General features: G+C 36.1%; 1 protein-coding gene across 1 annotated transcript; it reads left to right on the top strand.

Annotated features, from left to right (window-relative positions):
• Positions 1 to 13940: 13940 nt before the first annotated feature.
• On the top strand, positions 13941 to 19233 carry LOC123925644. Its single transcript, XM_045979031.1, is given in 4 exon segments — positions 13941 to 14841; positions 14844 to 15244; positions 15952 to 16356; positions 16513 to 19233. Coding segments are annotated over 4 exon segments (4428 nt in total).
• The last annotated feature ends 52856 nt before the right edge of the window (positions 19234 to 72089 follow it).

Raw genomic sequence — 72089 nt, forward strand, 5'->3', positions numbered from 1 at the left:
AACATGTTTTTAAATGTTGGTCCTAGATCCAGATAACTTATCTTCTTTAATAATCTATACATTGGTTCTTTAAATTTTTTTCTATGAAGATTATAATACTGTCTGCAAGTAATGCCACTTTAGTTTCAATCATTTGAGTGTACCTACTTTCTTCCTTTTATTGCATTGACTGGGGGCTCAATTACTATGTTAAATAGTAGGCATGAATAACAGGAATGATCTTCTTCATTCCAGCTGCATCATTAGAATTCTCCGGAATGTTTAGCATGAAACCTGCATGCATCCTCCAAACTTGCTACTTTTAAAGTCTTTGATCAAATGGTACTAAAATCCAATTCCTTATCAATTTCACAGAAGAAACCAAGGTTTCCTGTACTTCAAATCAGAAGGATGAGACAATAATTTTCAAATAAGGATGATGTTTATGGGATGTTTACAACTTTAAAATACTGATGCATAAGGAAACACAGAAGAGTATTCAAAGCAGTACAGCACTACAAGTTAAAATGAGAGAAAATAACAATCATGGATGAATATATTGTCCCTGTTTTTACTGGGGAAAGAACAAGAGATGATATAGAAAGAACCATGTATTATTGCATATTCGTTGAAAAACTATTCCAGGGCACCTGGGTGGCTCAGATAGTTAAGCGGCTGCCTTCCACTCTGGTCATGATCTTGGGACCCCGGAGATCAGGCCCGCATTAGGCTCCCTGATCAGTGGAGAGTCTGCTTCTCCCTCTCCCTCTGCTGTTCCCCTGCTTGTGCTCTCATTTGTACTCACACTCTCCCTCTCAAATAAATGAATACAATCTTTAAAAAGAAATATCTAACAGTAATTGAGTAATTACTGAATTAAGTAAAAATGTATCTATTAGGTAAAAGTGATCTCCTCAGTAAAGATTAATCCCCACCCATACTACCTTGAGGATGGGTTAGACTTAGTAACTCACTTCGAAAGACTAGGGTAGGAAATGGGAAAAATAGTAACCTTAGAACAGAAACCACATAGGCACTATCTAAGTGATGAAGTGATGAAGGTTAACATCACCAGGAATGTCAGTGGATATCACGTACTCCCCATATCATTTGAAAGAGACTTGACCTACATTATATTATTTCCAAATACTCATAACTCCAGTTTTATCATGAGAAAAACAACAGATAAGCCCAGATACGGGGACATCCTACAGGACACTTGGCCATTACATCACAAGACTGTCAAAATCACAAAAACAAGCGAAGACTGAGGAACTATCAAAGACCTGATGTGCCATGGGAGACATGATAACTAAATGTAATGTAGTAATGTGTAATGTAAAATAGAAAGAGCACATTAGGAGAGGACATTGATAGAAAACTGGTAAAACCCAATAAAGTCTAGAATGTAGTCAATAATAATAAATCCCTATCATTGTTTATTCTGACACACAGTAATATTAGATGTTAATAATGGGGGAAAGTGGGTGAAGAGAATATGAGAACTCTGTACAATTTTTGCACCTTCCCTATAAGTAAAACATCCCTAAATGAAAAGTTTATTAAGAGAGATTTCTCTTTTTTTCTTTAGTTTTATGCTTTTTGGGTGTGTGTGCGTGTGTGTGTGTGTGTGTGTGTGTTTTGGATTCTTTATCTGGCTCAGCTGTTCCATGATTTTAGGAAAAAGAGATGCAGGGATTATCATTGTCTTCTAGTAATCAATGAACTTTAATGGACATCAATTTCCCAATAAGGGCTACATTAACATCTTCTAGAGTAGGTAAGAGGCTGGAGTAGGATAAAACAATAATAGGATGAATTCAGACCCCCACAGGAAATGGACTGTGCATTGGCCCTCTTGTTCCCAGAAGATTATCTGTGCCATTTATAACTTAGGGTTGTAATGTATGACACAGCCATAGACTCTGAAGTTTCCACAAAAATGTTCTACTTGTGCATTAAAAAAAAAAAAGTATGATTTAAACGGTAAATAGTAGGTTGTATTCCATATACCTACAAAGTAATGTCTGCTTTTATATACTGTTTGATAAATATCTTATTGACTTAAGTCATGCCAGCTATTCAACCACATACTCTAGCAAAGAAGCAAGCTAAAATTAAAACAAAAACCTGAAACCCTCGTTCTATGATTTCTACTTCTAATTAAAATATTTTGTGTTTTGGGAGACTCTATACCACACATTTCATTCTTGATGTGCCGTCCATCTGAAAACTGCTTGCCAGGACTCCCAAGGTATCCATGAAACAGATGCCAGTCTATGTAACTATTCTAGTTAGTTGAGGGAGTGCCACCTTCCAATATGTTCTCTAGTTTGGATCAAAAGCCTTCAATATTTACTCCTAAAACCAGTATTGCCAAGAAAATTCATGTGCACTCATTGGCAATGTGTAGAATGGAACCAGAATATTCAGAAACCATCCTTCTGCCACCATGGCAAGTTCCAAATTTTTGTTTCTTTGTTTTCCTTGTAATTTGCTCTTTGAAGAAACTGGGTCATCGCCCTGTAGAATTTCACACAGGCTGGTTTTGCAGAATGCATTCCATGGTGCTGTTTAACATGTTACTCCAAACTGCCCAGTTATCTGAATTGCCTCTGTAAAGATAACTTCTCCATATTAGCTATGCTGGTTATCCTAAGCTATAGTTTGCAGAGTAAAGGAAAACCACACAACTTCTTGATACTTTTTATTTATGAGGATTTCAAAGATCAAGAATTAGTTTCTTGGCATCTTTTAAATGTGTTAATGAGGGGTGCCTGGGTGGCTCAGTGGGTTAAAGCCTCTGCCTTTGGCTCGCCCAGGGTCCTGGGATTGAGCCCCGCATCAGGCTCTCTGCTCAGCAGGGAGCCTGCTTCCTCCTCTCTCTCTGCCTACTTGTGATCTCCGTCTGTCAATTAAATAAATAAAATCTTTAAATGTGTTAATGAGCTTTAAAATTTTTTAAAGTATCATTGTGAACTCATGAAGTAAAATATATTTGAAATGTTTTCAATACATTTCTATTATATTCATATTCAAACTGACCTAAATTTGGTCAGTCGATCCTAAATAAGTGGGTTCCTGGGTCTTTGATTCAGATTCAGAACTCTTTGATAGCATTCTCTTTCCTGATAACGACAAAATTCTCCAGGTGCATTCTGGATATTCCTACATCTGGAATCAGTGATTTCTCCAAAGAGTCTTGGTTCCTTTTAGAGACATATAATATTTACAGACCACAATCTGAGCACTATGGTTGGTCACTGTTTCTAGAATTTTCACTTAAAAAGATGAGGAAATAATTTTTGACAAAATATTTGAGTTCACACTGGCATTTCCAATTTAAACTCAGAGGGTTTAGAATTTTAACTTAACTTCTCTAATCTTCTATATGTTTCTCTCTTTTTTTAAAGATTTTATTTATTTATTTGACAGACAGAGATCACAAGTAGGCAGAGAGGCAGTCAGAGAGACGGGGGTGGGGTGGGGGGGGAGGCAGGCTCCCTGCTGAGCAGAGAGCTTGATGCGGGGCTCGATTCCAGGACCCTGGGATCATGACCTGAGCTGAAGGCAGAGGCTTAACCCACTGAGTCACCCAGGTGTCCCTATATGTTTCTTCTTTTTACCATTCTGATAATCTCAGCTCTCTTGTTTCATCACAGGCTATAAACTTTAAACAGTCTCAGAATCATAATGCCAACATTATACTAACAAAATCATTGATAAAAACATTTTAAAATTTTTGTTTTTAAACAAAAACAGGCCTGCGTGGCTCAGTCAGTTAAGCATCTGCCCAGTTCAGGTCATGATCTCAGGGTCCTGGAATGGAGCCTGCGTCCCTCACTCAGCAGGGAGACTGCCTGTTCCTTTCCCTCCGCCCTCTCTGTGCACGTGTGCTCACTCACTCTCTCACTCTCTCTCTCATAAATAAATAAATAAATAAATAAATAAATTTTAAAATGATTTTTGTTTCTTTTGTCCTCAAGTGTATACAAAGTGTATACAACCTGTGATGTGGTAGCTTAAAATAATTCCTTGAGAAGTTGAGGGGAAATTGGAAGGGGAGGTGAACCATAAGAGACTATGGACTCTGAAAACAACCTTAGGGTTTTGAAGGGGCAGGGGTGGGAGGTTGGGGGAACCAGGTGGTGGGTAATAGGGAGGGCACGTATTACATGGAGCACTGGGTGTTGTGCAAAAACAATGAATACTGTTACGCTGAAAAAATAAATTAATTAATTAAAAAATACTTCCTTGATACGAGGTATAGTCATCTGTTATTTTTATCATTTTTAAATGTATTACCAGACTTTGTTTTATATTATAATATGTAAAATACGTGGAATTTTCAAAAATAAAATACATGAAAGAAGTTACCTTCAGGAAAATCCAACTTCCATTGCTTTACCCTCTATCATACTCTCTACTTTCTTTTACAATTTAAGTTTTTTATTCATTCTTCTATTTCAATATAAAAAGGCACACATATATTCATCTACTTTTGTTAGATGGGTAGATATATGAATATATGCTAGCAATACTACATGCATTTTTCTCTACCATGCTGTTTTCACTTAATATAATCTGGAGATCCTACTATATGAGTATTTGAGGATATCCCTCATTGCTTTTCCAATTGCAGAGTACTCTATTCAGCAGGATACCAACTTTGTTCAAGTCGTACCATATTACTGAAGCTGTTTTCTAATCCTTTACTAGTATAAATAGACCCATAATAGAGGGTCCTGCACATAGATTTATTCATACCAGCATGACTGGGATACATTCTTACAAATGGAATTGCTGGATTGAAGATAATATATGCATAATTTTTAAAACAAGATTTCACCAAATCTTCTTTTAGGCATTGTATTGTAACATTTTGTATACACTTAAGCAATATATCCAAGGACTTACTTCCCTACTACTGCACCAACAGAATGTGTTATCAAACTTTTGATTATCGTCAACATGATAGCCTTCTCAGTTTAATTTAAACTTGCATTCCTCTTATTGTAAGTGAGGTTAAAGATCTTTATATATTTTAGGAACCATTTGCATTTCTTTTTCTGTCAACTCTATTTTCCTGACTTTCTATTGTGCTTTAAAGGTTTTTTTAAAATTCTTTATTTTTAAAATCTCTTTGTATATTAAACATATAGCTTTTTTCTAGAACAGGGATTGGCAAGAAAACATTCTCTGTAAAGGCCCAAATAGTAAATATTTTAGGTTTTGCAACTGTATGTCCATCTGTTAGTTCATTTAGTTGCTATTAAAAAATATCATGAACTAAGTGGATTATAAACAACAAATATTTATTTCCCGTAATTCTAGAGACTAGGAAGTCCAAGATCATAGTCTTGGCAAATTCTGTGTCTGTTGAGGGCCCACTCCCTTATTGATGAGCATCTTCTTACTTAACCTCACATGGAGGAAGAGTGAGAGATCTCTCTGGTTCTGTTTTGTAAGGGCACTAATTCCATTCATGAGAGCTCTACCCTTAGGATACAATCACCTCCCCAAAGCTTCACATCCTAAAACCATCTCCTTGGGAGTTAGATTTCAATGTATGAATGAGGGTGGGAGGAGGCATAAACATTCAGGCCATTACATCATTCACCTATTACAACATCCCTAAATAAAAATTCATCTTTCTCCTGCTGATTTGTGTTGCTACTTTTGGAGTATATGAATGACTCTTTACACTTAGGTCTATATCTAGAATTTCCATTCTGCTTCCTTAGTGTGTGTGTGTCTGTTTATGTGACAGTAACACACTTTAACTTAAAGAAATTCTATATATATTTTAACATCTAGTAGAACTAGGCTATCTCCCTCCATTGCTCTTCTTTTAGGGGATTTTCCAGCTTAATCACACTTGCTTGTTCTTACAAATATATTTACAATCAACTTGTCTGGCTCCAGAAAAAGAAAATAATCTAAATATATTTCTATTGTGAAAGAATTGAAGTTGCCACTAAATTAGAATTATTATCTATAGAAGGTCAATTCTTCCTATCCAAAAACATGGTATGTCTTTTCATTTCTTCAAGTTTACTTTTGTGTCTTTCTGGAATCTTTTGTGGTTATTTCATAAATGTTATATCCTGTTTTGTTTGTTCAATGGCTTGTTAATTTGTTTTGTTTTATTATCCTATCTGTAATCTCTACTTTCATATGAATTCTAGCTGGCCTTTGCTTTAATTTTTGAAAGTTATCAATTTTTACATGTCAACTCTATAACTTGCTAATTTTGCTAATTCTCTTCCTATTTGAAGTTTTCCATTGATTATTCTAGGTTTTGTAGAAACACAATCATATCAGTTGTAAACGAAGATGCTTTGACTTCTTCCTTTCCCATTTATACCTCTAATTGTTTTCTATTTTATAACTTAATACTTCCAATATAATATTCATTATTAACACTCCCTACATAATAGGTGCCCAAGAAATTTTGAAATCTTGATCTAAATTGATTGAAAGTAAATCTTTAAATTAAAAAAAAGAAAAATTATTTTTAAATTAATCAATAATTTTATTGCACTTTGGTTATGAATACTGCTTGTATTTGAAACTTTTGAGATTTCCTTTGGTGCCTAAGACAATTTTTATGAATTTTGTCTATTTTTATGAATTCATTTTTTTGAATATTATCTATTCATTTGCAAAGAAGTTGCAAAGAATCATTTTTGTCTACTTGACTTTCATGGATTAAAGATGTGTTAAAGTCTGCTTTTATAATTGGTGTGTTATTGCTTATAATTACATCCTTATATCTATTTTAAGAAAGATGTTGTATTGTGATAGGGTACATAATTATTAATAACTATTAAACCTTTACTGTGTTTTGTGATCAATAGCAGTGTAAAGTTCTCTTTTTTTGTATGTCTTGGTCTAAACTTCACAAAAATAGATATCAAGGCTGTGAACTCGTTTACTTTTTCTTTAAATTTATCTGGTATATTTTTTCCATCTTTTTACTCTTCATCTTTTTAATCTTCCCAAAACTTCTTGTTTTAGAATGTATCTTGCAAAAGTCGTAGTTTTGAATTTTCCTTTGTTAGTCAACTGAAAATCTAGGTGCCTCTTTTTATAGCCAAGTTAAGCTTATTTGTATAGATGGGTACAACTGCTGTCTTCCAACTCAGTTTTGTCATATTTGCATTATACACATATATATTGTCTTTTTTTAATCTCTTTTTATTTTGGAAGATCTGTTTATTTAAATAGTTATTTAAACATTTTTAAATATTTATAAAAATATGACATTTTGTCCTAAGGGTCACACTTGTTGTAATATCTTTATTATAATATCATTAGTCCTTTCTTTTTACCCATCCTGTCTTGGTTCATTGCTATGAGCAATATTGAAATTAACTCATCAACTCAATCTTTCCTTTCCCTTCTCTCTCATTCAGTACCTAATCTAATGCAATAAGTGAGCCTAATCTACTTTTCATAGTTTCTCCAATTTTCCCTCATTTAAAGAAGTTATGTTGTATATACATTATCAGAGAATATTTGATGAAGAAGTTATGTTGTATATACATTATCAGAGAATATTTGATGATGGTATATCTACAATACATAATATATAATATAAATCATACAGTATATACATTTCCAGAGTACATATCATTACATACTATCTTTTCATATTCATCATCTTATTTTATTTGTAAGGAAAATATATACTGATTGTTTACTAGAAGTCCTTACGTTAATACCTCTGCAGTCTTTGGTTGTCTCAATTTATTTACCAGAAGTAAATTCCTTTATATGGGCTTATGAGACAAACATTCCTTAATTTCTTGCATGTTCATTGCATGTCTTGCACATCTTCATATTTGAAGGTCTTTCTCTTTTTGGAGACCTCAGTATGTTACTCTACTGTCTTCTAGTGAAATTTTTGCTCTTGAAAAATCTAATGTAAATCTGTCCTTTTCCAAGTTACATTTTCAGGTGACTTCTCCATTTTGTCTTTTTTTTTTTTTTTTTGTAAGACATTTTCTTTGGTGTTGGCTGTTCTGAACATATCCATTCATTGAGAATTTTCAAAAAGCAAGTTTAAGTCTCCTTCACACAAGTTCATTTTTTGAACTATAATATTAACACTTTTGTTTGTTTCCTGATTTGAGATGAGATTTGTTGTTGTTGTTGTTCTCCGATAAGAGAAGGAGATTTAGAATATCTTTGCCACCTTCATAGCTCTGGTGATTATTCTTTTGCCATTATCATAAAGCATTCAACAATAGGGTCATTCACTTTTTGAGATTTCCTCATCTTTTTCCCTTATATCTTCTTTTTATCTGGCTTTTCTTTTTGTTATGCCCATATCTTTTTTTATTCAATCTAGATTTTATCCCCAGCAATTTCTCCTCAATTATGTGGCTTTGTCCTAAAAGTAAACTTACATTATTAGTTTCAAAAAAATCAAATGGAACTACACTACCTGGCCTCATCCAGCCTTTTCCTACTTGGTTACTTTGCACTCACCTGTGAACTGGGGCCTGCACTGCCTATACACAGAGTTAGTAATTCTCAGAAAGTCTTTCATGCTTTCTACACTGGAAAGGAAACCCTTATCTTGGGGAAGATAAATTTTCATGATTTATTGTTAGACTGTCTGTGTCTCAAGGCCATCAAAGTTCCCTTTTCTCTTCACATCTCCTTCTGCTCAATTGCTCATACAACAGTTTGGTCTAATATTGCTATTAGTGATTTAGGCTTAAACGCTATTATCTCGGGTACTTCATTTTGTCACTTAGTTTTTACTGTTTCTTCCACCTTCTTACTATGAAGTTCTTCTAATTAAATTTGAATTAAATATATTACTAGACTATGGAAACTCTTAAAATTAAAATATCTTCCATTTACAACAATTTAAAACAAATTTTACTACGCTTTATATTTTTAAATTATAATTTTGATATTTTAATTGATTCTTAGAAATAATACCAAGAAATGACAATCATGTGAAGCTGGGAAATATATGTCAAAAATAACTAATATGGAAAGATAGCCAAAGCACTTCTAAGAAATTCTCAATGAAGCAGTAGAAAAAATTTATGGATTAAAAATAAACTATTTGGGTTACCTAATTTGGGGGGCATGATATTTTGCCTCATTAATACTTATCATAAAAACTTGTGTTATTCCTTTTCACTAGTAAGGTTCTGTCTATAAAATTCAAAATAACCAATCATTTTCCAACCATCAAGCCATGTCCTGCTTCAAGAAATCATTTAGTTCAGACTAAGTTAATTTCTAAACAATGTATTGGAAATAAATACATTCAAACCTCTCAGGACACTCTTATTATTTTCTCAAGAATCTACAAAATCCCATTACCTGTTAATAGAGTTTGATGTAGATTGAAGAAAGATAAGTGTATCACAAATCACTTAGTGATGAAATCTCAAACTGAGCCACTTATTGATTCTTAACTTCTGTTTACCTACATCATGTTTAATTATACCAATTTCACTCTATTTATTTGGTGAGATATATTTGAATGCTAATACCTGAACTGATAGAATGATGAAATTCTATTTCCTTGAAAATAAGTGTTATTCTTTTGCAACATGAGTAATGCTTAAATTGAAAAACGATGTATTTTTCTACATATATGGCACATGATTTCTTAGTTCATTCTAATAAAAAAACAATCTGCAAAAGTTATTCTATATTTCTGTTTTGATGGTAAGTGAAAATTGTTGAAGTACTAAATGAATATAGGAGCTAGTGTTCTTGTAGAAATAGAAAAGAGAAATAGTGTTCAAATCTAAAAAAAAATACACAAGCATGAAACTTTAAAATACATGAAAGAGATATTAATATATATTTAATACAGTAAAATATAAGATTTTTTATGGAAAGATATTAGATAGGAAGGAAGCTACTGAATCTGACATTAGCAATGAAATGGATCATTTCTATAAAAATGAAAAACAATTTCATAAAAATTAGGAAGCTCTAATTCTAAAAATAAATAAACCTTGCTTAAAAGTATCAGATTTTTTATTTAGAGTGGCAAATAGCTAACATATCATAAAAGGATCTCTTTTAATTTGCTTAAAAATAGCCACAAAACCGGGGCGCCTGGGTGGCTCGGTGGGTTAAGCCGCTGCCTTCGGCTCAGGTCATGATCCCAGGATCCTGGGATCGAGTCCCGCATCGGGCTCTCTGCTCAGCAGGGAGCCTGCTTCCCTCTCTCTCTCTCTCTGCCTGCCTCTCTATCTACTTGTCTCTCTCTGTCAAATAAATTAAAAAAAAATAGCCACAAAACCAAAAAAATAAAAGAAAATATTAATGAGCTGCATAACTGAAAAGTAAGACTAAGAGACAACCTGTTGATAGTAGAAGCATTTTCTCCACCTTCTAAGCTTTGGGAGTGAGATCATACTTCTAAATGTAAAAGCTAAACCTAAAACTCTCAAAAGAAAATATAGGAGAAAATATACATGCTACTATCGCTCACAAATTGGTCCTCACCAAAATTAAAACTTCTGTCTTTTGTAAGACACTCTTAAGATAATGAAAAAGTAAACTACAGATTTGGAGAATATATTCTCAATGCATACATCAGACAAAGGACTTTTATCCAAAAATATAAATGCTACAATCCAATCATAAAAGACAAAAGACCCAATTAAAATTGGCAAAGGACTTGAACAGAAATTTTGCTAAAGAAGACGTTTAAAAAAGCCCATAACCATTGCATAGATGCTCAACCTCATTAATCATCAGGGAAATGCAAATTAAAACCACAAAGAGATACCACTACACACTCACTAGAATGACTAAAATTAAGAAGCTTGTCAATGCCAAAGGACAGAGACTCTTTCATTTGATTCCTTATTCGAGCTTCTCAGTTTGGATCATTGAACTAACTGCTGCTTGAACCTCAGTATTTGGCACACCATTAAAGAAGAGCTATGTGAGGAAATTCACTTGCTCATTAATAAAATTGAGCACGGATTTTCAAACATTTGTAATAGAGGGAAACGTCAACCTTAGCTTCCTGCTCCCACCCTCACCCCTGCTAACCTTGGATCTGGGATCTTTTATGGAGTAACAAAACCAATGGATTTTCTTACAACCTCCCATAACAGTGAGGTGAATGAGAGATTTTCAAGAGGAAGAAATTCTTTGGGAGATAAAATTATGAGATCCACTCACTTTTCCCAAGTGAAAACTTTCCCTCCATTGATCATCTTGAGTGTTCTTTGTTTAGCTTTCTTTTCTTTTTTTTTTTAAAGATTTTATTTATTTATTTGACAGAGAGAAATCACAAGGGAGGCAGGCAGAGAGAGAGGAAGGGAAGCAGGCTCTCCGTTGAGCAGAGAGCCCGATGCAGGACTCGATCCCAAGACCCTGAGATCATGACCTGAGCCGAAAGCAGCGGCTTAACCCACTGAGCCACCCAGGCGCCCTTTGTTTAGCTTTCTTAAAGAAGTCAGCAGATTTCCACAAAGAGTGTCCCAAAATTGCATGCATTTAAAAACTAGAAAAAATGCCCAGTCATAGTCAATGGTCATAAGATCCTCAGGAAAGGCAGTAGTCATAAAAAGAGTTCCTTACAAAGCCATGGTAATTGTTTATAAGGCAGAGACATTTTACTATATGAATAACTTTTAATCCCTCTGTATCCAGAAATCACAACTGTTTAGAAAATCACTGGAGTGAAACTCTTAAAAAACAAAACAACACAACATAAAGCTAAGTTTAAATGTTCATGAATCCATTAGATCATGTTTTGATATTTTCTTGGCAAAAATAAATACACTGAATAAATGCATTTTGAATAAAGGTGCACCTGGCAAGTTACTCAGTGACTTGTGGGAGGGCTGTTACAAGTAAAGAAATCTGAACTAAATAATGCATGAACATACGTAGTTGCCACTTTCTCCTTGATTTTATTTGAAAAAGTGCTTTGCAAAGAGTAGTTGCTTATGAAATATTTACCAAAAGAATGAAGGGCATACATTTAAATTCAAATAGATACATTTTTAAAGGACAGTTTCAAGACGATGATGTGTGGAAGGTGAGAAATGCCTTCATTTTTAGTAGTCGAGATGAGAGTTTCAATTGTTTTGTCCCCAATTCCATTGAGAAAATTAATTCATATAAAAAATTAATCCCATACACATCGTGACTGAAGGGATGGTGAAGAAAGGATGTGGTGGCAGCTGCACAGCTTCTGCTTGTTTCTGGGGAAAAAAAACCTAATCAAACTGATAAACTGACTTTTTAAATATATTTTAATCAAGGGAATAACTTCTCCTTCCAAAAAGCTCTGAAACAAACTACCTTGTAACATTCTAACTTCCTTATTTCCATTTATGAAAACTAAGATAAATTACATGTTAATTGGTTAAATGGATTTATAAGAGTGACCATTTCACCCCTAATTTATCATATGTTATTATATCTATTGTCTTTTAAATTCTTCAACCTAAATACAGAGACACAAACACATTGACCTTTTCTTTAAAGTGAAAGGGTTGCAATTAATTCACTTTCTAGGGTTCTTACAAATGGAACCAGAAATAAATTTTTCTTAATTTTTCGACTTTACTGTAAAAATAAGGAGATAAAGTTTTTTAAGAATTCAATTATATTAACATACATTTGAATTTTCTATTTTTCTACTGAAATCCAATTATCCCCTTAGTAATGGGTAACTACTAAACTGAGTAACAAGATCTGAAAGGGAGTTGAGAGAAGTGTGCACCTACACACCTTAATGTGTGATTTCTGCAATGCTATAAACTCTACAGAGGACACAATTAATTCATTACTTTGTTTACCATTGGAATTTAGTTCCAAAGCATCATAGCCATAATAAAATCATAGATTCTCCTGGCTGTCAAACAAGGTCTTACCTTTTTGTAGGATGCATGTGTTAGACTATTTCTTGGAAGTATACAGGTATCATTTACTTTTTGAAAGTTCTCATTATGCCACTTTACTTTTAGGGAAAACCTGACTTAGTATCTGTTTTTGAAAGACCCCCTTCCTCCTTGCTGAGGGCTTTTTCCAGAGTGCTGAAACAAGGCCGCCACGCCAGAACAAACAGCTATGTCTTTGTCTTGAACCCAACGCCTGACTATGCTTAATTTAAATAGACCAATCAGGTTCCTGTAACTAAGCATCTGCTTCTGTAAGTCCGCTTCCCGCTCCCCCACTCTACCCCCCCCCTTCCCGCCTTCGTCTTCGCGCGCGCGGGTCCTCCAAAGCCAATCCGCTAACGCCAAGTATGCCTTTTTCAAATGTTCAAACTGTCAGCCAATCAGCTCCGCCCCACCCAAAACTTGTTTGTACCTGTCTATAAAAACCCTGCACCACCCCAGCCTGGTGTGCTCAGCTAGCAGGAGCTGCTGACCACCCGCAGGCGCCCGCGTTGCAATAAAGATCCTCTTGCTATTTGCATCCTGTGGCAGTGTTGAATTCTTGGGTACGGGATCCGCGGGTCTTTCATTTGGAGGTCCCACCGAGATCATCGGACTCCTGCCCAAGGATCCAACCGACTCCCACCGGGAGGTAAGCTGGCCAGCATTTAAGCCTTAATAACTGTGTTCTCATTTTCTGTCTCGTGCTCGTGTTCTCGTCTCCTGTTTGTTCTGCCTATACGCCTGTATAGGACTGTACTACTACGCGTAGTAGATCTGTATTCTGGGCAGCTTGAGAAGGAGTTGACGAACTCGGACTTCTCCCCTGCCACCCTGGGGGACGCCCCAGGGATCAGAGGGGCCCGTTTTTTCGGGGCCCCACACGTATCCGAGGGATACGTCCGTCTGTGGGCCACAGAGGAAACTCATATTTCCTCACGGCCGTCTGAATCTGTACTTTCTGTTTTGCACCAAAATCGCGCAGCGTTTCTTTTTGCCGGCTCGTTAAGTGTCTTGTGTGTTTTGTGTGTCTTTCTCGTTGCCCTTTGGGTTTCCCTTGATTCCAAAATGGGACAGACACTTATGAGTCTCACTTTAGGACATTGGAGAGACGTCCAAATCCGAGCCAATAACCTGTCGGTGGAAGTCAGAAGAAGGAAATGGCAGACCCTTTGTACTTCAGAATGGCCTACCTTTAACGTTGGGTGGCCCAAAGATGGAACCTTTAACATCCATGTTATTTTGCAGGTGAAAGAACGAGTCTTCGACCAGGGACCCCAAGGCCATCCGGACCAAGTACCCTATGTTGTAGTGTGGGAAAGCCTGGTTGATGATCCTCCTTGGGTCTCTCCCTTCATTCACCCAAAGCCCAAACCCCTTCCATACACCACTTCTCCCCCAGGACCCTCCGCTCCCCCCGTCCCTCACCCCATCCCAGATCCCACCGACCCTCCCAAACCTTCTTCTTACTCTAACCTATATCCTATAGTCAGCGATCCCTCTTCTCCACGGCGTCCTAAACCACAGAAGATCCTTCCTCCGGAGGACTCCCCCTTAATTGACCTTCTATCTGAAGAACCTCCCCCTTATTCTCCTCCCCCTCCTGCGCAGGCACTAAATTCCACAAGGGAGCCAGAGCACCCACTTGAAGAACGTGACCCCTTGCCATCCCCAATGGTGGGAAGACTTAGGGGTCGCAGGGAGCCAACACAAGAAGGAACTTCCAAACTCTTTCCCCTGCGCCAAGGAGGAGGGCCAGGCAATCAACTCCAATATTGGCCCTTTTCGGCCTCCGACCTATATAATTGGAAGTCCCATAACCCTTCCTTTTCACAGGACCCCATAGCCCTAACCGCCTTAATTGAATCCATTCTAATCACACACCAACCCACCTGGGATGATTGTCAACAACTCTTGCAGGCTCTCCTCACCACTGAGGAGAGACAAAAGGTTTTCCTGGAGGCCAGAAAAACATTTTAGGAGAAGACGGAAGGCCCACACAACTCCCTAATGTGATAGATGCCGCCTTCCCTTTGACTCATCCCGTCTGGGATTTCAACACGGCTGAAGGTAGGACCCACCTAAATCTTTACTGCCAGTTACTCATAGCAGGTCTCCATAATGCGGGGTGCCGCCCCACCAATTTGGCTCAGGTAAGACAGGTCACTCAGGGGTCAGAGGAATCTCCAACCGCTTTCCTAGAAAGGCTTAAGGAGGCTTATCGCAGGTATACGCCCTTTGACCCAGATAGCAATGAGCAGAGAGGAAACGTTTCCATGGCATTTATTTGGCAGTCAGCACCAGATATAAGGAATAAACTACAGCATTTAGAGAATCTACAAGATTTCTCTTTGCAAGATTTATTAAAGGAGGCAGAAAAGATTTTTAATAAAAGAGAGACTCAGGAAGAAAAGGAGGAATGACTTAGGAAGTTGCAGGAAGAAAAGGAGGAACGACTTAGGAAGTTGCAGGAAGAGAAAGAGGAGAAACTAAAGAAGGAAGCTGAAGAAAGGGAAGAGAAACAAGAACGTAAACGAAGTAAGGAACTTAGCAAAATCTTGGCCACCATAGTGCAAGGCAGCCAAGGACCAGAGGCAGGAAAGTCAGACAGGGAGGGAGACATAAGGAGGCCCCGAGTAGACCGAAACCAATGTGCCTACTGTAAAGAAAGGGGACATTGGGCCAAAGAATGCCCAAAGAAATTCCGACACCCTAAGGAAAATGCTAAGCAAGTCACAAGACTTATGGCTTTAGACGAAGACTAGGGCCGTCAGGGTCAGGAGCCCCCCCCGAACCCCGGGTAACCCTAACCGTTGGGGGGCAACCAGTCACCTTCTTAGTAGATACAGAGGCTCAACACTCCGTTTTAACCAAGAGCCCTGGACCATTAAGTGACCGGATGGCATGGGTTCAAGGAGCAACAGGAGGAAAACAATATAAATGGACTACGGAGAGAAAAGTACATCTGGCTTCAGGTAAAGTTTCTCACTCATTCCTTCATGTGCCTGACTGCCCCTACCCACTCCTGGGGAGAGATTTATTAACCAAGCTCAAGGCTCAAATCCATTTTGAGCCACAGGGGGCCACTGTGACCGGCCCCAACGGGACTCCTTTACACATCCTTACCCTACAGTTAGAAGAAGAATATAGACTACATGAAAAGCCCCCCCAACCTCAGAGAAACATAGAATCCTGGCTCGCGTCTTACCCGAATGCCTGGGTGGAAACAGGGGGAATGGGACTAGCTATCCAGCAGCCCCCCATACACATACTATTAAAGACGACAGCCGTTCCTGTTAATGTTAAGCAATATCCTATGTCCAATGAGGCCTACCAAGGCATCAAACCGCACATAAGGCGGTTACTAGACCAGGGCATTTTGGCCCCATGCCGGTCCTCCTGGAACACTCCTCTGTTACCTGTCAAGAAACCTGGCACCAATGATTACCGGCCGGTCCAAGACCTAAGAGAGGTCAATAAGAGGGTAGAAGACATCCACCCTACGGTGCCCAACCCTTACAACTTACTTAGTTCCCTGCCTCCAACCCACTTCTGGTATACGGTCCTAGATCTCAAAGATGCTTTCTTCTGTTTGAGACTAAGTCCTCAGAGTCAGCCCCTCTTCGCCTTTGAATGGAAGGATCCGGACTTGGGAATATCAGGTCAGTTAACCTGGACACGGCTACCACAAGGGTTTAAGAATAGCCCAACGCTGTTCGACGAAACCCTTCACCAGGACCTGGCCGACTTCCGGGTAAGACATCCCTCTCTGATCCTGCTCCAATATGTCGATGACATTCTATTAGCGGCTACCAATGAAGAGGACTGCCGAACAGGTACTGGGAACCTCCTATTAACCCTAGGCCAACTGGGATATAGGGCATCCGCAAAGAAGGCCCAGATCTGCCAGACTAAAGTCACTTACCTGGGTTATGAGCTATATAATGGCCAACGATGGCTAACAGCCGCGAGAAAAGAGACTATCTCTGGCATTCCCGCACCTCAAAACCACAGGCAATTGCGGGAATTCTTAGGGACCGCAGGCTTCTGTAGACTATGCATTCCGGGGTTTGCGGAGATAGCAGCTCCTCTGTACCCCTTAACAAAACAAGATACTCCTTTTGTTTGGACTGAGCAACAACAGCAGGCATTTGACCATATCAAACAAGCACTCCTTACATCTCCAGCGTTAGGCCTGCCAGACATAACAAAACCCTTCGACCTCTTTGTTGATGAAAAACAAGGATTTGCTAAGGGGGTCCTAACTCAAAGGCTCGGGCCTTGGAGACGCCCTATTGCCTACCTGTCCAAAAAGTTAGACCCCGTGGCGGCAGGCTGGCCACCATGTCTAAAAATGATAGCAGCAATCGCGGTCCTCATCAAGGACGCAACCAAACTAACTTTGGGACAGCCCCTAACCATCCTGTCTCCACATACAGTGGAATCTTTAATCTGCCAACCACCAGACCGCTGGCTGTCTAATGCCCGCCTGACTCATTATCAGTCCCTCCTCCTGGACTCAGACAGGATCCAGTTCGGACCTATAGTGACTCTTAACCCCGCAACCTTATTGCCCACTCCTGGGGAGGCACCATTGCATGACTGTCACCAGATCCTTGCTGAAACACATGGGACACGGCCCGACCTAACTGACCAGCCCATGAAGGATGCAGACCTGACCTGGTATACTGATGGCAGTAGCTACCTGCAGGATGGAAAACGACGAGCAGGAGTGGCCATCACGACCGACTCTCAAATTGTATGGGCAAGCGCGCTACCAGAAGGCACCTCGGCGCCGCGGGCAGAATTGATCGCCTTAACCCAGGCCCTCCAACTGGCAGAAGGTAAGAATCTTAATGTCTATACAGACAGCAGATATGCTTTTGCCACTGCCCATATTCACGGAGAAATTTATCGGCGGAGGGGACTACTAACCTCTGACGGTAAGGAGATTAAAAATAAGACTGAAATATTGGGCCTATTAAGAGCCTTATTTCTCCCCAAGAAGCTGAGCATAATGCACTGCCCTGGCCATCAAAAAGGGGATACCCCCGAGGCGAGAGGAAACCGCCTAGCTGATGCGACAGCCAAACAGGCAGCTTTAGGGCCCCAACTATTAACTGTTACTATACTCACTGAGATAGGAGAGACAGATGAGACCCCCCTTTGGAATTATGAAAAGGCCGACTTGGACTTCATACAGAAGTTAGGGGCCAATTACAACTCAGCCCTAAACCGATGGGAATACCGAGGAAAGGCCATAATACCTATAAATATGGCGAAGGAATTAATAAACCACCTCCATCAGCTGACTCATCTAAGCACAAACAAGATGAAATCTCTAATGGATAAGGCCAATTTAAAAAACTACTTCTCCAAACAAAACTTCCTTCTTCGTCAAGCGGCCGCTAATTGTAAAGCCTGTGCCCAAGTCAATCATGGGAAGACTATTATTGGACCAGGTGTCCGGGTACGTGGTCATCGACCTGGCACACATTGGGAAATTGACTTTACCGAAATTAAACCTGGCATGTATGGATATAAATACCTCTTAGTTTTTCTAGACACCTTTTCAGGATGGGCAGAAGCCTTTCCTACCAAAAAGGAAACCGCCAACATAGTCGCCAAGAAGCTACTGGAAGAAATTTTTCCAAGGTATGGAATGCCCGAGGTACTAGGGTCTGACAACGGGCCCGCCTTTGTCTCCCAGGTAAGTCAGTCGGTGGCCAAGCTGCTGGGGATTAATTGGAGACTACATTGTGCTTACAGACCCCAGAGTTCAGGACAGGTAGAAAGGATGAATAGGACCATTAAGGAGACTCTAACTAAATTACTGCTTGAAACTGGCTCTAAAGATTGGGTATTGCTCCTACCTCTAGCACTCTATCGGGCCAGAAATACTCCAGGCCCCCATGGATTAACCCCCTTCGAAATTCTCTATGGTGCTCCGCCCCCCGCTGTCACGTTCTTTGCGCCAGATATCTCTGCTCATTCCCCCTCCCCCTCCATAGCGGCCCATCTGCAAGCCTTGCAGCTGGTGCAACAAGAGGTCTGGAAACCCCTGGCAGCCGCCTACGAGGAAAAACTTAACACCTCATTGCGGCCTCATCCCTACAAAATCGGAGACATCGTTTGGGTCCGCAGACATTGAGCCACAAACCTTGAACCCCGTTGGAAAGGACCCCACACGGTACTCCTGACAACGCCCACGGCGCTAAAAGTTGACGGGATTGCAGCCTGGATCCACGCCTCCCATGTGAAAGCGGAACACCCGGAAGAACAAACAGGACACCCTCAGAACTCGGAATGGACCGTCCAACGCTCCCCAAACCCACTAAAGATAAAACTCATTCACCGTTGATCTTACTCTTTTGCTTATTCTCTTTCCTTTCCCCTATAAATGGCACCAGCCCACATCTCCCCAAGCAATTAACCTGGCAGGTTCTCTCAAACGGGGGAAGTTATCTGGTCCAGTACAGCCCAACACACCCCTAATACATGGTGGCCTACCCTGTATCCAGATCTCTGTAAACTAGCTATGGGATCTTGGGACATAGGTCAACACGATGATCCCCATAAGCCACCAACATCCCCTACAAGCAAGGGAATGTCGCCCCCTAACCGGGGTTGCGGAGACGGACCACGACGTTACAAACTTTTAGTGTATTCCCCTTTTATGTCTGCCCCGCGCCAAAGAATAGTAATGCCAGAGGACGGGCCTATAAATGTGGAGGCCCTAGTGACTTCTACTGTGCGGCCTGGGGATGCGAAACTACAGGTGATGTCTATTGGAAACCCACCTCAAATTGGGATTTTATCACTGTAATAGCTAATTATTCCCATCAGCTGGGAACATTTTGGGAAAGGGAAAATGATGGAAAACATTGTAAAAATGCATGGTGTCACCCCCTTAAGATTACCTTCACAGAGTCTGGAAAGAAAGCAGTCCACTGGACAAAAGGATATAGCTGGGGCCTTAGACTCTATAAAGAACATTATGATGAGGGACTCATATTTACTATAAAACACAATAAAATCCCCCTCTGCAGCCATAGGACCTAATCCGGTCCTGCCAGATCAGAGAGCCCCTACTGATTTTATCAATTGGCCCTTACATCCTAAATAAGCTTGTTCAGTTCATCAAAGACTGCTTGTCAGTAATCCAGACAATGGTACTGACACAGCAATATCAACTCCTCAAACAAGCCGAATCCCAAACTGACATAGTATAAGAACAGGACAAATGGATATAAGATTCTATCCATGATAAAGAAAAAGGGGGGAATGAAAGACCCCCTTCCTCCTTGCTGAGGGCTTTTTCCAGAGTGCTGAAACAAGGCCGCCACGCCAGAACAAACAGCTATGTCTTTGTCTTGAACCCAACGCCTGACTATGCTTAATTTAAATAGACCAATCAGGTTCCTGTAACTAAGCATCTGCTTCTGTAAGTCCGCTTCCCGCTCCCCCGCTCTATCCCCCCTTCCCGCCTTCGTCTTCGCGCGCGTGGGTCCTCCAAAGCCAATCCGCTAACGCCAAGTATGCCTTTTTCAAATGTTCAAACTGTCAGCCAATCAGCTCTGCCCCACCCAAAACTTGTTTGTACCTGTCTATAAAAACCCTGCACCACCCAGCCTGGTGTGCTCAGCTAGCAGGAGCTGCTGACCACCCGCAGGCGCCCGCGTTGCAATAAAGATCCTCTTGCTATTTGCATCCTGTGGCAGTGTTGAATTCTTGGGTACGGGATCCGCGGGTCTTTCATTTTCAAGAACTGAAAGAAATGCAACGAGGATTTCTGTTTTCATATATGTATATATGAAAATATATATGAAAAATATATATAACCAAAAACTAAATATGTATATATAACCAAAATATATATATTTATATATTTATATTTATATATATTTATATATATAATATATATATAAATATATATATTATATATATTTATATATATTTAAAAATATGTATATAAAACCAAAAAGCCAGAATATGCTTCAGCATATTTGTTCTGCACTGAGCTGTTAGGCAACATGCACTTCCAGCAGTGACAGTGATACCACCAGGCTCTCTCCCAGGAACTGCATTCAGCATCTCCACCCCGAGCCGCCATAGCTTTGAAATGTGTCTGTGAGCATCTGTGCTTTATCATCATGTGTTTTGTACATGTGTGAGCAAGATATGTCCTAAAGTATCAGAAAAGATTGAGAGAGGTTATTTTGGGGTATGGAACACTCAAAATTTTTCATAGAAGTCAATGGTAACTGTTTCGTCACCTATGCCATTTTGGCTTATAAAGTTTTCACAGGAACGTGATTTTTGAATAGGAGGGGAAATCTGTATTGGAGCCTGGGCCATCTACTTCTTAGGATTCTATTTGTTCTCACATATCATTATAAAATATTTAGTTTTGTGAATGATAATATTCCTAACTCAGCTGCATTTTTCAGTGCAGTTTTTATTTTTCCTTGCAGAAAATCTTGCCATTCTCTTTCACCAATCTCACAATATCTTTATTTACCATTTACACCTTTTTTTTTTTTTTGCTTAATATGCTTTTTTATTCTTTGTTCCGTCAGCATTGTCACACATCAACAACAGCCCGGCATACCTAAATTTGACCGTGAACACTGGCTTTGTGTCCTGCCCATTTCTTTTCTTGTATCTCTTTCCAAAGCCTTTCTTTTCATTATTTCATGCTTTAGACACACTATCTTCATCCTTTCCCTCTCAGATTATGCTTCACAGGGAACTTTTCGTCTCCTCAACAGTTTCTTTCAAACTCAACTGACCTATTCAGTTCCCAAGTTTGTACTAACAGATTGAAAAGCCAAATTTTTTATTCTTCTCCATCAAAATGTTTCCGAATATGGGTATTGTCAACCACAGTACATAAGCACCCTTTCCCTGCCCTCTTGATATCTGAATCCAATTTGCTATAGGTCTCTTCCAACTTATTCAACCACACATTGTCCAATATAATAAAATGTCTAATTTGTCAATAGTTTCCTGCTTCCAGGTCACCTTACATAAAAACAAAATTATTTACCAAACAAATTGCCAAAGCCAAAGTGACATTTTTCAAAAACATATGTAATAATTTACTCCACCATGCTTCATTCACATTTGAACTGGTAGCACATTTTGGAAGGCTACATGAACTCTTTCAGAATTACAAAGAATTAGGTAATCTGAAATAATAGGATTAGTTCATCATTAGGATATTCAAGATATTTAAATGGCCATTTGAAGCAATATATTTTAGAATAACATAAGTGTATATAACATAGTTTAGTACAGATTTACTAAAATTACCCTAAGTTCTTTCTTAGAACCTTGCTTAATTACTTAAGTCTATCATCGCTCCATCATTTTATATAACAGAAGGCTGCTGAGGATTTGGGGGTAAGTATTTTTACTATGCAAGAATTTGTGAGTTTTCTTCGATATTAAATTTCGCTCCTTTTTTCCTCATTTGTCTGTATTTACTTTTATTATTCTTCTACCTTCCAATGTGGAACACTGAGGAATTTATAGCACTGTTTTACTCTCCCTGATCAAGTAAGAACATTTAAGGGGCACCTGGTTGGCTCAGTCATTTGGGTGGCAGACTTGATTTCAGCTCAGGTCATGGTCGTGAGATTGAGTTCCATATGGGGCTCTGTGCTGAGTGTGGAATCTGCTTAAGATTCTCTCTTTCCCTCTCCCTCTGCGCCTCCCCCTGCACTCTCTCTCTCAATAAAAAGAAAATGTAATAGGTCTGACATGAATCCCTCTAATATAATCTGAAACACCTCCACTGCTCCTCATGCATTGCTGGGGAGCCCACCCCCATTTTGTTAATTTAAATGAAATACCTTAGCCAACTGAGAGTAAAGGGAGACAAAAAGCTTTCCAGAAGGAGGAGAAAAGAGGCTGGCAAATACTTCAAACAGAAATATTATGTACAGGAACATGACTGATTTTGATGCATTTACAAATAGAGTAGAAGACTTTCTCTAGCTGCCAACTTCCCTACCTCAATAGCTCTGATGTAGAAAACTCTACAAGTAAAGTTCTTTCTCTATTTTATATTTCAAACATAAGGTATTTGAATCTTCACACTATCTATCTGATGGATTTTATTGTTGTTGTTCAGATCAGTGATCAGTTGACTCTGGGAGCATGCAAAAAGGAGAGCTGTTTGGTCATTTTCAGTCTTTGATCTAAATTATTCCAGTTGAGTAAATTTAATGATTTTTTTCACCCATGGCTGATTAAGTGAGTTGAACTGATTTGAACATTTTTTCTCTCATCCTTACTCTCATATATGCCACATGATTGCTCTCTTCTATCTCTTTTCCAATGAATGGACAGTTAGCTTTTCCTTTGATGTCCACTTAACTTTGTTTTTGTTTTGGACCAACCTAAGACAGGGATTACTGACACTAATTTTTTTTTTGTTCGAAGTAAAGACTTCAAAGAGAATCATGGCTGCCAATTCTTCAGTGCTCTGACAGGTTTAGACATACCAACAGCGCCAACATGACAACAATTTGTTGCTGGGGGGGGGAGGTCAATACTCAGTGGGGAATGAATTATTTTACTTTTTGTGCATACTCATGTCACCTAACATGGTTAGTGTCAGGATCTGACTTTTTGCCAGACCATTTGCTTGTCAGGCTGCAGAATTGCTGAATACATTTGAAGAATGTGAACAGGACAAGATGATGGCCTTTACTCCTAAGCAGCTGGTCTAGCATAGGGATCAGCAGCATACTTCCGCTGAGGGTCTGGCTGAGCAGTAACATGCAGTAATGGCCAAGCGAAAACAAGGGAAATAAAGAGGAGATCACGGAAGAGGAAGATTAGAATGTGAAAAGTACTAATGGAAAATGTAAATATTGGCTAATGGTGATGCTATCAATACTAATGTCCCTCTCCAGGTAGAATACATTTTCCCCCTGAAACTTTTCAAGCTTCACTTGAAAGTACAGTAAACTATACATGCTGTTTTTAACATCTCAACTCTATTCTATCCATTTTAATCTTGTCCATTTAGTATCATCCAACTCAAAACGTTTTGAAGTTCATTAATGAATTTTTAATATTTGAAGCCTTTCTATATACCTTTCTCCCTGTTTGAGTACCTCAAACCTGCTTGCTGACTGACTAATTTCTAAGCTGAAACCTTTCCACATGGTCTCTCCTCTAGGAAGACTTAGCCTTCTCTTCTGTCCAGGGTAAGAACTTTCTGCTTATACATGTGTTACAGTACTTACCACACAGGACTATAAGGATAAGCTTGTGGGTTTATTTTCTTACTAGTATGCAGCTCCTAATGACACAACTAATCTTATTTTTTAATCACTCATTGAGTGTTTGATGAAATAATAGACTGTAAAAAAGTTGCTTCACATATAGATAAGCTCTTAAAACAAGCATGCAAAAATAAAAGTGATAAACTTTTTTTTTTACTAATAATATTAATAAGACTAATAGCTACCATTTACTGCATGCATACCATACACAAAATCCCACACTAAGTTCTTTATAGTCTTCATAAATTAATTTGAATTTCACCAGAAACCTAGGTGAATAGAAACTGAGGTTTATGTTATTTATGTCTTTGACAGGTGATAAAACAAAATTTTGAGAGGTGAGATATATTTCCAGGTCACATATTACTAACGTGGCTGAACTGGATTCACCTCTAGGTCCTCTTTGTTCAGAGATTATGCCCTTATCCACCATTCTAGGCTAACTTTGTTTCATTTCTCTTATTGTTATTAAATATATTAAAGAACATAAAACCCACTTAACAATATGTGGTACATGTTTTATCTAATCAATTTAGATATTTTAAATTAAAAGGTTGGTATTCTTAGTTAAGATGGTATCACCTTCTTTCCCTCTCAGGACTTATTGCAATGATAAGAAAGGAATAGAAAGGCATAATCTCAGAATAATGGGAACAAAGGAAGGAGTCAGCTGAGGCAAGAGGGTTCAATTTTTTTCCCTAGAATTTAAAAAAGTAGAATAATAAATACTGATCAAAAAATCAGAGTAGAAAAGAAACTTGTCAGAACACCCAGAAACAAGAGAACAGACAAGGCATGTGCAGGCCTCCCTAGTCATATCTTGGAAAGATGTGGAATTTGAAAATCTATGTACTTGGAAAACAGGAGGCAAAGGTAATGTGGAAAACAGGAGGCTTAATTGATAGTCTTCAATGGAGCCTTACTTTCTACTACCAGGAAAAAAACAAGCTACAGCTTGATGTTTACACTCTAGGTTTAAAAGAAAAAAAGAAGAAAAAAGAAGCTTTTCCAAACAAATGGAAGAGTCTATTTGGGGGAGAATTAGGTCAGGTAATATGGGCTTTGGCATCCAAACTATTTGGGGGGCATCCAAGTACCATCATACTTCAAGCAAATATTCCAGTCAACAAGGATTTGCATACATAAATCTCAGGGTTATTGACTCATCTCTAAGTATGAATAAAAAAAAACTTATTTGATTAAATCTTGAACATGGCAGAGCATGTTCAAAGTTAAAAAAAAAAAGATCACAGATGCAAAAGGAAGAAAATATGTAAAAATTAATTTGAGTGAAAACAACTTTAAATTAGTATTAGTGCAGCCATAAATTAACAGAAAGAAAGCAAAGAAAAACTGAGAAAGTGCTCTAAGTAACTCACTATAATGACAAAAATAATGTTCACAGGAATTGTTCAATGATCGTGTCAAAAAATAAGTCTCTCCAAAATACAGAACAAAAATATACATAAAAAATTTTTAAAACATATAATTCAATGGGTTGTATAACTGATACTTAGAATTCTAAAAAGAGAGAATGGAAATAAAGAAATAATATTTTAACATAAAAACAATAATAGCGACTATGACCTAACATTAAAGAAAAACAGTAGTTTTCTAAGTAAAGCTACCCACAGTAACTAGCACATGAAATGAAAATCACCATACTTTAAAACCTCAATGAGAAATCTCTGAACACAAAGAAAAAATATAAAATACTAAAATCTACAGAAAAGAAGAAAAATGGTCACATACCAAAAAAAAAAAAAAAAGAAAGAAAGAATTCAAACTGGCAATACACTTCTCAATAGCAATGTTGTTAGCTAGAAGGCAATGAAGAAACACATTCAAAGACCCATGAAAAAATTCTTTGAGTTCTATACTCATCCTTATCAAGTAAAGGGGAATATAGTTTTTTTCAGACATGAAGAAACTAGAAAGTTTAACTTCTAACAGATCTTCTTTTGCAAAATTATTTGTAGATTCATTGGAATAAAACATAGATGACAATAAATAGAGACATATAGCCCAGAAAATATAAGTGAATAGAAGTCACAACTTTGCAAAAGACTCCTTCTAGAAAGGAGAAGAAACAGAGAATTTCAAAGAGAAAGGTCCAGAAAAAAAATTGGAAGGGGGACAACTGGGATGGAAGGTTTTATAGACAAAACTGAATGATTCGTAGTTTATAAGAACTTGGGGGAAAAAAGAACTGGTATTATAATAAAGATGTATTATGACTAAAAAATCATAATAAAAGATAAGAAAGATTTCCAAAAATTTCAAGAAAAAAATCTAAATGTTAGATTAAAAAATCATTGTACAGATCAAATGGGTCAAATTAGAATAGTGACTCTGGAAAAAAATTGAATGGATTCCAAGCAAAGTTTGAATGGGCAAGAAGCTGGAAACCATCAGGGATGTGGGGAAGGAGTCATTTTCCCAAAAAGAATAAGGGATAGCCATCAGACTTGCTAACAAAAAAATTTATTTTTTATTTTTTATTTTTTACTTGACAGACAGAGATCACAAGTAGGCAGAGAGAGAGGGGGAAGCAGGCTCCCCGCCAAGCAGAGAGCCCAATGCCTGGGCTAGATCCCAGGACCCTGGGATGATGACCCAAGCTGAAGGCAGAGACTTTAACCCACTGAGCCACCCAGGCGCCCCTTGCTAACAAAATTTTAAAAGAAAATTAACACTGTGCATAAAAGGCAAAGTACATTTGGCATGGTTTGGTGGTTAGGAAATGAATTAAAATTAATATTCTCCTTTGAATGGACAAAAATCTTACTTGCAGAAAAGGAAAATAAAATACAATGATAGTGTTCTACTCAGGATCTGCAGTGAGTAATATTTACATCCTCATATATCATCCTCATATAAACACATTTTCTGGAGGTTTTTTTTTTCGTTTTCATTTTTGTTTTTGTTTTTGTTTCGGTGAAGGGGAGAATTAGTCTAGAGTTAAGGACTGGTACCTTCATCGTGGTTATGAAATAGAATGCAAATGCAATCAAACTTGACAATGTAAGAGCTCAAGTACAAATGACAGAAACTAGGAGCTGAGGGTGGGAGGAAAGCCAGGGCACTCAACTGGAAAGAGGATGAGAGTACAAACAACAAAATTCTCCTTTATAGCAGGGAGTATATAGATAATTTAATAAGTTCATAAATCAAGAAACAGCAAGGTAAGTGTATTTTTAAAGATATAGATATAAAGTCAAAAATAAATGTTTTTCATATTATGGTACATTACCCTGTTTGATTTTTAAATCATGTGCATATATTAATTTGATAAAAATGTAAGAAGAATTTAAGTACTACATTTTACACAATCTAGATTGGTTTAGGGCTTGCTGCGTCTGCCTCAAAAGAAGATTTTCACGTACTTTGACCAAGACTTCTTCCTAGTTGACAGCAATTATATGACATCACCGGTTGTGATAGGCCTCAAATGCAGAGATATTAAAATGTGAACATAAAAATGAGTGTCTTAGAATCTGGGCATTAAGGTTGATCAGATTTAATTTGGAGAGATGTCCCTATTTACCCAGAAGAAAATGTGACAGAAACGACTGCAAGGTTGAACAGCTAATAGTGACAATCATTGATTCATTTCAAAGAATGGTACATTAGCAGGTTATCAGAGCTGCAGTGGGTGATAGCTTATCAATACATAACCTGAGCTCTGGACAGTAATCCTCACACAAATATTACTAATGAAAAAGGCCTCATTCTCTAAAGTGTTGCTGTAAGAAATCCATACATATTGAATGGTTAGTTTACAACTGGACAATAAAACAAAGAAGCTTAATTATCCATTTACATAAGAGAAAGATCAACCTCCTGTGAGAGTTCCAAAGAAAATGACCTGACTTTGATCACTGCATGACATAAATTCCCAGTAAAATGATTTTGCTATACCAAATTAAGGTCATAAATATTTGCAACAGAAGAATGGCAAGGTATGTCAGTTCTTTGTTCATTGTAGGCATTCTCTGATAGACAAAATTTGCCTCAGTGAAATCAATTACACAACGATCCATGCAGATTCTGAAAAGATGCAATCATTTGTTCGTTTCTGACTGAGGACCTTAGAGGTCACGTGCATCCATAAAACAGTATACAGTATACCGTAGGTTTTGAGATAGTTTGGGGGTGGGACATTATTGCAGTAATGAAACTTCTGGGACGGTTAGATATTCTACTGAGTATCTGAAAATGTCTCAGGTGTTTTAATGGTACTTCAGAAACAGTTTAATCTTGCTTTCCACAGAAAAGAGAAGGGTTTAGGCAACAGTGGATTACCACATAAACTTGTTCAGCTATAAGCAGCTGGATTATTGGAGTTATGTGATTTTTCAAACAGTGGAGTTAACTGAACCCCAGTTGTGGTAGTGGAGACAAGTAAAAGCTCCAAGTACAATACATTTTGAAAGTCTTCAGAGGTTCATAAAACCTGTATGAACAATCTGAGAATTGATAATAAAGACAAAACCCATAGCACCATAATCCAGAATAAGAAGAGCACATTGCTATAACCTTAGGGACTCTCACTTGTGTTTCCCTATCACAATTCACTTACTCTTCCCAACAATGGTGGACATTATCCCCAGTGTAGGTTATTCAATCTCTTGATAATTTTTTAATGTTTCTGTGTATTTTTCACTATGTGTTAATGGAATGGTACTATGAAGCAACCAACAAGGCAGTCAACATCAAATATCTATATCTGTGTATACTTAAAGATATAATCTTATATTGCATAATGTAATCATTTCTAGTTTTTTGCTATAACAAGACAGTAACAGTCGTTCATGTCTATATCCCTAGATATGAATATTTGCATAAGTATGTCTGTAGGATGAATGCTTATAAATTTAATTGTTGAGTTTAAAAGTACAAACCTTTTTACTTTTATAGCTATTTCTTTCTAAAATGTTTCCTCTTTTTATATTCTTTTATATTATACACCAATTGGGCCGATGAGTTCCTATTTCAATGTCTGACTGTTTCCTCACAATATTATTGATCTAGTTTACATACCTTTAAAAAAAGCTTGTCTTTAAGATACTTACATCTTTTCTTCAAAATTCAAGTGTTAAAGTTTTCAATTGTCTAAGATGTGGTACTACAAAGACATGAGAATCTCTGGATCTATTTCCAGTGAAATTCATCTAAAGCCATTTAAACTCCTTGATCACTTTGCCATTGTACATGCTTGAGTGAAGCCATGTACAGAATGTGCTTTCTTACAAACAAAAAAGAAGACGAAGAGAGCAAGTGAAGATACTGCTGAAGATACAGGTCTCTAAACCTAACAAAAGATAGGGCACCCGGGTGGCTCAGTTGGTTAAGCAACTGCCTTCAGCTCGGGTCATGATCCCGGAGTCCTGGGATCGAGTCCCACATCAGGCTCCCAGCTCCATGGGGAGTCTGCTTCTCCCTCTGACCTCCCCTCTCATGCTCCTCTCTCTCTCTTAAAAAAAAAAAAAACCTAACAAAAGATAACCACAGAGGGACTGGCCCTTGTTAGAGAGTCAGTTAACATTGCTTAGGAGGTAACATGGCTATTCCAATAAAAATAGTGTGATTTTCATGCACCAATTTTCCTATTATACTATTAATTCTAGCATTAACATCCCACATACTGTTGCACATCAATGATAGGGAATTTTGCCAACATGATAATTTAATGAGCACCATCAAAATCAATCGCAGAAAAATTAGACTTAAAAGCCAAAAAGATTTTACTGTGAGGCAAGGTGACTTTAGCTACTGAGTCATGTGTGTACATACATATACGAACACACACACACACACACACATACACACGTATATACAAACAAATCTGTCTTCACATATAATAATCCTTGAATTCTAAGGAAATATTTAAAAATCAGAGATCATTTTTCTCTGGAAAGACTAATCAATATTTTAAAATCTTTTAATCCATTGTCCAGCTTATCTCACATTCTCCTTTCTTCAGACAGCTAATAATTGATCCCATAAGGTCGATTTCTTGCTTCAGGTCAGTAAATAGAGTTTATCTATGACTTGGCATTAAGGACACAGATTACGCCTTTCCTGCAACAGATATGCAGAAAAGATAAAATAAATTGCACAGTTTAAGGCAGTTTATCATAAAACATTTATAAATTTTCTGTCTAGAAAGAGGATGGTCAACACATTACCATGCTTTTATCCCATAATTCAAGTATAACATTTTGAAGTTCAATATTTTTTAATAACTATAACAAAATAAAAAACAAATCTCAGCATATCATTCAGCAGTTTATGATTCATTTATATTTTTATTTCCTCCTATCCTGAATATAGACTTTTCTCAGCAGGATAACTTAAATATGTTTTGTTTTACAAATCAAAATCCTTGTCCAAGTCACTTTCTCTTCCTGGAAAATCTCCTTTATATGTGTTTTCTGTAACTCTTCAAAGTAATAACAGAAATATTACTATATATAAGCACTATGATGTAGTTAGCTTAACAAGTTCAATGATCATATCAACTTATGACTTAATAATTTTTTACTTGTTATAAAATAGGGATACTGAAACTTAGACAATTTAGTTATTTACATGAAACCCCATTGCCAATAACTGAAGGAATAAGGATTCTATTGAAAATCACCGTGAAACAACCTGAGGGTTTTGAAGGGGCGGGGGTGGGAGGTTGGGGGAACCAGGTGGTGGGTAATAGGGAGGGCACGTATTGCATGGAGCACTGGGTGTGGTGCAAAAACAATGACTACTGTTACGCTGAAAAAAATAAATAAATAAATGAAAATCACTGTGATCCTAGACAATAACTCCTTTACATTTAGGTACTCCCCTCACCTACTGTATGACATCTTCCCTCATCCTCACAACCAGAAAATTTTCTAAATGCATTAAACAATGTGTTTATTCAAAAGTATTTTTAATGATATTCAAAATGTGTATAGAAGACTTTTAGGATTACTGTCAGTCAGACCTACTGAAAAACAGGGAAATGGTACTAGTCCTATTGTATACAAGGATTTATCACCCATAATTAAGTGAGTGTGGTCTTAGTACTAGGGTAGACAAACTAATGAAATGAAATATGGAGAAACAACTAGACTTAGAGTACATGTTGTAAATCAATCATCAAATTAACATAGATACAAAAATTAATAATTAGTCTAAATTATCTAGTTAACTTTTTCCATCCTCCCTTTTCCTACAGTTCATAAAACCTACATTGAGAGCAAAATAATGGAAATATGACAAGTATAGTGTTTGATATTTCCTGAAAATAGCCATTACATTTATTTTCATTTTAAGATAAATATTAATTCACTGAAACAAGAGACACAAACATAAAAATATTTAAAAAGAAAAATACATAAACTTCTAACTGTCCTCTTAATTTCTGATTTCTTCTTTCTCATGTATATAGATATGTATATGCATATGCATATATACAGTATTATGTGCTATATATATTATTCTGCTACTTAATTTTCTTATTTACTCAACAGATAAGTTCTTACAGTCAGCCATATCGATTTAATTCATGTTTAATTGTTGCTGAATATTTCATGGTAGGGATTTGACAAATATTTCAATAATTCCTTATTCAAAGACAATCAGAATTTTACTTTCCACGATTTGACCCTATAGACAAGGATGCAAAATTATGTACTTAATTCTGTCAATTTGACAGTGAAAAATATAAATTTTGCTTTAATTTATATTTCCCTGAATATGAATAGGACTGAGAATCTTTTCAAGCTTATTAAACATTTTACTCTCCTTTTCTAACATGATCAATACCTTTTCTTCAGAGTTCTATTGGGTAGTTTTTCTTTTTATTATTTTGTATGATATTTTTATGTTAGGGTTAGTAAGTTATTTTTTATGTTTTATAATTATTTTGATGCCATCTTAGCATTAATTTTTATTGTGTAGTGATTTTCTTCCTATGGTATGCATATAGTTTAAATTTTTAGTCTTATTTTGCAAGATCTTCCTCCAAACTCACAAATATTATCCTAATTTTATTTTTTTATGATTTTTAAAAACTTTATTTAAGATATTTTATAGTTGACATAATTGTTATATTAGTTTCAGGTGTAGGAACAAATGTTCCTTTTAATTATACATAATTTTTACTTTTATCTTTAAATCCTTTAGAATTTAAAGAAGAATATATACAAGAATATATACAAAAATATACACAAGGATATATAACTTTTTTTTCCAGCCAGATTTAGGACCAATTATGAAAGCCTCATAGATTAACAAAACTATATTTTCCTCCACCTACTGGAAATTCCATCTTCTCATCTATTTCATTTTATAATTTATTTGAATCTCTTTCTGGACCTGTACTCTAATCTGATTCACTGATCTCTCATCTTTTGCTATGCCATTTCTCTGTATTTGTGAATCTTAGACTTTATAAGATGTTTACAATCTGTTAAGGTACGATCTCCACTACTCCTTAAATAATTTTTAATATTTCCTTTTCTCTATTACTACAGAAGTTGAAGCATCAATGTGTCTGTACACTTGTAAATCATTTTTTCTAGATCTAAGTTTCCCAGAACATGTTCTGTTGACCTTGGGCAGTTTTCAAGAGACTTTCAGGAGTCCAGAAAGCAAACACTATTTTCATAATAGTTATGAGGTGCTATGTACCTCTTTTATTGTGTTGATATTTGCATTAATAAAGCAAAAACAGCAATAGGTAAAGTTTCTGGTATCTTAGCATGAATCAAAGCAGTAGTAACAAACTGTATTTGTATTCACTGTATTTTTCACCACCACAAGCAGGAAAAAGAAAAAAACAGGTCCACTTACAAATGTCCTTGATGAAGCAGAAGAATACTACTACTTTATTAAATATCAACCCTTGAATACATGCTTTTTCAAATATTCTGTGTGACAAAACTGGATATACATATGAGCACTTCTGCTTCGTATCAGAAGTATAGTAATCATCTGAAAAAACGACATTTGTGTGATATTTTTGAGTTACAAGCTGAATTACTTGTTTTCACTGAACATATTTTCACTGAACAGGAATAACTAGCAAACTATGGTTATTCAGACAGGGTTATTTGTCAGGCAGGCGTTTTCTCAAAATGAATGAAGTATTTTAAGAAAAACAGTATTTGTTGCCAATAACGATGAAAATTTAAGCTTTCAAACAAAAATTATAATTTTGGAAAATGTGTATTCTCCACCATAAAGTGAAGAATATTTTTCAAAAGTTAAAGACTTTTCTGATGAGATGAGTGGTGATATTAGCAAATGTTATTTTTACATTGTATAATAAAAAGTGTCAACATTCGGATGAACTGTATACTCAGGAAACCAATGTTTTCCATTTGACCAATGCATTATATGACAAAATTTTCATGAATAAAATATCCTTTTGACATCTAAGATAAACCAATAGTGTTTAACTGAATATAAAATGTCTTTTATAGGTTTAAGATTCCACACTGAAATTAATCTTTATGTAACGGCCATCTGTCAAGTTTTGGTGTAGTATCAAAAAATATTTGCCATTATGTGAAGAAGCTATTAAAATATGCTTGCTTTTTCCATATACATATCTGTGTAAAACCAAATTTTCTTTTTATATTTCATTACAAACACCATATTGCAACAGACTGAATATAAAACAAAGTATGATAATCAAGTTCTCTTCTATTAAACCAGACAGTAAAGAGATTATTTTTTAAATGTAAAATAATAACACTATTTCTATGACTTATCTTATTTGGAAAATATATTTTTATAAAAATATGTTTTATCTTAACACATAATGAATTTATTATTGTTACCTTTTTATTGTGTTATGTTCATAACATACAGTACATCATTGACAGTGTTCCATGATTCATTGCTTGCGTATAACACCCAGTGCTGTATGCAATATGTGCCCTCCTTAATATCCATCACAGGGCTAACCCATCCTCCTATCCCCCCAAAACCCTCAGTTTGTTTCTCCGAGTTCATAGTCCTTTATGGTTCGCATCCCCCTCCGATTTCCCCCCTTCATTTTTCTCTTCCTCCTCCTAATGTTATCCATGGTATTCCTTATGTTCCATAAATAAGTGAAACCATATAATAATTGGTTTTCTCTGCTTGACTTATTTCACTTAGCCCAATCTTTAAATAAAATTCCTTTTTACTTATTTATTTTTAAGATTTTATTTATTTATTTGTCAGAGAGAGAGAGCATACCCACTAGCAGGGGGAGCAGGAGGCAAAGGGGGAAGCAGGATCCCCGCAGAGCAAGGAACCCAATGCAGGACTCAATCCCAAGACACTGGGATCACGACCTGTGCCAAAGGCAGACGCTTAACCAACTGAGCCACCAAGGCGTCCCTAATATTCCTTTTAAAATTTTTCACTTTAATTTCTAAAACAATAAATATTGATAGACATAATCCATATGAACAAAAGCTCTTTGGTGAGATCTCCTTAATTTTTAATGGTGATCAGTTCCTAAGAACCCAAAATGATAATCTAGACACACCGAGTCACTGAACACTAGAAAACTTTGCTTTCAAGGTTATATAAATTCATATGTAAAATCTGCCCTTGCTAGATTTTGAAACTACCTTGCTATTTTTTTCAGGTAGGTTTTAACTTTCTTTCTTAGAGTTTTTCATAAGTTTATAGGACACCTTTTTTATTTACCTTCCATAAATTTTAATAGTTGTTGTTTTGCTAAGACATCATTTCTTCTAAATTTTCAACTTCATAACCATAGAGTGATGCTCAAAGATCTTTGGTATTTTTAATTAATCTGTTTTATACCTGTAGTCCTATACCTACATTTTTATATCCATATGTAAGTATGAATATGGTTGATGTTTATTCTTTACCTAACCCTATTTCACCCCTCCCCCACTTACCAAAGTATCTCAGGTATCCAGATTATCACTCATTTTCACTCTTTTGCATGCCATTAAAATGACCATACTTGTCAAATATTGTGTTGTTTTGCTTAAAATTTTTTGAAATTTTACATAAACAATATTTTTATATTCTACAATTTGTTTAACTGAGTCATTGTATTTGAAAGATTCATGCAGCTGTGCTTTAATCTTCTCTATGCATTAATTGCATTGCATGATTACAGCATAATTACCTCTTCTATTAACATTTACATTTTTTCCTTTTCCATCATGATTTCAAGAAATGATATTTTGAAGAATTACATATTGTGCATTCTTGTTTCTTCGCCCTTGATGTCATAAGTGACCATCGGTTATTATGAGAAAGGATGAGGATCTTTTTATAGGCTTTAATGATTCTTGTTTCATCATTTGTTAACTTCCTAGAAATGTACTATACAAAGTAAATACACACACACACACAGAGGATTGTTTATTTTAATTTTTATATAAATGAAGAGACAGAGAGACAGAAAGAAAATTAAGCCTTTTCCAAATCTAAATTTAAAAATCCTCTGTTTTTGCAAATATGTCCTGTACCAGAATGTGAACCATCATTTTTTAAATAATGAAAAATTTAATTTTCCTTTTATTATTTGGGAATTTAATTTTTTAAAAGAAAACTTTCACTTGAAATCATAAAGATATTCACTTGATTTATGATTTAAAAACATGACCTTTTTTCTCAAATTTTAATTAATTGCTATGTATGGTGTGAGATAAGCATCCATTTTCATTTTTATTTACTGTTCTGTTATTAACCAAATAAGCTTGCTCACTGATCTGGAATGGCACTTCTGTCATATATCAGTTGTGGGTTTATTTCTAAGGTTTGTATTCATTTCCCTCCATCTAGTTTCCTACCACTGCATCAATAATGAAATATCTTAATATTTTATTGAAGAGATAGTATTTTCTACTGTGTCAGTGCAGAGGCTCTGGTAAGTCTGATGATTTGAATCCTAGAACCCCATCCACTAGCTAGATGGCAAAATAAAAGCATTTAACCTCTCTTTGACTCTGTTGTCTTATATATAAAATTAGAAATAATAACAGTGTCTTAAAAAAAAAGAAAGAAATAGTAACAGTGTCTACCTCATATGATTGTTATGGGGATTATGTGAATGTATATATAGAGAGAGTATTTGAATACTGTCTGTAACATAATTAATGATATAAAATGTTTAACCATTATCATTTCTTGTGAAACTCTACTTATATTTAGGACTTCCAAACAGGTTTCAATAACATATATACTTTTCTCCATAAAAGTCTGGCATTTATTTTGTTAAATTTATTCCTTGATACTTTCATTGCTATTACAAATGCCATCTTTTTAAATACTAAATTTCTAAAATTATGTTGCTACTGTACAACAATTGAGTGTGGATTCACTTTAAACAGTGCTGGATTCACCTGGATAACATTTTATTTAAGGTTTTTGCACCTATGTTCATGAATGAAATTGGTCAGTGATTATCTTTTTTTTTTTTTCACAACTTTCAAAGAATTTTATATGAAAGTCACACTGGATTCATTAAATAAATTAAGAGGTTCTCCCTCCTTTTTATCCTCTGGAATAGTTTATATAAGCTTAGAATCATCTGATTTCTTAACATGTGAAATTTGCATTTCTGTGTGAAGACAACCTCAGATTCAATTATAATCGTTCTCACTCACTTCTGTTTTGAAAATGCCTTCTAGTTCCATTTTTGACACCTTTATCTTCCTCAGAGATTATTTACTTCTATATTCCAAATTTCTTGACATGAATTGTTTAATTTTTTTATTATTTTAACTTTCTGCTGTGTCTGAGATCATGTCCTATTTCTCATTCCTAATATTAATTATGCTATCTTTTTATCTTTGAACAATCTTGCCAAAGATTATTTTTCTTTTTTTAGTTTGGATTTTTTATTTAAATTCTATTTAGTTGACATATAAGGTAAGAATGGTTTCAGGTGTAGAATTTAGTAATTTATCACTTTCATATGCCAAGGATAATTTTTATTTTATTATTCTTGGCAACCAACTTCTGATTTCATAGATTTTTTTCTATTATGTATTTCAATAACATTTGTCATTTTTCTTATTATTCTGTGCCTTGTAGGTTAATTATTTTCCTAATTTATTTTTCTATTCCTATTTTTAATCCTTATGATGAATACTCTAATCACTAATTTTTAATCATTTTACTTCTTTAATTAAGCAGCTAAGGATATAAATTTCCTTCTGAATACAGCATTTCATAAATCTGAACATGTATTATTTGTACTACTCTTAGCTCTATTCACTAATGTCAATGATAAAATATACCCTGATCATTAAAGACTTAAAAGTTGTGATTTTTTTCTCCAACCAATGGTATTTTATTTTATTATTAAATTATAATACAATCATTTTGGCCAGATGCATTCTTTTTTTTTTTTTTTTTAAGATTTTTTTTTTAATTTTTTTTTATTTATTTGATAGACAGAGATCACAGGTAGGCAGAGAGGCAGGCAGAGAGAGAGGAGGAAGCAGGCTCCCCGCTGAGCGGAGAGCCCGATGCGGGGCTCGATCCCAGGACCCCGAGATCATGACCTGAGCCGAAGGCAGCGGCTTAATCCACTGAGCCACCCAGGCGCCCCCCAGATGCATTCTATATTGTGGAAATGATTAGAAATTTGCTGAGATTTTAGTTCACGGCCTAATATGTAGTCAATGTTTCCTAATTTATGTGAGACTTTTAAAAAATGTGTGTTCTCTGTTGCTGGGAACCAAGTTCAAACTGTTTGTGCTGTTCAGATCTTTCATAGCCTTAAAATTGTTATCTGATTGACCTATCAATTGTGGGGAAAGATGGTTAAACTCACCTACTGCAATGTTGCTTTTACCAATTTCTTCATATAATTCTATCAATATTTTGCTTTATGTCTTTTAAAACTAGACAATTAAGGCTAAATTATCATTTAAAATTGGTTTGCATCCCTGTGTGGTTGTAGCTTTTACCATGCTCATCATGATTTTAGCCTTAAGTATAATGTGTCTGAGATTATATTATAGATATATCTACTTTATTGTGATTATTTGCTTGAGGTATATATATATGTATATATATTTCCATTATTATAATTTTAACTTTTCTGCTTCCTTTGGTGTGTCCTTTTTAAATAGTATTTATCTGGGTTTGTTTTCCAGTCATCATGACGTCAAATCAACCTTTCTGCTTCTTTCATGTTATTTGGTCAGTATTTTAGATTGAATCAACCAGTGTAATTTACATTTACTTGGAGGTTTACCAGTTGCTTTATTCATCTCACTTTCTTGTACCTCAAGATTCCTTTCTGGGTTTCTCTTTCTCCTTAAGTACCAGCTTCATAATTCCCATTATATCATTTTTGTCAGTCTGAGATGCATTTAATTTGCATTCATATTTTAAAGATCATTTCATTGCATGTAAAAAATCTAGTTTTATTTATTTATTTGTATTTTTATAATTTTATATATTTATATAAAATATATACTTATATATTTTATATTTTATTCATTTATTTACTTATTTATTTATCTTTTTCCTTAGTACTTCAAAGTGTTGTTCTTCTCTGGATGCTATCATAAAAGTCTGCAGTCAACATAAATACTTGTCGGGTAATTATTTTGTTGTTTCATGATTTTTTTAATTTATCTTACTTGTAATTTGTGTCACCTCCTGAAATGGAAGGTTTATGTCTTCAATTAATTCTAGCATATCCCATCTGATCTCTTTAAGTATTACCTTGTTATCATTCTCTATATTTACTCTCTCTAGAACTACTATTCAAATTTTAAATTATCTACTTTTTTCTTTGTGAAATTAATGCTAATTTAACCAGATTATTTTTGCTCATTTATTTCATCATCTGCATCTAATCTGTCCTTTAATCTACTGATTACATTTTTTTTTTCATATTTTTTTTTATTTTTTCAGCGTAACAGTATTCATTCTTTTTGCACAACACCCAGTGCTCCATGCAAAACGTGCCCTCCCCATTACCCACCACCTGTTCCCCCAACCTCCCACCCCTGACCCTTCAAAACCCTCAGGTTGTTTTTCAGAGTCCATAGTCTCTTATGGTTCGCCTCCCCTCCCCAATGTCCATAGCCCGCTCCCCCTCTCCCAATCCCACCTCCCCCCAGTACTGATTACATTTTTAATAGAAATTTACATTTCTAGAATTCTTTTTTTTATTCAACATTTTTATTCCCAGCAGAATCATACAGCATAAGTGCTCAAAAAATGGTTATTGACTTGAATGCCTTCATTTGCAATTCTACCTTACATTTATGTACCATTTCACTTTTTATAAAGCACTTACAGTTTCTCACATTATCTCACTTGCTTTTACCATTAATGAAACAGGCAAGACAAGTATAAATGAAAGAGGAGTAGGTTCTCACTGTATTAGTCTTTCTCTTTAAAAAAAAAAAAAACTCAATACTTATGAAAAGACAAATTCATCATTAAAAAAAAGAAAAAAAGACAGTAGAATTCTTTTTTGATTATTAAACAAAGCTATTCTTTTCTCCAAAAATATAGGATTTCATTTTTGTGGGGTTTTTTTTATGTTTTTCATGCCCTCATTTATTTAACTATTTAAAACTATTTAAAATACATGCATTCTAATATCTCTGATAATACAATTGTCTGGTATTATATTAATTAAACAAGAAGGCTGTGGGACAGGTATTTGGCAGTCTACGAAAGCAACCTGAAATCTAAGCCTATAAATGCCTCAGTGATACAAAATTAAAACTCTAAAACACAACCAATCACCAAGAGCCAACTAGGTTTAAAGCTACAATCAAAGAGTTTCCTTTCTTTGCTTCTGCAGTTTATCTAGAAAGTCTTTCCCCTGGCTCCTATTGCCAGTGCTCCTAACTACTTCCAGTTTGGTGCTGCCTGATTCCAACTGAATTTTTACTCAAATAAACTCTTAAAATGTTTAATATGTTTCAGTTTATCTTTTAACACTGCATACTTTAGAAGTCAAAAAATTTTTATTCCATAAAGTCCTTTTTATAGGGCCATATTTCCTTGAGTCTAGTAGTTTTCAACTTTAAACTTTATCTACGGGAATGTGTAGCTTGCTTTGAGGGTGTGACCAGCTATAAAGTGGTTTTTAGTTTGATTCTATTTGGTGTCTTAATGGCTTTACCTACACAGGAGACTAATTTTTATACTCATGTATTTTTTTTCTTTCAGTGTAGAAGGCCACATTAATAACATAAATATGAAAGGGACCCTTGAGGGGTCATTATAGATTAATAAGGGATATTCTGTTTCATTTTGCTTTGCTTTGCTTTACTTTTTCTCACCTCAATTCCAGAAAAATGTTAATAAATTTTCTTTCTGTCTCCCTTTATACTTAGGAAGAATGCTTCTTTTCCACACTTTTAGCGAAGATGTGACTCTCTTCAGGGTACCTGATTTCAAGCGTGTGTGGATAGGAGAGTTTAGGGAGCCGAGTCTCTCAGTCCCAACACATTTCTCCTGAGCCCAAAGCTCTACTATTTCCTGTTTCTGAGGGATTCTAAAACCTAATGCTCTTGATTACCACATTTGCAAACACCCAGATCAAGCAAAGATTTATGATTATTTTTAATATCCTCTTCGTTCATTACAACTAGAAGTTTTCTTACTTTTATGAGATCAGAATGGATTTAAAGTAATTATCTACACGGGGACTTGAGCAAGTATTTGCATACCAATGTTCATAGCATTCATAATATCCAAAAGGTGGAAACACAAATGTCTGTCAACAGATGAATGGATAAACAAAATATGCTATGTAAATATGGTGGAATATTAAAAGCTTTAAAAAGTAATGCAATTCTGACACATATTACATCACAGGTGAATCTTGAAGATATGCCAAGTAGATAAGCCAGTCACAAAAGGACAAATATTGTATGTTTCCACTTACATGAGTATAAATGTATGTGTAAATAAGATTGTTGACTGTATTATTAAAATCTTTTCTTTCAATTTATTTTTTGTTTCTGTAACCTATAAAATCCTGAACTAGGGTTAAGGATCTACCACTGTCTTTAAGCTTGAATTTTTTCAAGTTTTCCTTGTAGTTCCAGAAACTTTTGTTTAATAATATCACTTTTAAATGTGGATGTCATATACTTGAATAAAAAAGGTTTTTGACCATTATATGTTTTTTTAGATTTGGTGAAGATTGATGATGATAAATGGCAGAAAACTCAGTAAGCATTTATGCATATTTAAAAATTTTTCACCTTAGTTATAATGATTATAGATATCACATTTTTTATTTATATAGTTTGAGTACTTCCTAGCACATTTTTCTAATAATATGATATAGGGTTATATATAATCTTTGTTTATGCTTAGACCTAAATCTCTTATGAATATCCAAATTTAATTTCTAGATGCCTACTTGATATCTTTGCCTGGATGACTAACAATCAAAACAACATTAAATGTGAAATTTAATTTCTATCATTTCACCTTAAAAATGAAATCACTTCCCTGGTCTTTCCTCTTTATTTAGTCAAAAAATACTTATGACGTACAAAAACTCTGTCAGTGTTTTATGTGCTATGAATATAGTACTGAGAAAAAGAGACAAGTCTTTGTCCTCGTGTAGCAAATGTTGTAGAGAGGGGGGTAATGGCAGATGATAAACACATTAATAGAAAATCACGTGGTCATAAATAATAAGAGGGAAAAATACGGTTAAGGGGGTCTTATTTAAGACAGAATGGGAAGACTTCTTTGATAAGGCAATAGTTTAGCAAATTTCTCAAGAAACTCCCAAGAATGCTCAAGAAAGTGAGCCATGAAGCCATCTGAGGGAAGAGAAGAGATCAGAAATGCAAAGGTCTTGAGGCAGGATCATGTTTGCTGGGGTCAAGGAGAAGTGAAGTTCAGTACAGGTAAAGCAAAGACAAAACCAGTAGGAGAAAAGGCCAGAGGAGTAAGAGGATGTCCTAGCATATAAGGCCTTGGAGGCCATTTCTTTCTGCAATACTTGTTCAAGTCTCCTACTTATTTTCCCCTTAAGTTGTTCTGTTTTCTCATTAATTTGTAGGAGCTTACTGAATTTCCTTAAAGTCTTCTCTGTATGTGAGCAAGCCTTTAGTCCATTATACATATTACAAATATCTTTTCCTAGTCTGTGGCTTGCCTTTCGCTCTTTGTGCATCTCCTGATGAACAGAAGCTCTTAATATTAATATTGATACAGTCCAAACTGAGGGTTTGGGTGGGGGCAGGGGATGGGTGAGCCTGGTGGTGGGTATTAAGGAGGGCACGTATTGCATGGAACACTGGGTGTTGCACATAAACAATGAATCTTGGAACACTGCATCAAAAATTAATGATCTATTTTATGATGACTAACATAACACAATAAAAAATGTGAGTAAATGAAAAAAATATTGATATAGTCCAACTGATCAAACTTTTCTTCTAGGGTTAGGACCTTAATACCTTTTTAAAAATATTTTCCTTCTCTATTGGCATGAAAATATGTGATTTCTATTAGAATCTAGAAGATCTATTGCTATCTTTTTAGTATGTAGATCTTCAATACACCTGAATTGTTCTTTTCATATCATAATGTAGATGCCAGGCTTCATTGTTGTTAGGTACCGTCATACTGCTGCAATGCCATTTGTTGAAAAAATTGTGTTTGCCCCCCACTGTCCATAGTGTCTCACTTAATAGAAGTGTCATGTATTTATGAATCTGTTTGAGGATTCCATCATGTACCATTAGTCCATTTCGCTGTCTTTTAACCAATACTACACTTTAAAAATACTATAGTTTTACAATACACCATAATATTTAGTTGAGTACATCTTTCAATTTGTTATTTTTCAGGAATGTAATGGATTTACTTGGCCTTTCAATTTCTATAAAATTGTATAATCAGCTTGACAAACATCTTTTTAAAGAAGATTTTATTTATTTATTTATTTGAGAGAGAGAGAGAGATCATGTGTGTGAGCAAGGGAGAGATGAAAGAGAAGGAAAGGGAAAGGGAGAGAATCTCAGGCAGGGGCACCTGGGTGGCTCGGTTATTAAGCATCTGCCTTCAGCTCAGGTCATGATTCCAGGGATCATGATGCTGGGATCGAGCCCTGCATCAGGCTCCCTGCTTGGTGGGACAGCTGCTTCTCCCTCTCCTACTTCCCCTGCCTGTGTTCTCTCTCTTGCTCGCTCTCTCTCTCTCTCTGCCAAAAAATAAATAAAGAATTTTAAAAAAAGAAAAAAAAAGTAGAAAGAGAGAATCTTAGGCAGACTCCTGGTTGAGTACAGAGCCTACATGGGGCTCAATCTCATGACCCTGAGATCATGACCTGAGCTAAAACCAAGAATCAGATGTTCAACCAATTGAGATACCCAGGTGCCCCAAATGTCTCATTTTTTAAAATACTAGACTTTTTTTATGACTACATTGAATCCAGAGAGTAATTCAGACAGAAATAAAGTATTTTCAATATTGAGTCTTCTTATGTATGAATATGATACATCTCCCAATTTATCTAGAAGTTTTCTTAAGTTCTCCAAATAGCATTCAATGCATTTTGGGATTTAACCGTTTGCATAACTTCAATTAGATTTGCCACTAGACCTAAGATACATCTTGATGTAATTGAAAATTAAATATGAAGTTTCAGTTTTGTTATTAATACATAGAAATAGGATTAATTTTTGTACTTTGATATTTATATCCAATTACTCACTTCTCAATTCTAATTTTATTTGTATATTCTTTTGGGTTTTTTATGCATAGGATCATACTGTATTTGAATAATGATTATTTATTTCTTTTTCATTTCTCAGTATTTTCAATTCTCTTTGCTTTCTTTTCTGACTATAAGCAAGCATCCTGGTCTTATTCACACTATAAAAGGGAAAGTTTTCAACATTTCACCATTCAATATAATTTTTGCTGTTTTTTTTTTTTGCATAATTCCTTTATCAAATTAAGGGAGCTTCTTATAACTTTGACTTTACTGAGATTTTTCTTTTCAGATTTTGAATTTATCAAATCCTGTTTCTGCATTTATTCAGATTAGTCATAATTTTTTCTTCTTTCCATTAACGTGATATATTACATTTATTGATTTTTAACTAATCTTGAAAGTAACTTTCTACTTCTGGCTGTTTTAAGATTTTTCCCTTTCTCATTGCTTTGTTGCATTATAATGTGCCTATAACATACAGATAGATTCTAGATACTGTTTGGTGTTTGTAGCAATTCATGAATATACACCATGATGTGTTTCATTATATTACAAAATTTTTGGTCATTTTTCCTTGCTCAAACATAAACATTAATTTCTGACTTCAATTTCCAATTGGATTATATCCCCCTTCATAGCCAGACTTTTTTTCTAATGCCCTTTAGTTAACAGTTTACAAACATTTAAATATTTACCTTCACATAGCACATTACTTTGTTTTCTTTCCAACTATAATATTTGGGTAAAAGATAATGCTTTCTATTGTGAGTGATAAGATACACTAGTTATTCTCACCCCGTTTGGCAGCAGAATGTCAAGAATTGAATGTCTCCAAGTATAGGTCTCATATCATTATCTAATATCCAACCATTTCTCTTATTTGTCTACAATATCCCACCTTGGTTCTATCTTGTTATCTAAACTATGTCTGAATTAAGAATAAATTTGTTACAAGTGAAAAGAGGTGGTAGGCAAGTGGGTAATCGCTTTGTTCTCTTTACAAATACCTCAAGTATTGAAAAAATAAATTCTATAGTGGTTCCCAGACATTAGAGTTTGCTGTACCCACCTAATCGTTTGTACTCTCTGGGGTAGGAGTAAAAAGCACAGAATTTGTCCTCCTGCACTCTTAGTTATGATCCAGTGGAAAAACACTTATTTAATGCAAAGAGAATGAGTTAATATTAAATGAGAAGAAAATGAGTTAATATTAAAACAATGTTCTCTCCATCAATTATTACGTTTCTATCACTTTTGCATATTTTGATTTCTTATTGAATAATTTTGCAATTATACTTAATGAGCATCAAACAGTCTCCATATTCTATCTCTACAACTAGAGCAAGTATTTTAGGCACTTTAACTTTACAAGGGATAATCCAGAATATGCTTTATTCAATTATTTTCGTTTATATTTTTTTCTTAATCACTTCCTCTGACCCTAAATTTCCTAAAAAGTACTTTACTTTCACCAATATCTGTACCATCAATAGGCTTCTCTCTTCAATGTTCAATTTGTGTGATTTGATAAAACAATGTGCAAAAATTGAACATGTAAAAAGTTGGAGTCAGACAGGCTTGGTGGCCTTGGACTAAGTGGTTTAACTATAGGTCTATAATGTAGGGAAATAAGAGATTCTTTGTAGTATGATTCTGGGGATTGGAATCAATATATTAATACTTTTTAAATAGAAGATACTTGATACATAATTATATAAGCAATTACAAAATATTAAGTGTTGTTTTGAGTCACACACATACAATACCTTTCTTTTAATTCATACATTCATACATATACACATACCTAGAGAGAAGAAACAAGAGAGATTTGTTTTTCTTTTCCACACACTGTGAGTGAAGTTTGAAAAATAATTCTAAAAAAATTAAGTTTTATTGTAGAAGTGTGTGTCACTAGCTCTGATAGTTTAAAAAAGCAGGATTTGAAAGTAGAATAATAGATACAAAAGTAAGCCCGTAATTATTTTTAATGGAAGCTCCTGAAAGAAGTCATGAGGATTAGAAATTTTTCTTCCAAACCTATTCCATTTACCACAGATAAATGGAGCTTTAAATTATAGTTAAAGATCATTTTCATTTTGCTGCAATTTTTCATAGGAATCTTTTTTTTTTCTCAAATAGGATTGGAAAGATAGTATTAGAAAATATAGGGAGGCTTTAGTTATAAAGCCTCCATATTCAAATTATGAGTAAAATGAAATCCAAAATTACTGTTTGCATATCAAAATCTGAGTATAGAGCATTTGCCTAAGAGATAGACCAGTTACAAGACTGAAAATAATAAAAGTACTGAGAAGTGGGAGAATGACTGGCCTAAACCTCCATACTTCTAAGCCTGGAAATGCAAAAAAGAGAAGACAGGAATACAGAAAGGAAATAAATTTAAGTGAACATATATTTAATTTGGTGGCTTATTTCAATAAGAACATTTGATCAGGGATACCTCTATCTTTCTGACTGAAAGTAGAGCTGGAAGTAGAATAACAGATATAAAGGAAGCCCTCAATATCTTTAATAGCAGACTCTAGAAGTCATGAGGATTAGACATTTTCCTTCCAGACATACCCCATTTGCCACAGATTCACGGTGATCAAAATTATAGTTAGAGAACATTTTCACTTTTGTTTTGATAGAACAGAGCTCATTCACTGCCTTTTGCTTATAGCCAATAACTGAAGCTATATTCTTATTTTCTAAGGAAACTAATTCTTACAGTGGCTCAATAATTCTTCAAAAGGCAGCAGAATTTTTATGGTACTCCAATAAAGCACTGTTTATTATCTTTTAGGGCCTCTGAATCTTATCTTATACACAACAGAGTTCTGAGACTGTTGAAGATCAAACACTTTAAGGCTCAGTTTATTGACTTCACTCACATCTTCTGGTTTCTTATGCTCCCTTGTCTTTCATCCAACTTCTTTCTTTCTGTCCCCTTACACATTGGCCCCACCCCACAGGTATGTGTCATTCCTGAATCATGGCATTATAGTTTTACGATAACATTATTTTTTGATGTCTTAAAAAAATGACACTTATTGAGGCCTTACTATTTTTCAATGACTCAGTAAAGAATGTCTTAAGCATTGTTTTACATAAACTCACAGCAACCTGACAAGACTGGCAATATTTGAAGATAAGGGCCAATCCCTAAAATATGACTACCTGTTAAGTAGTTATGAGTAGAGTTGCTGGAAAGCCTGGGAATTAAAGTAGAAGGTGGTGAATCCTCAGGAGAAAACATGCTTAGAGACTCAGGGAAAAGACTGATGTGTGGATGCATGCAGAAAAACAAGGGTCCAGGTGACACAGAGAGTTTCCCCATATTGTGTACATGACTATGCATCTTTTTCCATTCCGATATTATAGACAGAATGTAAAAGACTACAGAATAATAAAAATACAAAAATCTCAGTTGAAAGAGAATTTGGAGAGGTCATTTACTCAAGCATTCCACCCAACATAGAAATCCTTTTGGGGAAACGAACAAAAGTAGTTTAATGGTTGAATGGAATGATAAAACTTTAGTTATTAAAATTATCACCAACAATAATGACTACAGAGAGCAAATAATACATCAAGGGGAGCTTAAGAGAGAGCCAGTGAGGATATTGATCTAAAAAAGGACTTGTCAATGTGGAGTCATGTCCTGGGATGGTGTGCTTCAAGCCCATGGCCCTGTTGATTAACTGATAATGTAAAGTAGATACGGAAGTGAATGGAGCCAAACAGGGTCAGAGAGTTATGTTTATTAGGGTGTGACTGAGGGACAGAATTTCCAAGGGGATGCTATAGAAGTTAGTCAGTGGAAGTATAGAAAGACATTACTGAGAATAGTAGAGACCAAAACAACAAAGCCAAAAAAGACATGAGGATCAGACTACAAGTGGCTTCATAAATGGCCAGCGCCTCATGTAACAAGCATAAAGAAGTGCACAGTGAAGGCATGCCATGAAAAGTTTGACATATTATATATAAAAGCTTGTATTTATTCTGAAGGCAAGGTAGAAATGTAGAAAATGGACTGGAGAGAAACTCATTTTTTAAACTAGAGGCCCTAGTTTGAGGCTATTTCAGAAATTTAGATGAGAAATGTTGAAAGCCTAAAACCAGTAGTGGTGAGATGCAGAGAATTATTTAATCCACTTAACTGATAGTCAGTGATGTACGAAAGGCAGTTTTTTGTCTTGAGCATCCAGGGAGAGGGAGGGTTCTTTCATGAACCCAGGCTCTAATTCATTTGGTATATAGAAAGATCAAGCACTTAGGAAGGCCTTTATGTGGAAGGATTCAGTATTAGACAAGCTGAATTTGAGCTACCACAAGGCATTAACAAAAGAATGTTTCAAAGTCAATTGGATTGGTCAAGCTCCGTCTATAACACAATACGCAACATTAGTAGAGTGAACCCATGCACAGTCACTCACTTACATCTGTGTAACAAAATAATGTGTTTGGCACTCCTTTTTTAATTCTCAGATAGAAAAGATTTTAAATACTAAATAATGTTTTTATTTTCTTACTTTGAGATATATATAGAAAAGCCATACCCTGGTTTCCAACATATTATAGTTCTCTATTTATAGCAGGTTATGCTTTATGTTTTAACTCTAAAGCTAGCCTTAGAAATATGTAAGGAAATATTTATGCAGTCATTATTAATTTAATATATCCATTATTAAAATTTCTAGATATAACTGAATACATATTTGCTTCTATGTTAGGGATCTAAAACTATAGTTTGTTGTTGTTGTTGCTGCTGTTTCCGGAAGATTCTAAGATATATATTCATATATAAAATTCATAATAACATTTGCACTTACTATTGCCACTGGAAACACATTAGGTATAAAATCAGCAAATAAAAGAAATGCTGAGCTTTCAGGTTCTCACAGCAACAGGATGCTCATAGCCAAATTGAAAAAGGCTTAACTAAAGAGATGTTCCTTGCACAGTGAGTTGAAATTCAATAGGCTGAGGTTTTTATTGAACCGTGAGAAAACAGAGTATCCAAACTTCTATAAAACATGCATTTTCCTAAGTCACATGTGTTTTTAATCTAAGAACTATAGCTACTGAATTGTACAATGTGAATTTAATCAATGACATATTACTACAAACTAAAAACAATCAATAAATCAAATATATAGATCAAAGTAAAATCTTCAGATTGTAGCAGCTAATATTTATTTAAGTGCTCAGCTTAAAGATACTCAAAATTGAAATAGAGACAAAGAAAATATAAGACTTTCTTGGGTTTGGCATTAAAGCTGTATTTCTATATTTTTAGCACCAAAAAACAAAATGCCTGTGACATTAAAAAAAAATTGTTCCAGGCTACAAACAGACATAAGAATCTAAGAGAAGGATATTAAGAATTTCTAGCTTTAAACTGTACACTGTACCTGTTGGGGCAGGGGAGAGCTCATGTTTTCATCTTTGTATCCCAGTCCCTAGTAAAAAGACTACATCACATATCAAAGGTGATCTATAAATATCTGCAGATATTTTCTTTCATGAAAGAATAATTTTAGTTGTCCATTACTGATAAAACAATACTGATAATGATAAAATAAAGCATGCCATCAACCTGTTCAGCATGCCATCAATACTGTAAATGGGGAATCCTCTTCTACCATAAAATCTTCAAGAAGAGTCTTTCTCCAATGTAGTAGCTTTTGCTGTAAGATGTTTTTGATCTTCTCAAAAAAAAAAAGTTAAAAAAGTAAAAGCATTTGTCTAAAACATTTGTCTACATCTGTCCATTTTCATCAAGATAGAGCCAACTGAGTAAGACAATTAGGCAGATATCAACTTTTTCTAACTTATCCATCATTTCCATGATTCTCAAAACTATGTAAATATTCCAAGAATGACTCTTCCAAATGAAGAGCATCGATCTATCAAATATATTGAAATACCTGTACTCTCTAGCTAGAATTCATATGCTCTACTAGGCAGTGTTTTCACTTTTCAAAAACCCTTCTCAAATCATGAACCTAATGGATACCAGTTTAGAAAAATTGAAAAGGCTCTCTGAGTCATAAAAACAGCAGACTAAACACAATAAATCACCTTCACAATGTATAACATACAGTCTTTCCTTATGAGGAAGACAGAATCCCACCTCATTAATGATAATAATTTGGAACATATTTTATTTTCCAAATTTTTCAAACTGAAAAGCAAAGAGAAAAAGAAAAAAAAAAGAACATAGCACTCAAGAACTGTGGTTTAAAAGGTACAATATAGCTGTAGATGGAATATCAGAAGAAGAAGGGAGAACAAAAGACATACAACAAGTGATAATGGACAAAATTTTCCAAACCACATATCTAAACCAAGAAGAATAAGTACTAAAAAAGCCCTACACCTGAACATATACTATGCAAAGTGCAGAAACCAAAAACAAAGAGAAAATCTTCAAAAAAAAAAAAAAAGTCCCGATGAATTGGGAAAAAGATACCTTGCCTGTGGAGGAATAAGGATATGATTTACAGTGAACTTCTTGTGCGAAAACATGCAAAAAGAAGAGGTAAGTGAAATATTTAAAGTGGGAAAAGGAAAAAAAAAAAACAAAACGCAAAGCACCAGTACAGGACAGTATGTCCAGTGAAATCTTCATTAAAAATGAAGGAGGGGAGGAGTCAAGATGGCGGAGAAGTAGCAGCCTGAGACTACATCAGGTAGCAGGAGATCAGCTCGATAGCTTATCTAAACATTGCAAACACCTACAAATCCAACGGGAGAGCAAAGAGAAGAAGAACAGCAACTCTAGAAACAGAAAATCAACCACTTTCTGAAAGGTAGGACTGGCGGAGAAGTGAATCTAAAACAACGGGAAGATAGACTGCGGGGGGAGGGGCCGGCTCCCGGCAAGCGGCGGAGGAACGGAGCACAAAATCAGGACTTTTAAAAGTCTGTTCCACTGAGGGACATTGCTCCAGGGGCTAAACCGGGGTGAAGCCCACGCGGGGCCAGCGTGGCCCCAGGCCCTGCAAGGTCACAGAAGGATCGGGGGTGTCAGAGTGTTGGAGAGCTTGCAGGTATTAGAACGGAGAAACCGGCTGCAAAGACAGAGCCGAGGACTGAACTCTCAGCTCGGGGTTACCTTGAACTGGTCGCGGGCTGGGTGAGCTCGGAGCGCGCTAGAGGCTGGGGATACGGGAGTGATTGGGTGCTGTCCTCTGGGGGCGCACTGAGGAGTGGGGCCCCAGGCTCTCGGCTCCTCTTGGCCGGAGACTGGGAGGCCGCCATTTTCATTCCCGTCCTCCGGAACTCTACGGAAAGCGTTCAGGGAACAGAAGCTCCCAAAAGCGAACCCGAGCCGATTACTTAGTCCGGCCGCCGGTAAGGGCGGTGCAATCCCCCCTCGGGCAAAGACACTTGAGAATCACTACAACAGGCCCCTCCCCCAGAAGATCAACAAAATATCCAGCCAGGACGAAGTTCATCTATCAAGGAGAAAGCAGATTCAATTCCTAAGACAGCAGAGCAATTCCAGAGGAGGAGAAAGCAAAGCACGGAACTCATGGCTTTCTCCCCATGATTCTTTAGTCTTGCGGCTACTTCAATTTTTTTTTCTTTTTTCAATTTTTTTTTTCTTTTTTCAACTTTTTTTTCTTTTTTCTTTTTTCTTCTTCTGCTAAATTTTTTTAAAACTTTTACCCTTTTCTTTTTTAACGTTTTTTGACTAGTTCATCTAAATATATATATTTTTTCTTTCTTTTTTATATTTTTTTATTTGTTTTATTTTTTAAATTTTTTTCTTTTCTTTTTTTTTTTCTTTTTTTTTCAGAACCTGTTTTTTATCCCCTTTCTCCCCCCCACAATTTGGGGTCTCTTCTGATTTGGTTACAGCGCATTTTTCCAGGGTCTTTGCCACCCTATTAGTAGTTTATTTGCTCCTTCATATCCTCTTATCTGGACAAAATGACAAGGCGGAAAAAATCACCACAAACAAAAGAACAAGAGACAGTACCGAAGGCTAGGGACCTAATCAACACAGACATTGGTACTATGTCAGATCAAGAGTTCAGAATGACGATTCTGAACATTCTAGCTGGGCTCAAAAAAGGCATGGAAGATATTAGAGAAACCCTCTCTGGAGATATTAAAGCCCTTTCTGGAGAAATTAAAGAACTAAAATCTAACCAAGTTGAAATCAAAAAAGCTATTAATGAGGTGCAATCAAAAATGGAGGCTCTCACTGCTAGGATAAATGAGGCAGAAGAAAGAATTAGTGATATAGAAGACCAAATGACAGAGAATAAGGAAGCCGAGCAAAAGAGGGACAAACAGCTACTGGACCATGAGGGGAGAATTCGAGAGATAAGTGACACCATAAGACGAAACAACATTAGAATAATTGGGATTCCAGAAGAAGAAGAAACAGAGAGGGGAGCAGAAGGTCTATTGGAGAGAATCATTGGAGAGAATTTCCCTAATATGGCAAAGGGAACAAGCATCAAAATCCAGGAGATGCAGAGAACCCCCCTCAAAGTCAACAAGAATAGGTCCACACCCCGTCACCTAATAGTAAAATTGACAAGTCTTAGTGACAAAGAGAAAATCCTGAAAGCAGCCCGAGAAAAGAAGTCTGTAACATACAATGGTAAAAATATTAGATTGGCAGCAGACTTATCCACAGAGACCTGGCAGGCCAGGAAGAGCTGGCATGATATATTCAGAGCACTCAACGAGAAAAACATGCAGCCAAGAATACTCTATCCAGCTAGGCTATCATTGAAAATAGAAGGAGAGATCAAAATCTTCCAGGACAAACAAAAACTGAAAGAATTTGCAAACACCAAACCAGGTCTCCAGGAAATATTGAAAGGGGTCCTCTAAGCAAAGAGAGAGCCTAAAAGTAGTAGATCAGAAAGGTACAGAGACAATATACAGTAACAGTCACCTTACAGGCTACTAATGGCACTAAATTCATATCTCTCAATAGTTACCCTGAATGTTAATGGGCTAAATGCCCCAATCAAAAGACACAGGGTATCAGAATGGATAAAAAAACAAAACCCATCAGTATGTTGCCTACAAGAAACTCATTTTAGACGCGAAGACACCTCCAGATTGAAAGTGAGGGGGTGGAAAACAATTTACCATGCTAATGGGCATCAGAAGAAAGCTGGGGTGGCAATCCTTATATCAGATCAATTAGATTTTAAGCCAAAGACTATAATAAGAGATGAGGAAGGACACTATATCCTACTCAAAGGGTCTGTCCAACAAGAAGATCTAACAATTTTAAATATCTATGCCCCTAACGTGGGAGCAGCCAACTATATCAACCAATTAATAACAAAATCAAAGAAACACATCAATAATAATACAATAATAGTAGGGGACTTTAACACTCCCCTCACTGAAATGGACAGATCATCCAAGCAAAAGATCAACAAGGAAATAAAGGCCTTAAATGACACACTGGACCAGATGGACATCACAGATATATTCAGAACATTTCATCCCAAAGCAACAGAATACACATTCTTCTCTAGTGCACATGGAACCTTCTCCAGAATAGATCACATCCTGGGTCACAAATCAGGTCTCAACCGGTATCAAAAGATTAGGATTATTCCCTGCATATTTTCAGACCACAATGCTCTGATGCTAGAACTCAATCACAAGAGGAAAGCTGGAAAGAACCCAAATACATGGAGACTAAACAGCATCCTTCTAAAGAATGAATGGGCTAACCAGGAAATTAAAGAAGAATTGAAAAAATTCATGGAAACAAATGATAATGAAAACACAACAGTTCAAAATCTGTGGGACACAGCAAAGGCAGTCCTGAGAGGAAAATATATAGCGGTACAAGCCTTTCTCAAGAAACAAGAAAGGTCTCAAGTACACAACCTAACCCTACGCGTAAAGGAGCTGGAGAAAGAACAAGAAAGAAACCCTAAACCCAGCAGGAGAAGAGAAATCATAAAGATCAGAGCAGAAATCAATGAAATAGAAACCAAAAAAACAATAGAAAAAATCAATGAAACTAGGAGCTGGTTCTTTGAAAGAATCAATAGGATTGATAAACCCCTGGCCAGACTCATCAAAAAGAAAAGAGAAAGGACCCAAATCAATAAAATCATGAATGAAAGAGGAGAGATCACAACTAACACCAAAGAAATACAGACAATTATAAGAACATACTATGAGCAACTCTACGCCAACAAATTGGACAATCTGGAAGAAATGGATGCATTCCTAGAGACATATAAACTACCACAACTGAACCAGGAAGAAATAGAAAACCTGAACAGGCCCATAACCAGTAAGGAGATTGAAACAGTCATCAAAAATCTCCAAACAAACAAAAGCCCAGGGCCAGATGGCTTCCCAGGGGAATTCTACCAAACATTTAAAGAAGAACTCATTCCTATTCTCCTGAAACTCTTCCAAAAAATAGAAATGGAAGGAAAACTTCCAAACTCATTCTATGAGGCCAGCATCACCTTGATCCCAAAACCAGACAAGGATCCCACCAAAAAAGAGAACTACAGACCAATATCCTTGATGAACACAGACGCAACAATTCTCGCCAAAGTACTAGCCAATAGGATTCAACAGTACATTAAAAGGATTATTCACCACGATCAAGTGGGATTTATTCCAGGGCTGCAGGGTTGGTTCAACATCCGCAAATCAATCAATGTGATAGAACACATTAATAAAAGAAAGAACAAGAACCATATGATACTCTCAATAGATGCTGAAAAAGCATTTGACAAAGTACAGCATTCCTTCCTGATCAAAACTCTACAAAGTGTAGGGATAGAGGGCACATACCTCAATATTATCAAAGCCATCTATGAAAAACCCACCGCAAATATCATTCTCAATGGAGAAAAACTGAAAGCTTTTCCATTAAGGTCAGGAACACGGCAGGGATGTCCATTATCACCACTGCTATTCAACATAGTATTAGAAGTCCTAGCCTCAGCAATCAGACAACAAAAAGAAATTAAAGGCATCCAAATTGGTAAAGAAGAAGTCAAACTATCACTCTTCGCAGATGATATGATACTATATGTGGAAAACCCAAAAGACTCCACTCCAAAACTGCTAGAACTTGTACAGGAATTCAGTAAAGTGTCAGGATATAAAATCAATGCACAGAAATCAGTTGCATTTCTGTACACCAACAACAAGACTGAAGAAAGAGAAATTAAGGAGTCAATCCCATTCACAATTGTACCCAAAACTATAAGATACCTAGGAATAAACCTAACCAAAGAGACTAAGAATCTATACACAGAAAATTATAAAGTACTCATGAAAGAAATTGAGGAAGACACAAAAAAATGGAAAAATGTTCCATGCTCCTGGATTGGAAGAATAAATATTGTGAAAATGTCTATGCTACCTAAAGCAATCTACACATTTAATGCAATCCCTATCAAAATACCATCCATTTTTTTCAAAGAAATGGAACAAATAATCCTAAAATTTATATGGAACCAGAAAAGACCTCGAATAGCCAAAGGAATATTGAAGAACAAAGCCAAAGTTGGTGGCATCACAATTCCGGACTTCAAGCTCTATTACAAAGCTGTCATCATCAAGACAGCATGGTACTGGCACAAAAACAGACACATAGATCAGTGGAACAGAATAGAGAGCCCAGAAATCGACCCTCAACTCTATGGCCAACTCATCTTCGACAAAGCAGGAAAGAATGTCCAATGGAAAAAAGACAGCCTCTTCAATAAATGGTGCTGGGAAAATTGGACAGCCACATGCAGAAAAATGAAATTGGACCACTTCCTTACACCACACACGAAAATAGACTCCAAATGGATGAAGGACCTCAATGTGAGAAAGGAATCCATCCAAATCCTTGAGGAGAATGCAGGCAGCAACCTCTTCGACCTCAGCCGCAGCAACATCTTCCTAGGAACAACGGCAAAGGCAAGGGAAGCAAGGGCAAAAATGAACTATTGGGATTTCATCAAGATCAAAAGCTTTTGCACAGCAAAGGAAACAGTTAACAAAACCAAAAGACAGCTGACAGAATGGGAGAAGATATTTGCAAACGACATATCAGATAAAGGGCTAGTATCCAAAATCTATAAGGAACTTAGCAAACTCAACACCCAAAGAACAAACAATCCAATCAAGAAATGGGCAGAGGACATGAACAGACATTTCTGCAAAGAAGACATCCAGATGGCCAACAGACACATGAAAAAGTGCTCCACGTCACTCGGCATCAGGGAAATACAAATCAAAACCACAATGAGATATCACCTCACACCAGTCAGAATGGCTAAAATTAACAAGTCAGGAAATGACAGATGCTGGCGAGGATGTGGAGAAAGGGGAACCCTCCTCCACTGTTGGTGGGAATGCAAACTGGTCCAACCACTCTGGAAAACAGCATGGAGGTTCCTCAAAATGTTGAAAATAGAACTACCCTATGACCCAGCAATTGCACTACTGGGTATTTACCCTAAAGATACAAACATAGTGATCCGAAGGGGCACGTGTACCCGAATGTTTATAGCAGCAATGTCTACAATAGCCAGACTATGGAAAGAACCTAGATGTCCATCAACAGATGAATGGATCAAGAAGATGTGGTATATATACACAATGGAATACTATGCAGCCATCAAAAGAAATGAAATCTTGCCATTTGCGACGACGTGGATGGAACTAGAGCGTATCATGCTTAGTGAAATAAGTCAATCGGAGAAAGACAACTATCATATGATCTCCCTGATATGAGGACATGGAGAAGCAACATGGGGGGGTAGGGGGATAGGAGAAGAATAAATGAAACAAGATGGGATTGGGAGGGAGACAAACCATAAATGACTCTTAATCTCACAAAACAAACTGGGGGTTACTGGGGGGAGGTGGGATTGGGAGAGGGGGAGCAGGCTATGGACATTGGGGAGGGGAGGCGAACCATAAGAGACTATGGACTCTGAAAAACAACCTGAGGGTTTTGAAGGGTCAGGGGTGGGAGGTTGGGGGAACAGGTGGTGGGTAATGGGGAGGGCACGTTTTGCATGGAGCACTGGGTGTTGTGCAAAAAGAATGAATACTGTTACGCTGAAAAAATAAATAAAATGGAAAAAAAAATAGGAAAAAAAAAATGAAGGAGGTAATGATTTTCTAAAAAAAAAAAAGAAGGGTGAGGGAAACCAACAAGAACATTTATTGCCAGTAGAACTATTCCACAGGAACTGTTACGGATTTTCAGAAACAACTAATATCACTAGGTCCTGGATCTACACAAAGAAATGAAGAGCACAGAAATTTGGGGGGAAAATTTATAATTATTTTTTATTATTGTGCTAAAAGAGAACTGTCTAAAGGAAAAACAGAACCTATATACTATGTGCTTATACCATACAAGAAAATAAAGAGTCTAACACAATAGCACAGAGGATGAAGGAAGGAAATGGAGGTATAATGTCATAAGGTCCTTAAACTGCACATGAAGCAGTATGATAACATTTCCAGAGAGGCTGGTTAAATAATTATACTTAACCAGATAGACTGCTCATATATGAATATATATATATTCTTAGAGGAAATACCAAAATTGAAAGCATTATAATTAATGTTGATACAGAGATAAACATAATCATAAAAATAATAGATATACATTATAAGAAAAATAAAGAAAAGAAGAAATAAAAGAGATGAAACAACTAGAAAACAGCCTGTAAACAATAGCTCTTAGTCATATCAATAATTACATTAAGTATGAATGATCTAAAAAGAACAATTAAAAAATAAAGATTATCAGAAAAAATTAAAAAGCAAGATTCAATTATATGTTGTCTGCAAGAAACTCACTTAAAGATAACATAAAAATAAAATGGTAGAGAAAGACATACTAGGTAAATAGTGAACTAAAGAAGGTGAAGTAGGAATATTAAGGTCAGATAAGGTGGACTTTTTATTAATTCATATTAACAGGGCTAAATAGGGACATTACACAATTATAAAGGAGTCAATTCTCTAAGATATTACAATCCTTAATGTGCATACGCCTTACAAGGAACCTTAAAATTACATGAGGGGGAAAATGATAGATTGAAAAGAAAAATAAACAAATACATAATTATGGTTGAATAATTCAACATTCTGCTTTAAGTAACTAATTAAAAAAGTAGAAAATCAGTAGGGATATAGAGGATCAAAGCAACACCATCAATCAACTATAGCTACTTAAACTTTACTGAACACTCTACTCAAACAAAAGCAAAATAGAATACACTTTCTTTCAAGTACACAAGTCATACACTCTCCAAGATAGACAATATTGTAATCCATAAAACAAAACTTAACAAACTTAAAATAATAGAAATCCTGAAAGTGTTCTCTATCTATAATAAAATTAAAACAGAAATAACTGGATGATGGCACATATTGTGATGAGCATTGGGTATTATAAACAACTAATGAATCATTGAACACTGCATCAAAAATAATATGTTGGCTAACTGAACATAACGATAGGGGGAAAAAAAGGAAAAAAAGAAAGAACAGCTGGAATACCCCCAGTAATTTAGATATTAAATAACACATTTCTAAAAAACTCATGAATTAAAGAAGTAAAAATAAAATATTTTGAACTGAATGAAAATTAAAATACAACATATCAAAATTTGTGGGATGTGGCTAAACAGGTACTGGAAAGGAAAATCATTGCATTAAGTGCTTATATATTAGAGAAAAAGACAAATCTTATTAAATCAGTAACCTAAACCTCTCTCAAAAAAACAAGAAAAAGTAGAGCAAATTATTATATAATTTACGTTTTACAGATTGCAGGATACAAGGTTAATATATACATCAATTATATTCTTACATAGCAACAATGAAAAATTGAAATTTGAGGTTTAAAAATGTAATTTATTATACACCCAAAACTGAAGTATTTAGATGTATATCTAACAAAATAGGAGCAGGATCTGTATGATGACCACTACACACCACTAATGAAGGAAATCAATGCGATGACAACTTCTATGGTGTTCAAGGATTGGAAGACCCAAGAGTTTTAAAGTATTACTTCTCCACAATTTTTCTATAGATTCAATGCATTCTCAATTGAAATGGAAACAAGTTGCTTTTTAGATATTGACAAACTGACTCTAAAACTTCTATGTATAAGTAAACAAAATAAATTTTAACATATAATATCAATAATGGATTTCAAATTTGGCAACCTACTCATTTGTTATAAATATTTAAAGGCAAATGAGATAAGCTATCTTGAATATAAAGCTAAATATGTATGCATGTGTATTTATTTTTTTAGATGAATGTATTTTTATATTTTTATATAAATATAAAATTTTATATTTTATATTTTATGTGTATTTTAGATGAATGATTTTTATAATTTTACAAACCCTTATTTCTTGAAAAAGTTTTCCAAGTGAAGAAATTTCATCTATGAATTTCAAATGCCATAGTTGATATGATTCTAAAATTTCAGGTGCTACTATTTCAGAGTTTTTTAATGATCAATATTCCCACAAATAATTTTCTAAGCTCAGTATACACATGAATTAGAGAAGCAGCATGTGAGAGTCTTTTATGACATACTGGACCATCCTAAAGGAAATATTTGGAATATTCTTTCTCAATAATCCTCCTGGATAATTCATCTTCAGTTTTCCTCAAAAGTCACCTTAATAATACACCATAATGTGTATTATGATTTTATTAGGATTCTTCCACAGTAAAATCAAAACACTAAAGGTAGCTTAAAATGAGTCTATTGTCTTAGGTAGTACCAACTTCAAAGTTAGGTGGTTATTACAAAATTCGTTCAGTTTCCCAAAGGTCTTAAAACTCTAAGATACTTTCTCTGTGATTCTTTTTATTTTTCTTTTATGATCACATGGACAAGTATAATAATTCCTCTAACAACAGCAATTCAAAGCAGAAAGAAGGGGAGAGATGCAATTCTATAATTCTTTATTCCCATCTCTTTCTTTTTAATAATAAACAAAATTTTTCTCAGAAACTACCCTTTAGATCTCATTAGTTGTAATAGGTTATTTGCCCACCCTTCAGAACACTGAGGAGAAACACAATTGTATAAGGGATAAAATTCCCTGAAAATAGTGCCACCATACCTTGAAAAGTTGGGTTCTGAGAAAAAAAAAATTTGTGGTAGGTAACCAGCAATGATTGTCACTTATAAATATCAGTTGTAATTTTTTTATTTTTATATATGCTCCTCCCTTTTGACAATGATGTCTTCCTTTATCCTTAAAAATAAGTGATGTATGAATATGTATGGATGTGGATTTATAAATAAGAGATATTAAAGCTTTTTTGCCACTATCAAAATTTTTTTTTAAAGATTTTATTTATTTATTTGACAGATTGAGATCACAAGTAGGCAGAGAGGCAGGCAGAGAGAGAGAGGAGGAAGCAGGCTCCCTGCTGAGCAGAGAGCCCGATGCAGGGCTCGATCCCAGGACCCTGGAATCATGACCCAAGCCGAAGGCAGAGGCTTTAACCCTCTGAGCCACCCAGGCGCCGAATTAGTATTTTAGTCTCTACTTTTTGCCAAATACTGTAGACTCCCTTCCTAATTTTATGCAAATACATGAGAGTTGAGTTAGTAATGACTTCATGGAAATACATTAGAGTTGAGTTAGTAATAAGTTCTTTAATCTGTTTTCATCTGTAACTCTCTTATTGCCCTGTTGTTAAAAACAAGACAACTGGCCTCAAACAAGGTTGCTTATGGTAAGTCCTACTTCGCCAAACCAAGACTTGACTTAATTACATTTCAGATATCCCAGAAATGGAATCTTTTTTTTAAGATTTTATTTATTTATTTGATAGACAGAGATCACAAGCAGGCAGAGAGGCAGGCAGAGAGAGAGAGGAGGAGGAAGCAGGCTCCCTGCTGAGCAGAGAGCCCGATGTGGGGCTCGATCCCAGGACCCTGGGATCATGACCTGAGCCAAAGGCATAGGCTTTAACCCACTGAGCCACCCAGGTGCCCCCAGAAATGGAATCTCAAATACGTCAATCAGGAACTGTAAAATCAGCCCTAGTTAGACAATCTGCCTAACAGACCCCTGCCATCCCGTAAAGGAAAGTGGTCTTGCCACAGCCAATCCATTTATGGCATACTACAACTTCCTTGTTCCCTTCTGCTTATACAAGTCTTTTTTTTGGTACAACTTCTCAGAGCTCGCTTCTATCTGCCATACTGGATGCTGCCCAATTCATGGGTTGTTGAATATAGCCAGCTGAATTTTGTTTTTTAACACTATCCTTCTCTGCCTTTATTCTGCATTCTACTAATACTTTTATTTTAGTTTCTTTTCCAAAATTATTTTTGGCCTTCCTCTTCTTCTATTCTGTCTCCGTCTCCGTCTCCGTCTCCGTCTCCTTGCTTATTTTCCTTCTTTCCAGTCTTTGGCTTTCTCTTTGCTTCTGATCAGTGGAAATCTACCCAAGCACATAGAAGACATAAAGGATAAAGGAGTGTATCATATCAACAGATGTGTGACTAATATTTATCACCCTATTATACCCAGTTAAGTAAGATTTCAATGATACCATTTCCTCAGGAGGAATATGATACAACTCAATTTTCAGAACACTTTCTTGGTATCTCTTATAACACTTATAATCCAACCATGTGTAATGAAAATATAACAATTAGAATATAGTGAATTTTGAGTTATACCAAGAAATTTGTATATATTTTCTTGCGTAATGCCTACATTGACTCAATGAAAAGTGAATGCATCAAGATCTTATGGCCTGTTTAATATTTCAGTGTGCATGTGGCAAATCTGAAATTAAAACAATCAATATAAAATCTGAATATATATTGTTTATCACTCCTACTAGATCATAAATTCATTAAGGGCAGACACTGTTGCCAGCTGTCTTTGTAATAACTTCAATATCTAACATAAGAGATCAATAATTGATTTTGAGTAAATTAATGAGTAACTGAATGAATAATGTGGAAAATTTTCTGCTATTCAAAAGATATATATATATACAGTGTAAGATAGTCTCTGCAGTTGCAAAGCCCCAATACAAAGTTAGAAACATGAACAAACAACAGAAAGTGTTATTAAATTTTTGAAAAAATAGACTTTATTTTCTAGGAAGAAATTATGCAAATTAAAAATGTTTAACAGCAAAAGACCTGTGGAAGTAATAATCCAGAAAAAAAATGACTGACCTTAGACAACTCACAAGAAGAGATAATCTCACAGGTTATGGAATGGCTATTATTTAATAATATGGCCTATGATTCTTTAGCTATGGGGTCTGAGAAACAGTAAGCTAGAAATAACCTGAGGCATTTTTGGTCCATTTCTAAAGTAGAAAGTGGTTTGTTTCCATAGCAGAGAGAGTTTAAAAAAAAAAAAAAGATAAAGAAAAATATAACTAAGCTAATTAAGCAAAAGAGGAAATTAATTAAGCAGAAAAGATCAAAATGGAATTTGGCTAGGCTCTTGGTGAAGAAAGGATAGTATATCATTACGAGGTAGTTATTGCCTTATATAGCAAAAAGCAAGAGGCTAAAACTGGATATTGGATATTGTAATACAGTACACTTCTAATAATGAGCATAACTTGATAGTGTAATACTACTTAGTAACATTTTAACCTTTTTAGGAACAGTTTAAAATATTCCTGGAGAAGCTACACCAATATTTTCCATATCTACTTTATTCCTCCAAACCTCAAAACCAATATACACAATACACTAACACACAAACTTAACAAATCTCAGTTCAGAGTTTGACTCAAAATTACAAAGTTTCTCTTTGCTGATGACAAGATTCATAGAGCATTATTTTAAACATTTAGCTAGAGTGCTATATTAGATGATTCCAGTTCCTTTGTCCTCAACATCTTATAGATTCTTATCTAAGCCAGTTTTTGGTATTTGCTTTGATAGACCCCACTGTGACCCCCAACACATCTCCCTTTTCTGCATCAATTAAGTACACATTGAGCTCCTAACTAGAAATCATGTGGTCATACCCAGAGTTTTGCCATCTAGGAAATAAAAACAGTCATTTTTCCTCCTAGTGTCCTCTGTATCACAAGCCAACTCACACAGAATTATGTTTACCTGCATCAGCATTTAAATAATTTTTAAAGAAATTATGATTTGTTAGGAAAACTAGTACACATAAAACAATATGAAGATTATAGTTAGCGAAGTTCCTCTCCTTGAGGTAGTTGGATAGAGGAATAAAATAAGCACGGGTTGAGATTCCAAGTTCACCTCTACCACTACAAACTTAATGATCTTGGGAAAACCCTCAGCTTATCTGGGTTTCAGCTTCCTTGTTTTATAAATGAAGATTGTGATGTAAATGGTGTTTCCTGTGGCTGCGATATTCCAAGCTGTGCAGCATCCAAGACTGGTTGCCTAATCTGGAAATTCTTCAAGCTACCGTTAAGTATGAATTACAGTAACAATAAGAATAGAAAAGTAAAGGAAATGTGAGAATGAAAGACTTCATAAAGGAAAAATGACAGGGCATTACTAAAAAAAGTGAGGGTCAGTGAGAGAAATTAGCTTAAATTACTTATCTAAGAGAACAGTGTATTCATTGACAAAGGCAAGGAAGTTAGGTTTAAGGGGCGGCAAATGGGGATTCAGGAAGGAAGAGATGTTCTAACAGGAGCCTGCTCAATTTGAATAGGTTTGATTTGAAATATAACATGAAAGTTTAGGAAACTGATTATCAAAGGTAGCTGAAGCTGTGTATAGCAATTTCTTTGGGATGAAGCAACACCATAATGGGCACTGCCATCATGTAACTATTCTTTCTTAAAATGGAAATGATAACTATATAATTTCCACCTAAAGCATAAGTGGTTTATTTTATGTAAGTTTATTTTTCTTTTTTAAATTGACAATACTTGTCTATAGCTCAACTTTGGAAATGTAACACATTGATTAAGACAGAGAGAATATAAATATTGTTAAAATACATAAGTCACCTCTGGTTCATATGCAGGAGCAATAAATTTTTGCAAAATGCTTTTGTTTCATGGTGGTATATGAAAATAAAAACCTACATTATCACATTGAGTTTGAATACAACACAATTCATTAGAGTTTTGAACCATTAAATTCAACATAGTGATACAGAGACAATACATATTTGAGACATTAGATGCAAGAGAGAAAAAAGACTTAAGTAAAAACTGTATTCTGCCAACTAAAACATGCCAAGGATTTCTGCTTCCTTGTTGGCATTCAAATTCCAGTAGGGGCCAAACAAAAATTACTCTTTGATCAGCCATCTAAGAACTCATTTTTATTCATAATTAGATGTTGGGATACTCTGAAACTGGAATTTTAGAAATGTCAATACTGTTGATAATCAAATGTCAATACTGTTGAATTCATATTGATCTACTTAGAATAATTTTAAGATTTCTCATTACAATAAACTTAAACACTCTATGTGCTTTCAGGAGACCGGTAAAACCACAGTTGTAAAAACTGAGAGCCAAGCCTCATAAACTTACCATTTGTGCCCTGAGTACATTCTAAATATAATTATCACCTCCCTCCAGTGACACACAAATCGTGCTTTCTTTCTTTCTTTCTTTCTTTTTTTAAATATACTACCTAATCACGAATTGAGAGGTGGCATGATTATGGGAAAGCCATAAAATGAAGCTTAAGATTCTGGATCTCTTTGATTCAATGCTTACATGGACTATATAATCATAGACAGAGTTCCTTGGGGGGGGGGGGGTCCAAAGAAGACAATTATCCACATCATCTAATTAAAAATCCAGCTGGAGCAGTTGAGGGCCATTCAGCATCAAGTACTTAATAGATGCCTTCTGACAATTTTGGTTAATACTTTAGAACACTGCCCTAAATAGAGTAGCCATGATTTCACCTAGTTATTTCCCTGAATATCTTGAAATAGGAATTTTCTGATGTATCTTACAGTTTTCAAATACATTATTTTATTTGATGTATAATGCAACACTAATAAGTAGGGAGGATAATAAATGCTTTCAGTCTTCCTTTTGCTTCAGCTGGGATGTGCCTGTTAACAAATCACACATCTCTCCCCCCTCATTAGTTTCTTCATTAACAGTATATAAGCTATCCTGGTAGAAATACAGTAACAGAGTATATTAACCTCTGTTTACCATAACAACATCTTTTTACCTACATTGCATCCCAAGCCCCAACCTGTCTTGGTTTTCTTAGAGTCTAATGCATATTCTTTTCTGATAAAGTTATTTTCTCTTTTAACTTCCTAATGTTCTTCTCAGAGGTCTATTAGAATAAAACTGATAAAAAGAGAAGAAATTCCACAGCTGCTTTCAACCTAGAAATGATGGTACTGCCTTGAGTCACCGTGACCAAAAGAATTAAATTGCCCCAAACTTTTTTATCCTCTTGGCTCACGATAAGTTAGAAACATGCTCCCTTATTTATTATGAATAAATCTGTGCTCATCACTGAATTCTTTTTAAACATTGTTGATAAAAGTTGTTGTAAATTGTATGCTTTAGGCTTTTAAAAAATGTATATGGTGGGGTTCTGCGAAGATGGCGGAGGAGTAGCAGCCTGAGACTACATCAGGTAGCAGGGGATCAGCTCGATAGCTTATCTAAACATTGCAAACACCTACAAATCCAACGGGAGAGCGCAGAGAAGAAGAACAGCAATTCTAGAAATAGAAAATCAACCACTTTCTGAAAGGTAGGACTGGCGGAGAAGTGAATCGAAAACGACGGGAAGATAGACCTCGGGGGGAAGGGCCGGCTCCCGGCAAGCGGCGGAGCAACAGAGCACAAAATCAGGACTTTTAAAAGTCTGTTCCACTGAGGGACATTGCTCCAGAGGCTAAACTGGGGTGAAGCCCACACGGGGTCCGCGTGGCCCCAGGCCCCGCAGGGTCACAGAAGGATGGGGGTGTCGGAGTGTCACAGAGCTCGCAGGTATTAGAACAGAGAAGCTGGCTACAGAGACAGAGCCGAGGACTGAACTCTCAGCTCGGGGTTACCTTGAACTGGTCGTGGGCTGGGTGAGCTCGGAGCGCAGCTGGAGGCTGAGGATACGGGAGTGATTGGGTGCTGTCCTCTGAGGGCGCGCTGGGGAGTGGGGTCCCGGCTCTCGGCTCCTCCGGGCCGGAGACCAGGAGGCCGCCATTTTCATTCCCGTCCTTGGAACTCCACGGAAAGCGTTCAGGGAACAGAAGCTCCCAAAAGTGAACCCAAGCGGATTACTTAGTTCGGCCCCCAGTAAGGGCGGTGCAATTCTGCCTCGGGCAAAGACACTTGAGAGTCACTACAACAGGCCCCTCCCCCAGAAGATCAACAAAATATCCAGCCAGGATGAAGTTCATCTATCAAGGAAAGCAGGTTCAATTCCTAAGACAGCAGCTGAATTCCAGAGGAGGAGAAAGCAAAGCACGGAACTCATGGATTTCTCCCCATGATTCTTTAGTCTTACGGTTAATTCAGTTTCTTTTCTTTTTTCAATTTTTTTTTCTTTCTTTTTTCTTCTTCTGCTAAATTTTTTAAAACTTTTACCCTTTTCTTTTTTAATGTTTTTGACTAGTTTATCTAAATATATATATTTTTTCTTTATTTTTTATATTTATTCCTTATTTGTTTTATTTTTTAAATTTTTTTCTTTTTTTTTTTTCTGAACCTCTTTTTATCCCCTTTCTCCGCCCCCCACAATTTGGGGTCTCCTCTGATTTGGTTACAGCGCATTTTTGGGGGGTTTTTGCCACCCTTTTAGTATTTTATTTGATCCTTCATATCCTCTTATCTGGACAAAATGACAAGGCAGAAAAAATCACCACAAACAAAAGAACAAGAGGCAGTACCGAAGGCTAGGGACCTAATCAACACAGACATTGGTAATATGTCAGATCAAGAGTTGAGAATGACGATTCTGAATGTTCTAGCCGGGGTCGAAAAAGGCATGGAAGATATTAGAGAAAACCTCTCTGGAGATATAAAAGCCCTTTCTGGAGAAATTAGAGAACCAAAATCTAACCAAGTTGAAATCAAAAAAGCTATTAATGAGGTGCAATCAAAAATGGAGGCTCTCACTGCTAGGATAAATGAGGCAGAAGAAAGAATTAGTGATATAGAAGACCAAACGACAGAGAATAAAGAAGCCGAGCAAAAGAGGGACAAACAGCTACTGGACCACGAGGGGAGAATTCGAGAGATAAGTGACACCACAAGACGAAACAACATTAGATAATTGGGATTCCAGAAGAAGAAGAAACAGAGAGGGGAGCAGAAGGTCTATTGGAGAGAGTTATTGGAGAGAATTTCCCTAATATGGCAAAGGGAACAAGCATCAAAATCCAGGAGATGCAGAGAACTCTCCTCAAAATCAATAAGAATAGGTCCACACCCCGTCACCTAATAGTAAAATTTACAAGTCGTAGTGACAAAGAGAAAATCCTGAAAGCAGCCTGGGAAAAGAAGTCTATAACATACAATGGTAAAAATATTAGATTGGCAGCAGACTTATCCACAGAGACCTGGCAGGCCAGAAAGAGCTGGCATGATATATTCAGAGCACTAAGTGAGAAAAACATGCAGCCAAGAATACTCTATCCAGCTAGGCTATCATTGAAAATAGAAGGAGAGATAAAAAGCTTCCAGGACAAACAAAAATTGAAAGAATTTGCAAACACCAAACCAGGTCTCCAGGAAATATTGAAAGGGGTCCTCTAAGCAAAGACAGAGCCTAAAAGTAGTAGATCAGAAAGGTACAGAGACAATATACAGTAACAGTCACCTTACAGGCTACTAATGGCACTAAATTCATATCTCTCAATAGTTACCCTGAATGTTAATGGGCTAAATGCCCCAATCAAAAGACACAGGGTATCAGAATGGATAAAAAAACAAAACCCATCAGTATGTTGCCTACAAGAAACTCATTTTAGACGCGAAGACACCTCCAGATTGAAAGTGAGGGGGTGGAAAACAATTTACCATGCTAATGGGCATCAGAAGAAAGCTGGGGTGGCAATCCTTATATCAGATCAATTAGATTTTAAGCCAAAGACTATAATAAGAGATGAGGAAGGACACTATATCCTACTCAAAGGGTCTGTCCAACAAGAAGATCTAACAATTTTAAATATCTATGCGCCTATCGTGGGAGCAGCCAACTATATAAACCAATTAATAACAAAATCAAAGAAACACATCAATAATAATACGATAATAGTAGGGGACTTTAACACTCCCCTCACTGAAATGGACAGATCATCCAAGCAAAAGATCAACAAGGAAATAAAGGCCTTAAGTGACACACTGGACCAGTTGGACATCACAGATATATTCAGAACATTTCATCCCAAAGCAACAGAATACACATTCTTCTCTAGTGCACATGGAACCTTCTCCAGAATAGATCACATCCTGGGTCACAAATCAGGTCTCAATAGGTATCAAAAGATTAGTATCATTCCCTGCATATTTTCAGACCACAATGCTCTGAAGCTAGAACTCAATTACAAGAGGAAAGCTGGAAAGAACCCAAATACATGGAGACTAAACAGCATCCTTCTAAAGAATGAATGGGTCAACCAGGAAATTAAAGAAGAATTGAAAAAATTCATGGAAACAAATGAGAATGAAAACACAACGGTTCAAAATCTGTGGGACACAGCAAAGGCTGTCCTGAGAGGAAAATATATAGCGGTACAAGCCTTTCTCAAGAAACAAGAAAGGTCTCAAGTACACAACCTAACCGTACACATAAAGGAGCTGGAGAAAGAACAAGAAAGAAACCCTAAACCCAGCAGGAGAAGAGAAATCATAAAGATCAGAGCAGAAATCAATGAAATAGAAACCAAAAAAACAATAGAAAAAATCAATGAAACTAGGAGCTGGTTCTTTGAAAGAATCAGTAAGATTGATAAACCGCTGGCCAGACTTATCAAAAAGAAAAGAAAAGGACCCAAATAAATAAAATCATGAATGAAAGAGGTGAGATCAGAACTAACACTAAAGAAATACAGACAACTATAAGAACATACTATGAGCAACTCTATGCCAACAAATTGGACAATCTGGAAGAAATGGATGCATTCCTAGAGACATATAAACTACCACAACTGAACCAGGAAGAAATAGAAAACCTGAACAGGCCCATAACCAGTAAGGACATTGAAACAGTCATCAAAAATCTCCAAACAAACAAAAGCCCAGGGCCAGACGGCTTCCCAGGGGAATTCTACCAAACATTTAAAGAAGAACTAATTCCGGAGTGCCTGGGTGGCTCAGTGGATTAAGCCTCTGCCTTCGGCTCAGGTCATGATCTCAGGGTCCTGGGATCGAGCCCCGCATCGGGCTCTCTGCTCTGCAGGGAGCCTGCTTCCTCCTCTCTCTCTGCCTCCTCTCTCTCTGCCTGCCTCTCTGCCTACTTGTGATCTCTCTCTCTGTCAAATAAATAAATAAAATCTTTAAAAAAATTAATAAAAAAAAAAGAAGAACTAATTCCTATTCTCCTGAAACTCTTCCAAAAAATAGAAATGGAAGGAAAACTTCCAAACTCATTCTATGAGGCCAGCATCACCTTGATCCCAAAACCAGACAAGGATCCCACCAAAAAGGAGAACTACAGACCAATATCCTTAATGAACACAGACGCAACAATTCTCGCCAAAATACTAGCCAATAGGATTCAACAGTACATTAAAAGGATTATTCACCACGATCAAGTGGGATTTATTCCAGGGCTGCAGGGTTGGTTCAACATCCGCAAATCAATCAATGTGAGAGAACACATTAATAAAAGAAAGAACAAGAACCATATGATACTCTCAATAGATGCTGAAAAAGCATTTGACAAAGTACAACATCCCTTCCTGATCAAAACTCTTCAAAGTGTAGGGATAGAGGGCACATACCTCAATATTATCAAAGCCATGTATGAAAAACGCACCGCAAATATCATTCTCAATGGAGAAAAACTGAAAGCTTTTCCACTAAGGTCAGGAACACGGCAGGGATGTCCATTATCACCACTGCTATTCAACATAGTACTAGAAGTCCTAGCCTCAGCAATCAGACAACAAAAAGAAATTAAAGGCATCCAAATTGGTAAAGAAGAAGTCAAACTATCACTCTTCGCAGATGATATGATACTATATGTGGAAAACCCAAAAGACTCCACTCCAAAACTGCTAGAACTTGTACAGGAATTCAGTAAAGTGTCAGGATGTAAAATCAATGCACAGAAATCAGTTGCATTTCTGTACACCAACAACAAGACCGAAGAAAGAGAAATTAAGGAGTCAATCCCATTTACAATCGCTCTCAAAACTGTAAGATACCTAGGAATAAGCCTAACCAAAGAGGCTAAGAATCTACACGAAGAAAACTATAAAGTACTCATGAAAGAAATTGGGGAAGACACAAAGAAATGGAAAAATTGTTCCATGCTCCTGGATTGGAAGAATAAATATTGTGAAAATGTCTATGCTACCTAAAGCAATCTACACATTTAATGCAATCCCTATCAAAATACCATCCATTTTTTTCAAAGAAATGGAACAAACAATCCTAAAATTTATATGGAACCAGAAAAGACCTCAAATAGCCAAAGGAATATTGAAAAAGAAAGCCAAAGTTGGTGGCATCACAATTCCGGACTTCAAGCTCTATTACAAAGCTGTCGTCATCAAGACAGCATGGTACTGGCACAAAAACAGACACATAGATCAATGGAACAGAATAGAGAGCCCAGAAATAGACCCTTAACTCTACGGTCAACTAATCTTCGACAAAGCAGGAATGAATGTCCAATGGAAATAAGACAGCCTCTTCAATAAATGGTGCTGGGAAAATTGGACAGCCACATGCAGAAAAATGAAATTGGACCACTTCCTTACACCACACATGAAAATAGACTCAAAATGGATTCAGGACCTCAATGTGAGAAAGGAATCCATCAAAATCCTTGAGGAGAACGCAGGCAGCAACCTCTTCGACCTCAGCCACAGCAACATCTTCCTAGGAATATCGGCAAAGGCAAGGGAAGCAAGGGCAAAAGTGAACTATTGGGATTTCATCAAGATCAAAGCTATTGCACAGCAAAGGAAACAGTTAACAAAACCAAAAGACAACTGACAGAATGGGAGAAGATATTTGCAAACGACATATCAGATAAAGAGCTAGTATCCAAAATTTATAAGGAACATAGCAAACTCAACACCCAAAGAACAAATAATCCAATCAAGAAATGGGCAGAGGACATGAACAGACATTTCTGCAAAGAAGACATCCAGATGGCCAACAGACACATGAAAAAGTGCTCCACGTCACTCGGCATCAGGGAAATACAAATCAAAACCACAATGAGATATCACCTCACACCAGTCAGAATGGCTAAAATTAATGTCAGGAAATGACAGATGCTGGCAAGGATGCGGAGAAAGGGGAACCCTCCTCCACTGTTGGTGGGAATGCAAGCTGGTGCAACCACTCTGGAAAGCAGCATGGAGGTTCCTCAAAATGTTGAAAATAGAACTACCCTATGACCCAGGAATTGCACTACTGGGTATTTGCCCTAAAGATACAAACGCAGTGATCCGAAGAGGCATGTGTACCCGAATGTTTATAGCGGCAATGTCTACAATAGCCAAACTATGGAAAGAACCTAGATGTCCATCAACAGATGAATGGATAAAGAAGAGGTGGTATATATACACAATGGAATACTATGCAGCTATCAAAAGAAATGAAATCTTGCCATTTGCGACAATGTGGATGGAACTAGAGGGTATCATGCTTAGTGAAATAAGTCAATCGGAGAAAGACAACTATCATATGATCTCCCTGATATGAGGACATGGAGATGCAACATGGGGGGTTAGGGGGATAGGAGAAGAATAAATGAAACAAGATGGGATTGGGAGGGAGACAAACCATAAATGACTCTTAATCTCACAAAACTAACTGGGGGTTGCTGGGGGGAGGTGGGGTTGGGAGAGGGGGAGGGGGTTATGGACATTGGGGAGGGTATGTGCTATCATGAGTGCTGTGAAGTGTGTAAACCTGGCGATTCACAGACCTGTACCCCTGGAGATAAAAATAAATTATATGATTATAAAAAAAAAAAATTGAAAGGGGAGGTGAACCATAAGAGACTATGGACTCTGAAAAACAACCTGAGGGTTTTGAAGGGGC

Source organism: Meles meles, chromosome 15 (genome assembly GCF_922984935.1).
Source record: "Meles meles chromosome 15, mMelMel3.1 paternal haplotype, whole genome shotgun sequence".
Classification (NCBI taxonomy): Eukaryota; Metazoa; Chordata; class Mammalia; order Carnivora; family Mustelidae; genus Meles; species Meles meles.